Source organism: Enhydra lutris, unplaced genomic scaffold (genome assembly GCF_002288905.1).
Source record: "Enhydra lutris kenyoni isolate GAN:26980312 unplaced genomic scaffold, ASM228890v2 scaffoldscaffold13, whole genome shotgun sequence".
NCBI lineage: Eukaryota > Metazoa > Chordata > Mammalia > Carnivora > Mustelidae > Enhydra > Enhydra lutris.
This window is the reverse complement of record NW_019154097.1, coordinates 3,297,776-3,369,864: the sequence shown is the minus strand read 5'-3', so window position 1 is coordinate 3,369,864 and position 72,089 is coordinate 3,297,776. Positions and strand designations below refer to the sequence as shown.

Below are 72,089 nucleotides of genomic sequence, written 5' to 3'. Positions count from 1 at the left end.
TGTGCAGGTTCTTTCTACTTCAACACCTTTTCTTTTTTTTAAAGATTTATTTATTTATTCATTTATTTTTTGAGAGAGAGAGAACAACGGGAAGGAGCAGACGGAGACGGGGAGAGAGTCTTAGACTCCACAGTGGGCACGGTTCTCAGTCTAACAACCCTGAGATCATGACCTAAGCCAAACCTAAGAGTCAGATGCTTAACCAACTGCACCACCAGGTGCCCCCCCTTTTAAAAAAGATTTTATTTATTTATTTGACACAGAGAGAGAGAGAGAGAGAGAGAGAGAGAGAGAGATCACAAGTAGGCAGAGAGGCAGGCAGAGGGAGAGGAGGAAGCAGGCTTCCTGCTGAGCAGAGAGCCGGATGCAGTGCTTGATTCCAGGACCCTGAGACCATGACCTGAGCCAAAGGCAGAGGCTTAACCCACTGAGCCACCCAGGCACCCCTGGGTGCCCCTTTTCTACACCTTTGTATACATTATTACCTCTGTGTAGAATGCTTTTCTTCAATTTAACTCACTCTTTTGGTCTCAATCTAAATATTACTTCCTCCGCAAAGCTTTCTCTGACAGCCACATCCCCAAGGTTAGGCTATGTTCCAGTGCTATACACAGTCAGAATACTCTACTTTTTCCCAAGTAGCACTTTTGTGTGTGTGATTTTATATTTATTTGTGTGATAATGTAGTGCTGGTGGGAGGTTGGATAAAAATTTTAAAACTCAAACACATATGCCAAAGAAAAGTAACTTAAAAAAAAAACTGATCTAATCTTACTTTCCAGCCCCTTGTTTGTATTTCTGACTTGTTTTGAACAGCATTAGGAAAGTTCTTTTTTTTAAAAAAAGATTTTATTTATTTATTTGACAGAGAGCACGCACTCAAGCAGGGGGAGTGGCAGGCAGGGAGAAACGGAGAAGCAGGCTCCCTGCTGAGAAGAGACTGTATTTCTTATGCTTTGTCTTTTATTCCTGTCTTTTATTCCATAACCGGAAGCCTATATCTCCCACTCTCCTTCACATATTTTGCCAATCCCTCCAACCCCTACACCTTGGCAACCATCAGTTTGTTCTTTGTAAGGTCTTTATAGGTCTGATTTTGCTTTTTGTTTGTTCATTAAAATTTTTTATTACTATTTATTTCTGTATTTATTTATAGAGCCTATGCTTCCATCTTATTATAATCTTTAAATTTTGTTTATTATTTTTACAATTTTATTTATTATTCATTTATTTTTATTTCATTTTAATTCCAGTGTAGTTAACATACAGTGTTGTGTTATTTCAGGTGTAAAGTATAGTGATTCAGCAATTTCATATATCACCCAGGTTCATCATCAAAAGTGCACTCCTTAATCCCCATCACCTATTTCACCCATCCTTCCACCAACCTCCACTCTGGTAACCACCAATTTGTTCTCTATAGTTAGAAGTCTGTTTCTTTGTTTCTCTCTTTCTTCCCCTTTGCTCATTTTTATTGTTTCTTAAATTCACATATGAGTGAAATCATATGGTATGTCTTTCTCTGACTTATTTCACTTAACATTATACTTTCTAGCTCCATCCATGCAAATGGCAAGATTTCATTCTTTTTTATGGCTGAATAATATTACATTGTGGAGATGAGTGTGTGTGTGTGTGTGTGTGTGTGTGTGTGTGTGTGTATACACACACAACACACATATATATATACACACACACACACACACACAACACAAACATACACACGTACATACCACATCTTCTTTATCCGTTCATCTATGGGTAGACACTCAGGCTGCTTCCATGATTTGGCTGTTGTAGATAAGGCTGCTATAAACACAGGGGTGCAAGTATCCTTTGGAGTAGTGGTTTTAGGATTTTCTTCAGGGTAAATACCCAGTAATGCAATTATTAACTTTTTTAGGAAACTCCATATTGTCTTCCATAATAGTTTGCATTCCCATTACAGTGCATGAGGGTTCCTTTTTCTCTAATTCCTTGTGAACACTTGTTTCTTGTGTTTTTTATTTTAACCATGCTGACAGGTGTGAAGTGATATCTCATTGTGGTTTTGATTTGCAATTCCCTGATGATGAGTGATGTTGACCATCTTTTCATGTGTCTCTTGGCCGTCTGGATGTCTTCTTTGGAGAACTGTCTATTCATGTCTTCACATTTTAAAATTTTGATTGTATTTTGGGTGTTGAGTTGTAGAAGTTCTTTATATATTTTGGATACTAACCATTTATTGGATATGTCATTTGAAAATACCTTCACTCATTCAATAGGTTGCCTTTTAGTATTGTATTGATTGTTTCCTTTGCTGTACAGAAGCTTTTTATTTTGATGTAGTCCCAATAGTTTATTTTTGCTTTTATTTCCCTTGTCTCAGGAGACATCTAGAAAAATATTGCTATGGCTGATGTCAGAGACATTATTGCCAGTGTTCTCTTCTGGGATTTTTATGACTTCGGGTCTCATATTTAGGTCTTCAATCTATTTTGAATTTATTTTTGTGTATGGTGTAAGAAAGTGGTCCAGTTTCATTCTTTTGCATATAGCTAACCAGTTTTCTCAGCACCATTTGTTGAGGAGACTAACTTTTTCCCATTGGGTATTCTTTCCTGCTTTGTCAAAGATTAATTGACTGTATAATTGTGGGTTTATTTTTGAGTTTTCTATTCTATTCCATTGATCTATATGTCTATATTTGTGCCAGTACCATACTGTTTTGATTACTACAGCTTTGTAATATAACTTGAAGTCTGGAATTGTGATTCCCCCAGATTTTATTTTCTTTTTTCAAAATTGCTTTTGCTATTTAGGGTCTTTTGTGGTTTCATATAAATTTTAAGGTTTTTTTTTTCTGTTCTAGTTCTGTGAAAAATGCTGTTGGTATTCTGATAGGAATTACATTAAATCTGTAGATTGCTTTGAGCAGTATAGACATTTTTTCCCTTTTCTTCAAGAAACATTTTTTAAAGATTTTTTTTTTTTACTTATTTGAGATAGACTGAGAGAGAGAGAGAGAGAGAGTGCGCACATGAGAGGGGAGACAGTCAGAGGGAGAAGCAGTGTCCCTGCTTAACAGGGAGCCTGATGCAGGATTCGATCCTGGGACTCCAGGATCATGTTGCTTAACCAACTGAGCCACCCAGGCAACCTCTTTTTCCCCAAAAATTTTATTTAAATTCTAGTTAGTTAATATATATTGTATTATTGGTTTCAGGAATAGACTTTAGTAATTCATCATGGGTGGTATAAACATTTTTTTCTTTTTTTTAATTTTTATTTCTTTTCAGTGTAACAGTATTCATTGTTTTTGCACCACACCCAGTACTCCATGCAATCTGTGCCCTCTCCAATACCCACCACCTGGTTCCCCCAACCTCCCACCCCCCGCCCCTTCAAAACCCTTAGATTGTTTTTCAGAGTCCATAGTCTCTCATGGGTCACCTCCCCTTCCAATTTCCCTCAACTCCCTTCTCCTCTCCATCTCCCCTTGTCCTCCATGCTATTTGTTATGCTCCACAAATAAATGAAACCATATGATAATTGACTCTCTCTGCTTGACTTATTTCACTCAGCATAATCTCTTCCAGTCCCATCCATGTGTAACAATATTTGTTCTTCCAGTCCTTGAGCATGGAATGTCTTTCCATTTCTTTGTGTTGTCTTCAATTTCTTTGATCAGTGTTTTATAGTTTTCAGAGTACAGGTCTTTGACCTCTTTGGTTAGGTTTATTTGTAGGTATCTTATTATTTTTGGTGCATTTGTAAATGGAATTATTTTTCTTAATTTCTCTTCTGTCGCTTCATTATTAGTGTATAAAAATGCAGCTGGTTTCCGCGTTTATTTTGAATCCTGTGACTCTACTGAGTTTATTTATCAGTTCTAGTAGTTTTTTGGTAGAGTCTTTAGGGTATTCTATATATAATATCATGTCATCTGAAAATAATGAAAGCTCTGCTTCATTTGGATGTCTTTTATTATTTCTTTTTGTTGTCTAATTGCTGTGGCTAGGACTTCTAGTACCATGTTGAATAAATTGGTGAGAATGGACATCTTTGTTTTATTACTAACCTTAGGGGGAAAGCTCTCAGTTTTTCCCCATTGACTATGATGCTTGTTGTAAGTTTTTCACATATAGCCTTTATTATATTGAGGTATGTTCTCTGTAAACCTACTATCTTGAGGGATTTTCTCATGAATGGGTGTTGTACTTCATCCAAAATCCTTTTTCTGTGTCTACTGAAATGATCATATGGTTTTTTTCCTTGCTCTTATTGATGTGCTGTATCACTTTGATTGATTTGCAAATATTGAACCATCTTTGCATCCCAGGAATAAATTCCACTTGATCATGGTGAATGATTTATTTAATGTATTGTTGGATTTGGTTTGCTAGTATTTTGTTGAGGGCTTTTGCATTTATGTTCATCAGAGATATTGGCTTGTAGTGCTCTTTTTTTGTGGTGTCTTTATCTGGTTTGGGTATCAGGGTGATATTGGCTTCATAGAATGAATTTGGAGGTTTTCCTTCAAATCTTTCCTTTTTTGGAATAATTTGAGAATTAATAGTTTTTTTCCTATTTTATTTTATTTTTGACATTAAAAAATTAATTCCAGTAGAATTAATAGGTATTAACTCTTCTGTAAATGTTTGATAGAATTTGCCTGTGAAGCCATCTGATCCTAGACTTTTGTTTCTTGGGAGTTTTTTGATTACTCATTCAATCTCCTTGTTGGTAATTGGTCTGTTCAAATTTTCTGTTTTTCCCTGTTTCAGTTTTGGTAGGTTATGTTTCTAGGAATTTATCCAGTTCTTCTAGTTTGTCTGATTCATTGGACTATAGGGTTTTTGGGGGGTTCAATTTAAACATTTTTTATTTAAATTCAATTAATTAACTTATAATACATTTTTGGTTTCAGAGGTACAGGTCTGTGATTCATCAGTCTTCTATAATAACCCAGTGCTCATTACATCACATGCCTTCCTTAATGTCCATCAGCCAGTTACCCATCCCTATACCCTTTTCCCTCCAACAACCCTCAGTTTGTTTCCTGTGGTTATGAGTCTCTTATGGTTTGTCTCCCTCTCTGGTTTTGTCTTCTTTTATTTTTACTTCTCTTCTCTTATGATCCTCTGCTTTGTTCCACATATCAGTGAGATTCTATGATAATTGTCTTTCTCTGATTGACTTATTTTACTTGGCATAATACCCTCTAGTTCCATCCCCATTGCAAATGGCAAGATTTCATTTTTTGATGGCAGAGTAGTATTCCAGTGTGTGTGTGTGTGTGTGTGTGTGTGTGTGTGTGTGTGTATACCACATCTTCTTTATTCATTCATCTGTCAATGGACGTCTAGGCTCTTTCCATAGTTTGGCTATTGTGGACGTTGCTGCTATAAACATTGGGGTGCAGGTACCCCTTCAGATCACTGCATTTGTATCTTTGGAGTAAATACCCAGTAGTATTTCCTTTTTGAGGAACCTCCATACTGTTTTCCAGAGTGGCTGCACCAGCTTGCATTCCTACCAACAGTGTAGGAGGGTTCCCCTTTCTCCACATCCTCGCCAACACCTGTCGTTTCCTGACTGGTTAATTTTAACCATTATGACTGGTGTGAGATAGTATCTCACTGTAGTTTTGATTTGTATTTCCCTGATGCCCAGTGATGTGGAGCACTTTTTTCATGTATCTGTTGGCCATTTGGATGTCTTCTTTGGAGAAATGTCTGTTCATGTCTTCTGCCCATTTCTTGATTGGATTATTTGTTCTTTGGTTGTTGAGTTTGGTAAGTTCTTTACAGATTTTGGATACTAGCCCTTTATCTGATATGTCATTTGCAAATATCTTCTCCATTCTGTCACTTGTCTTTTGGTTTTGCCAGCTGTTTCCTTTGCTGTGCAAAAGCTTTTTACCTTGATGAGGTCCTAATAGTTCATTTTTGCCTTTGTTTCCCTGGCCTTTGGAGATGTGTCGAGGAAGAAGTTGCTGTAGTTGAGGTCACAGAGGTTGCTGCCTGTGTTCTCCTCAAGGATTTTGATGGATTCCTGTCTCACATTTAGGTCTTTCATCCATTTTTAGTCTATTTTTGTGTGTGGTTTAAGGAAATGGTCCAGTTTCATTCTTTTGCATGTGGCTGTCCAATTTTCCCAACACCATTTATTGAAGGTACAGTCTTTTTTCCATTGGGTATTCTTTCCTGATTTGTTAAAGATTAGTTGACCATAGAGTTGTGGGTCCACTTCTGGGTTCTCTATTCTGTACCACTGATCTATGTGTCTGTTTTTGTGCCAGTACCTTACTGTATTGCACTGTACTGTATTGATTGATTACTATGCTGTACTGATGATTACAGCTTTGTAATAGAGCCTGAAGTTTGGAATTGTTATGCCACCAGCTTTCATTTTCTTTTTCAACATTCCTTTGGCTCTTTGGGGTCTTTTCTGGTTCCATATAACTTTTAGGATTATTTGTTCAGCTCTGTGAAAAAAAGTTCATGGTATTTTGATAGGGATTGCATTGAATGCTTAGATTGCTCTGATAGCATAGACATTGTAACAGTATTTGTTCTTTCAATCCATGAGCATAGAAAGTTTTTCTATTTGTTTGTCTCCTTCAATTTCTTTCATGAATATCCTATAGTTTTCTGAGTATAGATCCTTTGCCTCTTTGGTTAGGTTTATTCTTAAGTATTTTATGGTTTTGGGTGCAATTGTAAATAAGATTTGTTCCTTAATTTCTGTTTCTTCTGTCTCATTGTTAGTGTATAGAAATGCAACTGGTTTCTGTGCATTTATTTTATATCCTGCCACTTTGCTGAATTCCTGTGTGAGTTCTAGTACTTTGGGGGTGGAGTCTTTTGGGTTTCCCACATAGAACATCATATCATCTGCAAAGAGTGAGAGTTTGACTACTTCTTTGCCAATTCAGATGCATTTTATTTCTTTTTGTTGTCTGATTGCTGAGTCTAGGACTTCTAATATTATGTTGAACGGCGTGGTGAAAGTGGACATCCCTGGTCTGTTCCTGACCTTCAGGGAAAAGCTCTCAGTTTTTCCCCATTGAGAATGATACTTGCTGTGGGCTTTTCATATATGGCTTTTATAATATTGAGGTATGTTCCCTCTATCCCTACACTGTGAAGAGTTTAAATCAAGAAAGGATGCTGTAGAATGGCCAAAATTAGCAAGACAGGAAACAACATGTGTTGGAGGGGATGTGGAGAAAGGGGAACCCTCTTACACTGTTGGTGGGAATGCAAGTTGCTGCAGCCTCTTTGGAGAACAGTGTGGAGATTCCTCAAGAAATTAAAAATAGAACTTCCCTATGACCCTGCAATTGCACTACTGGGTATTTACCCCAAAGATACAGATGTAGTGAAAAGAAGGGCCATCTGTACCCCAATGTTTATAGTGGCAATGGCCACAGTATGCCCCAAAGAACCAAGATGCCCTTCAACGGATGAATGGATAAGGAAGATGTGGTCCATATACACTATGGAGTATTATGCCTCCATCAGAAAGGATGAATACCCAACTTTTGTAGCAACATGGACGGGACTGGAAGAGATTATGCTGAGTGAAATAAGTCAAGCAGAGAGAGTCAATTATCATATGGTTTCACTTATTTGTGGAGCATAACAAATAGCATGGAGGACATGGGGAGTTAGGAGAAGGGAGTTGGGGGAAATTGGAAGGGGAGGTGAACAATGAGAGACTATGGACTCTGAAAAACAATCTGAAGGGTTTGAAGAGGTGGGGGGGGTGGGAGGTTGGGGGAACCAGGTGGTGGGTATTAGAGAGGGCACAGACTGCATGAAGCACTGGGTGTGGTACAAAAACAATGAATACTGTTATGCTGAAAATAAATTTAAAAAAATTATTAAAAAAAAGTAGAGAGTAGAAATTAGATTACAGAAATAAAGCTTTAAAAAATCTTATGACAGTAAGTGTTAATACAAAGAAATAACTGAATGTGTAAAAAGAATGCTCAGATTGGGCCAATAAACTAAATCTGATTATAAAAAAAAAAAAAGAAAGGATGCTGTACTTTGTCAGATGCTTTTTCTGCATCTATTGAGAGGATATTATGGTTCTTGTCCTTTCTTTGATTAATGTGATATATTGATTTGCAGATGTTGAACCACCCTTGCAGCCCAGGACTAAATCCCACTTGGTCATGGTGAGTAATCCTTCTAATGTACTGTTGGATCCTACTGACTGGTATTTTGGTGAGAATTTTTGCATCCGTGTTCATTAGGGATATTGGTCTGTAATTCTCCTTTTTGGTGGGGTCTTTGTCTGGTTTTGGGATCAAGGTAATGATGACCTTATGGAAAGAGTTTGGAAGTTTTCTATTTCTGTTTTTCAAGCGTGTGTTGTGATGAGCACTGGGTATTGTATGCAACTAATGAATCATTGAACACGACATGAAAAACTAATTATGTACTATACATTGTCTAACTAAACATAATAATTAAAAATGAAACAGCTTCAGAAGAATAGATATTAATTCTTCTTTGCTTGACTTACTTCATTCAGCATAATCTCTTCCAGTCCCGTCCATGTTGCTACAAAAGTTGGGTATTCATCCTTTCTGATGGAGGCATAATACTCCATAGTGTATATGGACCACATCTTCCTTATCCATTCGTCCGTTGAAGGGCATCTTGGTTCTTTCCACAGTTTGGCGACCGTGGCCATTGCTGCTATAAACGTTGGGGTACAGATGGCCCTTCTTTTCACTACATCTGTATCTTTGGGGTAAATACCCAGTAGTGCAATTGCAGGGTCATAGGGAAGCTCTATTTTTAATTTCTTGAGGAATCTCCACACTGTTCTCCAAAGTGGCTACACCAACTTGCATTCCCACCAACAGTGCAAGAGGGTTCCCCTTTCTCCACATCCCCTCCAACACATGTTGTTTCCCGTCTTGCTAATTTTGGCCATTCTAAGTGGTGTAAGGTGGTATCTCAATGTGGTTTTAATTTGAATCTCCCTGATGGCTAGTGATGATGAACATTTTTTCATGTGTCTCATAGCCATTTGTATGTCTTCATTGGAGAAGTGTCTGTTCATATCTTCTGCCCATTTTTTGATATGATTGTCTGTTTTGTGTGTGTTGAGTTTGAGGAGTTCTTTATAGATCCTGGATATCAACCTTTTGTCTGTACTGTCATTTGCAAATATCTTCTCCCATTCCGTGGGTTGCCTCTTTGTTTTGTTGACTGTTTCCTTTGCTGTGCAGGAGCTTTTGATTTTGAGGAAGTCCCAAAAGTTCATTTTCGCTTTTGTTTCCTTTACCTTTGGAGACATATCTCAATTATTCTTTAAATGTTTGGTAGAATTCCCCTGGGAAGCCATCAGACCCTGGGTTCTTGTTTTTTGGGAGATTTTTTATTACTGCTTCAATTTCCTTTCTGGTTTTGGGTCTGTTCAGGTTTCTGTTTCAGTTTTGGTAGTTTATATGTCTCTAGGAATGCATTTATATCTTCCAGATTGCCTAATTTGTTGGCATATATGTTCTTACGTGTTTTTATATTCTTATAATTGTATTTCTTCAGTGTCAGTTGTGATCTCTTCTCTTTCATTCATGATTTTATTTATCTGGATCCTTTCTCTTTTCTTTTTGATAAGTCTGGGCAGGGGTCTATAAGTCTTATTAATTCTTTCAAAGAACCAGCTCCTAGTTTCGTTGATATGTTATTTTGGTTTCTGTTCATTAGTTTCTGCTCTAATCTTTATTTCTCTTCTCCTCCTTGGTTTAGGCTTTATTTGCTGTTCTTTCTTCAGCTCTTTTAGGTGTAAGGTTAGGATGTATATTTGAGACCTTTCTTGTTTCTTGAGAAAGGCTTGTATTGCTATATACTTTCCTCTTACAACCGCCTTTGCTACATCCCAAATATTTTGAACAGTTTTGTTTTCATTTTGTTTCCATGAATTTTTAAAATTCTTCTTTAATTCCCTGGTTAACCCATTCATTCTTTAGTAGCATACTCTTTAATCTCCATGTATTTGAGTTCTTTCCAAATTTCCTCTTGTGGTTGAGTTCCAGTTTCAAAGCACTGTGGTCTGAAAATATTCGGGGAATGATCCCAGTCTTTTGGTACAGGTTGAGACCTGATTTGTGACCCAGTATGTGATTTATTCTGGAGACTGTTCCACGTGAACTTGAGAAAGTGTGTATTCTGTTGCTTTAGGATGGAATGTTCTGAATACATCTGTTAAGTCCATCTGGCCCGGTGTGTCATTCAAAGCCCTTATTTCCTTGTTGATCTTCTGCTTACATGATCTGTCCTTCACAGTGAGGGGTGGGTGTTAAAGTTCCCTATTATTATTGTATCATTATCAATGTGTTTCTTTAATTTTGTTATTAATTGCCTTATATAATTGGCTGCTCCCACGTTAGGGGCATAAATACTTATAATTGTTAGATCTTCTTGTTGGATAGAACTTTTAATTATGATACAGTGTCCTTCGTCATCTCTTATTGCAGTCTTTGGTTTAAAATCTAGTTTTTCTTATATAAGGATTGCCACCTCAGCTTTCTTTTGATGTCCATTAGCATGATAAATGGTTTTCTACCCCCTCACTTTAAATCTGGATGTGTTTTGGGGTCTAAAATGAGTGTCTTGCAGACAGCATATTGATGGTCTTGCTTTTTTATCCAATCTGATACCCTGTGTCTTTTGATTGGGGCATTTAGCCCACTTACATTTACAATTTACAATTTACATTCAGAGTAACTATTGAAAGATATGAATTTAGTGCTGTTTTATTACCTGTAAAGTGACTGTTACTGTATATTGTCTCTGTTCCTTTCTGGTCTTTGTTACTCTTGGGCTCTCTCTTTGCTTGAAGGATCCCTTTTAATATTTCTTGCAGGGCTGGTTTCATGATCACAAATTCTTTTAGTTTCTGTTTGTCCCGGAAGCTTTTTATCACTCCTTCTATTTTGAATGACATTGTGGCTGGATGAAGTATTCTTGGCTGCATACTTTTCTTATTAACACCCTGAATAGGGGCACCTGAGTGGCTCAGTGGGTTAAAGCCTCTGCCTTCAGCTCAGGTCGTGATCCCAGGGTCCTGGGATTGAGCTCCACATGGGGGCTCTCTGCTCAGTGGGGAGCCTGCTTCCTCCTCTCTCTCTGCCTGCCTCTCTGCCTACTTGTGATCTCTGTCTGTCAATTAAATAAATAAAATCTTTAAACACACACACACACACACACACACACACACACAAAACACCTTGAGTATATCATGCCAGTCCTTTTTGGCCTGCCAGGTCTCTGTGGATAGTTCTGCTGCCAATCTAGTATTCTGCCCTTGTAGGTTACTGACCTCTTGTCCTGAGCTGATTTCAGGATTTTCTCTTTGTCTCTGAGATTTGTAAATTTCACTATTATATGTTGGGTTATTGACCTATTTTATTGATTTTGAGGGGGGTTTTCTATGCCTCCTGGATTTTGATGCCTGTTTCCTTCCCCAGATTAGGGAAGTTCTCTGTCATAATTTGCTCCACTATACCTTTTGCCCCCTCTCTCTTTCCTCTTCTTCTGGGATCCCAATTATTCTAATATGTTTTGCTTTATGGTATCATTTATCTCTCAATTTCTCCCCTCCTGATCCAGTAGTTGTTTATCTCTCATTTTCTCAGCTTCTTTATTCTCCATCATTTGCTCTTCTATATCACTAATTCTTTCTTCTGCCTCATTTATCCTAGCAGTTAGAGTGTCCATTTTTTATTGCATTTCATTAATAGCCTTTTTGATTTTGACTTGGTTAGATTTTAGTTCTTTTATTTCTCCAGAAAGGGAATCTAGTGTCTTCTATGCTTTTTCAGTCCCAGCTAATCATTATTCTGAACTCTAGTTCCAACAATTTACTTATGTCCTTACTGATTAGGTATCTGGCAGTCAGTACTGCCTCTTGTTCTCTTTTTTGAGGTGAGTTTTTCCATCTTGTAATTCTTGCAGAAAGTAGTCACTTTTCTATTAGTAGAGTTGCAGCTATTCTTTTCTTAGATCTCCAGTTGAGTTCACAGGTGTTCAGAATGATTTGATTGCTATCTAGCTGAATTCCTGGAACCAGATGAAATTAAGTCTCCATTTCCTTCACCATCTTGGACTCCTCCCTGGAACCTATACTTCTAAATGTGTCAGTTTTCTCCTGGGGCACTGCCACCTCTTGATCTTGCTCCCCCAGCAGCCAGCAGAGCCTGGCTAGAGTGCAGGGGCTGTGGCACCACCAAGAGTCTGTTATTATATATTCATTAAAGAAATAGCTAATATGCGATAAAAATGGAAGATGACCTGTGTCATCTTTCTCTCCAAACCCCATAACCCCAGTATATTCATGAGAACAACAACAGAAAAATTCCAGTAGATGTATATCTTACAGTGTACCTGACCAACACTCCTCAAAACTGTCAAGGCCATTTGGGATGCCAGGTGGCTCAGTTGGTTAAGCATTTGCTTTCAGCTCAGGTCATGATCCCAGGGTCCTGGGATTAAGCCCCACATCAGGCTCCCTGCTCAGCAGGGAGCTGGATTCTTCCTCTACCTGCTGCTTCCCCTGCTTGTTCTCTCTCTCTCTGACAAATAAATAAAATCTTAAAAAAAAAAACAAACCTGTCAAAGGCAATCAAAAACAAGGGAAGTCTGAGGAACTGCCGCAGTCAAGAGGAGCCTAAAGGAGACATGACAACTAAATGTGATGTGGTATCCTGGATAGCATCCAGAAATAGGAAAGGAGCATTAGTTAGAAATTATCGAAATTTGACTAAAATGTGGACCTTAATTAATAATAATGTATTACTCTTAGTTCATTAATTGTAACAAGTGTGCCACTCTAATATAATAATAATAATAGTAAGTGACAAGGGAAAATGTGTGAGGGGGGTGAGGAAGGGAAGGGACTTTTAGCACTGTCATTTCAATTTTTCTGTATATCCAAAACTTCCAAAAAATAGTTTGTTAAGAAAGATAGTTAAACTACATTTTATTTTATTTTTTAAGATTTTATTTATTTATTTAACAGACAGAGATCACAAGTAGGCAGAGAAGCAGGCAGAGAGAGAGGAGGAAGCAGGCTCCCTGCTGAGCAGAGATCCCGACGTGGGGCTCGATCCCAAGACCCCGGGATCACGACCCGAGCCGAAGGCAGAGGCTCCAACCCACTGAGCCACCCAGGCGCCCCAAACTACATTTTAAAAGTGAAATTAAAACCAACACTTGAGAAATGTTTGAAAGTCCTGGAACACTTTGCTAGAACCCAGGATTTTTCAGAGCACAATATGAAAACTACTAGTCTAATCAATATAAATGATTCTTACAGTAATTCAGTTTCCAGCACAGGCAGTTCTTACTTTGCATAGTAGCCTGGGGCCATAAAAAGGACTGTGTAAGCTGAAACCATGTAAAGTGATCTTAAATAATCAATGGGGAAATTACAATTGTTTAGCGACCTTTAAAATTGTTCTTTCAAAATATTAAAAATCCTCTTATTGCCATTAATAAAGAAATACTGATATTTCAAGTGTTTTATTTTTATTTTTTATAAGGAAACTTAACAAGGTACTACTGGTAAGGATTTTCCCTATGTCTGTCTCTAAACTCAGAACCGGTATCTTAAGGCTTTCAGATTGGTCTTTCCTACTTACAGGAGACATTTTAGAGGATATGTTTTATATCTTTTTTTCAACACTGAAGAATTTTATAGGTGTGAACACTTCAATAACTTTGTAAATAAAAAAATCCCCCATGATTTTTGTTCATCCGTATTCTAGTATTCAAAAGCTTGTAAACATTTTTAAAGCTTATTTTTTAAAGATTTATTTATTTGAGAGAAATAGAGCACTAGCATGAGCATGAGAACAGGGGGTGGTATAAAGGGAGAAAGAGAGGGAAAGAATCTCAAGCACACTGCCTGCTGAGTGTGGAGCCTGATGTGGAGCTTGATCTCACAATCCCGAGACAATGACCTGAGCCGAAATCGAGAATCAGATGCTCCACCAACCAGGAGCCCAACCTTGCAAGTTTTCGAACTATTCAGTGATATTTAAAAAATTTTTCAAAGATACAGAATAATTTATATAGGAAAATAGGACTTTTATTTTTAGTATATTATTGTTCATGTACATGGAAAGTATGTATTTCTCTTTGAAAACCTATCCTTTTATAAAATCAATGCACAGAAATCAGTTGCATTTCTTTACACCAACAACAAGACAGAAGAAAGAAATTAAGGAGTCAATCCCATTTACAGTTGCACCCAAAACCATAAGATACCTAGGAATAAACCTAACCAAAGAGGCAAAGAATCTATACTCAGAAAACTATAAAGTACTCATGAAAGAAATTGAGGAAGACACAAAGAAATGGGAAAATATTCCATGCTCATGGGTTGGAAGAACAAATATTGTGAAAATGTCTATGCTACCTAAAGCAATCTACACATTTAATGCAATCCCTATCAAAATCCCATCCATTTTTTTTCAAAGAAATGGAATAAATAATCCTAAAATTTATATGGAACCAGAAAAGACCTCAAATAGCCAAAGGAATGTTGAAAAAAAAAAAGCCAAAGTTGGTGGCATCACAATTCCGGACTTCAAACTCTATTGCAAAGCTGTCATCATCAAGACAGTATGGTACTGGCACAAAAACAGACACATAGATCAGTGGAACAGAATAGAGAGCCCAGAAATAGACCCTCAACTCTATGGCCAACTAATCTTTGACAAAGCAGGAAAGAATGTCCAATGGAAAAAAGACAGCCTCTTCAACAAATGGTGTTGGGAAAATTGGACAGCCACATGCAAAGAAATTAAATTGGACCATTTCCTTACACCACACACGAAAATAGACTCAAAACGTATGAAGGACCTCAATGTGAGAAAGGAATCCATCAAAATCCTTGAGGAGAACACAGTCAGCAACCTCTTCGACCTCAGCCGCAGCAACTTCTTCCTAGGAACAATGCCAAAGGCAAGGGAAGCAAGGGCAAAAATGAATTATTGGGATTTCATCAAGATCAAAAGCTTTTGCACAGCAAAGGAAACAGTTAACAAAACCAAAAGACAACTGACAGAATGGGAGAAGATATTTGCAAACGACATATCAGATAAAGGGCTAGTGACCAAAATCTATAAAGAACTTAGCAAACTCAACACCCAAAGAACAAATAATCCAATCAAGAAATGGGCAGTGGACATGAACAGACATTTCTGCAAAGAAGACATCCAGATGGCCAACAGACACATGAAAAAATGCTCCAAATGACTCGGCATCAGGGAAATACAAATCAAAACCACAATGAGATATCACCTCACAACAGTCAGAATGGCTAAAATTAACAAGTCAGGAAATGACAGATGCTGGCGAGGATGCGGAGAAAGGGGAACCCTCCTACACTGTTGGTGGGAATGCAAGCTGGTGCAACCACTCTGGAAAACAGCATGGAGGTTCCTCAAAAAGTTGAAAATAGAGCTACATTACAACCCAGCAATTACACTACTGGGTATTTACCCTGAAGATACAAACATAGTGATCCGAAGGGGTACGTGCACCTGCATGTTTATAGCAGCAATGTCCACAATAGTCAAACAGTGGAAAGAACCTAGATGTCCATCAACAGATGAATGGATAAAGAAGATGTGGTATGTATATATATACAATGGAATACTATGCAGCCATCAAAAGAAATGAAATCTTGCCATTTGTGATGATGTGGAACGAACTAGAGGGTATTATGCTGAGTGAAATAAGTCAATCGGAAAAAGACAACTATCATATGATCTCCTTGTTATGAGGAAGTGGAGATGCAATGGTGGGTGGGGGGGGGCGGTTAAGGGCGTAGGAAAAGAATAAATGAAACAAGATGGGATCAGGAGGGAGACAAACCAAAAGAGACTCTTAATGTCACAAAACAAACTGAGGGTTGCCGTGGGGAGGGGTGTAGGGAGAGGGTGGTGGGGTTATGGACATTGGGGATGGTATGTGCTATGGTGAGTGCTGTGACGTGTGTAAACCTGGCGATTCACAGAGCTGTATACCTGGGGCTAATAATACATTATATGTTTATAAAAAAAAAAAAAAGAGAAGAAAACCTAATCCTTTTAACAAGGTTGCATAGTGTAACTGTGTGATAATGCTTTCTGAACTGTCTTCCTAAGATTTAATAAAATACTTCCAAGCCAAAAAAATTTATCAAGAATGATTTGAATCATGCTTGCCTTCTTATAATGTAACTTAGGGTATGGAGTGAGTATCTTTTCTGTGCTTTTGCAGATTATCATACTCCTAAATCTGGATCGGCTTCCAACATTTTATCCTTTGCACTTTCAGTGTTACAGAGGATCTCTGACCGTTACATTAATGTGGGGTATTTTGCTGGCATCACTTTTTCTGGGACATGATCATTCTTTCCCTATTTATGTTAAGTTCACCTTCACTACATTCCTCTTGCCACATATCTAAGGTCTCTTGAATGATGGCCGTGTCACCCATGGTCATTGGTGTCTTTTCTAACTCCATTTACTTTACATTTGATTCAGATTTCACCCCTATTATTATTACTTTTTGTTTCTTTGCTGTACTCTCCTCTTTGTTGACTAATTCCCTCTGTCAAACATCTATTTTTAGTAAAGTGTGTGTGGTTTATCACCATGAGGTAAGGAGGCAACACAACTGTACTTTCTTTGTTATCTCTCTGTAAACTGATTAATCACAGGTGATCAATCACTGACAGACTTTGAAAGAAGTGATGTATTGGCCACTGACCCATACTTATCTGTTATTTACATAGGGATTTGTGGACTAAAAGGTTAGTATGAAGTTTGTACTTCATGCAATTATTCGCAGTTAATATACTGTGGTAACTGAAATCTCAACTATGTTGTTTGGGAACTGGTGTTATTTAACTGACTGTGGTAACTGAAATTTGTGCATTTGGGAACTATGCCAGTAAGTTCTGCCTATAACCTACATGTCTACAAAATTTGCCCTAATCCTTTTACTGTCTTAAAATTTGGTTAGCTGTTATGAGGAGACTATGACTTATTGAGATGATTTATACTCATTTTATAGGGATACTGAAAATGAGAGGATTCATTTGGTCTCAACTCTGTATTCATTGCTAACACTTAAAAATTCAGAGCACAAGTGTAGGGTGATGAAAGTCATCATCAAATAAATTTATTTTAAGAGCTGGAGCTACGTGGTACTGATGAAAACATGGAAGATTAAAGGCCAGAAGACAGAACCTTCAGATCATAAGAGCTTGAACTGTGTGTGGAGCAAGATATTTCCCTGCATCTACCACACAATCTTTTGGTTCTTATAGAGGCTGAACCTTGCTCAAAAGAGGGACTTGGGCTAATAATGTTTTGGAATTCTCTCAAATCCCTATAACTCCTAAGTAGGAAAACCCCCAAATTTATTATTTCAATGATTAGGTTTATTTAGTATGACTATGGACTCTGAAAAACAATCTGAAGGGTTTGAAGAGGTGGGGGGGGGTCGGGGGAACCAGGTGGTGGGTGTTAGAGAGGGCACGGACTGCATGGAGCACTGGATGTGGTACAAAAACAATGAATACTGTTATGCTGAAAATAAATTTTAAAAAATGATTAAAGGTAAAAAACAAACAAACTGTAGATTAAAAAAAAAGAAGAAGAAGAAGAACCATAGATCGCTCCACACTCACAGTAGCCAAGCCTTCAACATGTGCCCCCAGAATTAAAGTACTTACTTATGGGAGATCCACTTCCTCCCTTCTTTGGTGAGGCCCCTTCTCCAGACAGCCTCCACACTTCCTTTTGGTTAATACAAAGAACTGATCTTGTGGATAATCTGCTTCTAAGGGATCAAGGGAATGGACTCTACATGCATGTGTACTGTGATTGCAAGAGACTACGGAAAGATATGCATGCTTTCATGCTGTCTATCCATATAAAATTGAAGTTAACCATCTTATGTTTTCACTTATTTTTGGAGCATAAGGAATAACACGGAAGACATGGAGAGCTGGAGAGGAGAAGGGAGTTGGGGGAAAGTGGAGGGGGAGACAAACCATGAGAGACTGTGGACTCTGAGAAACTACCTGAGGGTTTTGGAGGGGAGGGGGCTGGGGGTTGGGTGAGCCTGGTGGTGGGTATTATGGAGGACACGTATTGCATAGAGCACTGGTGTGGTGCATAAACAATGATTTCTGGAACAATGAAAAGATATTTTTTAAGAAATAAAAAATTAAAAAAAAGTTTCCCTCCCCAATATACTCTAAGTTCCAAATTGGTAGCAGCAACCATTTCCTCATTTCCTTCTCTCTGAAGGATGAATTACTAGCTAAGATTGTCATGGATAAGTTGGTTCCATGCCCATCCACCTACCTGTATTGTAACCACTTTCACTCAAGCACATACAAAATCATACAACTAATTGTTCTATGCTACCCAGTGAGGGCAAGACACCTCCCTGGGTGGCTCAGTCAGTTAAGCACTTGCCTTGGGCCCCGGTCATAAGCCTAGGGTCCTGGGATCGAGTCCTGCATGGGGCTCCTTGCTCAGGGGGGAGTCTGCTTCTCCCTCCACCTGCTGCTCCCCCTGCTTGTTTATACCCTCTCTCTCTCTGACAAATAAATAAATCTTTTAAAAAAAAAGATACCTCACTGGCTGCAGAGCCAAGTTCATTTATAAATACCCTTCCTTAGGGGCACCTGGGTGGCTCAGGGGGTTAAACCTCTGTCTTCAGCTCAAGTCATGATCTCAGGGTCCTGGGATTGAGCACTGCATCGGGCTCTCTGCTCAGCGGGAAGCTTGCTTCCCTCTCTCTCTCTGCCTGCCTCTCTGCCTACTTGTGGTCTCTCTCTGTCAAATAAATAAATAAAATCTTTAAAATAGATAGATAGATAGATAGATAGATAGATAGATAGATAGATAGATAAATAAATACCCTTCCTTAGGGCATTTTTTAGGTTAAAATGTTTTTGCCACCTATGCAGCAAGATTCCCACAGAGGCTGCTCTGGTGCTAACTTACACACAGAACAAACAGTTGTCAAGTCCACTTATTGCTAGTTTCTTGGAGACGGTGTTCAAAAGCTGTCTGAAAGAATGGTATACTCAAGGTACAGACTTAAAAATAGAGGTTATTGTGCTGAGCAAAATAAGTCAACCAGAGAAAGACAATTATCATATGATCTCACTGATATGAGAATTTGAGAAACAAGACAGAGGAGCATAGGGGAAAGGAGGGAAAAATGAAACAAGACGAAACCAGAGAGGGAGACAAACCATAATCTTAATGTCAGGAAACAAACTGAGGATTGCTGGAGTGGAGGGGAGTGGGAGGGATGGGGTGGCTGGGTGATGGACACTGGGGAGGGTATGTGCTACGGTGAGTCCTGTGAATTGTGTAAGACTGATGATTCACAGACCTGTACCTCGGAAACAAATAATACATTATATGTTAATAAAATTCAGTGAGTGGATGAAGTTGGACTAATTTCAAAAGTTTTAATGGTGCCTGAGGATAGTAAGTAGATTAGAAATAGAAAAGCAATAATATACAATTTAGAAGCTAAACTTGGGTTCAGATTTTATTTCAGACTCCACTATTTATTTTATTTGATATTTTTAATAAGGGAACCTAGTTGGTCATTAAGTTCCAATGCAGGAATCCATTCTCTGGAGTCTTGAATAACTGTAGGGATCTAATAAATATTTAGAGCCCAAAAAGTGACATAGAGAAGGGAAGCTAGAGTCCAGTGAACTATGAGGCTCTAATAAAATTCTTACAGATAAAACACCAGTGGGCTTGCAGGATATGCTTATAATTGAACTGATAGTCCTGGATAGATCATTTGCCAGTGTTAGTTTCCAGGGGCTGATGCTAAGAAGGTGTAAATTCGTGAAGTACCTCCTGAAGCAAGCAGCAGGATGATTAGAGGGAAAGTTATAAAGACAGTTTGTAAGCAAAACTGAGAGTCAGGCTAACAAGTCAAAAGCAGTTGAACCATCTGGAAGTAGGATCAAGGCTGAAGATGAGAGGAAAAATGAGAAAAATTCACATACAGGTTTTTGTGTGAACAAAGGTTTTCACCTCAATTTAGTAATAAGTAAGACTGGAATTACTAGGTGGTATGGTAAATATTTTACATTTGTAAGAAACTGGAAAAATGTTTTACAAAGTAGCTGTACCATTTGGCATCTCTACCAGCAATGTATAAGAGTTCCAGTTGTTCCATATCCTCACTTGGTATTCTCAGTTTTCATTGTTGTTTTGGTTTGTTTCTTAGGCACTCTACTAGACTTATATTAGTATCTCATTATGGTTTTAATTTGTATTTCCTTAATAAGTAATAATATTGAGCATCATTTTTTAAAATTTAATTTTATTTTTTCAATGTTCCAAGATTCATTGTTTATGCACCACATCCAGTGCTCCTTGCAATAAGTGCCCTCCTTAATACCCACCTCCAGGCTCACCCAACCACTGATCCTCTTCCCCTCCAAAATCCTCAGTTTATTTCTCAGAGTCCAGAGTCTCTTGTGCTTCGTCTCCCCCTCCAATTTCCCCCAACTCACTTCTCCTCTCCTCCCAATGTTCTCCGTGTTATTCCTTATGCTCCACAAGTAAGTGAAACCATATGATAATTGACTCTCTCTGCTTGACTTATTTCAATCAGCATAATCTCCTCCAGTCCCATCCATGTTGATACAAAAGTTGGGTATTCATCCTTTCTGACAGAGGCGTAATACTCTGTTGTATATACGGACCATATCTTCTTTATCCATTTGTCTGTTGAAGGGCTTCTTGGCTCTTTCCACAGTTTGGCGACTGTGGCCATTGCTGCTATGAGCATTGGGGTACATATGGCCCTTCTTTTCACTACATCTGTATCTTTGGGGTAAATATCCAGTAGTACAATTACAGGGTCATAGGGTAGCTCTATTTTTAATTTCTGTACTTGAAGAACTACAGAACACTCATGAAAGAAATTGAAGAAGACACAAAAAGATGGAAAAGCATTCCATGCTTATGGATCAGAAGAATAAACATTGTTAAAATGTCTATACTGGGGGCACCTGGGTGGCTCAGTGGGTTAAGCCTCTGCCTTTGGCTCGGGTCATGATCCCAGGGTCCTGGGATCGAGCCCCACTTCGGGCTCTCTGCTCAGGAGGGAGCCTGCTTCCTCCCCTCTTTCTCTGCCTGCCTCTCTGTCTGCTTGTGATCTCTCTTTCTCTGTCAAATAAATAAAAATATATATATATTTTAAAAATGTCTATACTGCCCAGAGCAATCTATACTTTCAATGTCATCCCGATCAAAATTCCACCGGCATTTTTCAAAGTGCTGGAACAAACAATCCTAAAATTTGTATGCTAAAATTTGTATGGAACCAGAAAAGATCCTGAATTGCTAAGAAATTGTTGAAAAAGAAAAACAAAATTGGAGGCATCACATTGCCTGATTTCAAGCTTTACTACAAAGTTGTGATCACCAAAACAGCATGGTACTGGCACAAAAACTAGACACATAGACCAGTGGAACAGAGTAGAGAGCCCAGATATGGACCCGCAACTCTATGGTCAAATAATCTTCGACAAAGCAGGAAAAAATACACAGTGGAAAAAACACAATCTCTTCAATAAATGGTGCTGGGAAAATTGGACAGCTATATATAGAAGAATGAAACTTGACCATTCTCTTACACAATACACAGAGATAAACTCAAAATGGATAAAAGACCTCAACATGAAGCAGGAATCTATCAAAATCCTAGAGAAGAACATAGGAAGTAACCTCTTTGACATTGGCCACAGCAACTTCTTTCAAGACATGTGTCCAAAGGCAAAGGAAACGAAAAAGAAATTCTTAGATTTTATTTTAAAAAGACCAAGCTGTATAACTATACGGTGCTTTCAAGAAACCTATTTTAAATATAATTATACATATATACAATTATACACACACACACACATATGAGTTGAAAACATATACTATACAAACATTAATCAGAAAAAAGCTAGACTAGCTCTTTAATATCAGAAAAGTAGTCTTCAGAACAAGGAAAATTACCAGCAATAAAGAAGAAAATTATATAGCAATGAATGGGCCAACTACCAAAGTAGATGGAATATTTTTTAATGTATATGCACCTAAGGACAGAGATCCAGAATACATGAAGCAAAACCTGGCAGAACTGAAAACAGAAACAAATGCACATGTTTAGCTGGAGACATCAAACACTTTTTTCTCTTTAATAGGTAGATATAAATTAGCAAGGATAAAGAAAACCTAAATAATACTATTAACCAAGCTCACTATATTGATATTTATTTTTATAAGTTTTATTTAAATTCCAGTTAGTTAACATACAGTGTAATATTGGTTTCAGGTGTACAATATAATGATTAAATACTTCCATATGACACTCAGTACTCATCACAAGTGCACTCGTTAATCCCCATCACATATTTAACCCATCCTCCTGCCCCCTTCCCACTGGTAAACATCAGTTTGTCCTCTGTAGTTAAAAGTCTGTTTCTTGGTTTGCCTCCCCACTTTTCCTCCTTTGCCCATTTGTTTCATTTCTTAAATTCCACACATGAGTGAAATCATATGGTATTTGTCTTTCTCTGACTGACTTATTTTGCTTAGCAAAATACTCCTAGCTCCATCCATTTCATTGTAAATGGGAAGATTTCATTCTTTTTAATGGCTGAATAATATTCCATTGTATGTAAATGTATATATACCACATCTTCTTTATCCATTCATGAATCCATGGGCACTTGGGTTGTTTCCATAATTTGGCTATTGTAGATAATCCTGCTATAAACATCAGGGTGCATGTATCCTTTGAATTAGTATTTTTGTACTCTTTGGGTAAATAGTAGTGCAACTGCTGGATCATAGGGTAGTTCTATTTTTAACTTTTTGAGGAACCTCTATACTGTTTTCCAGAGTGGCTGCACAGTTAATTCCTACCAACAGTGCAAGAGGGTTCCTCTTTCTCCACATCCTTGCCAACATTTGTTGTTTCTTGTTTGTTGATTTTAGCCATTGTGTCAGGTGTAAGGTGATTTCTCATTGTGGTTTTGATTTGTATTTCCGTAACGATGAGCATCTTTTCACGTGTCTGTTGGCCATGTGTATGTCTTCCTTGGAAAAATGTCTATTCCTGTCTTCTGACCATTTTTTAATTGGATTATTCATGCATTATTGCATTTTATAAGTTCTTTATATATTCTGCATATTAACCCTTTGTTGGATATATCACTTGCAAATATCTTCTCCCATTCCATGGGTTGCATTTTAGTTTTGTTGATTATTTCCTCCACCATGCAGAAGCTTTTTATTTTGATGAAGTCCCAATAGTTTATTTTTCCTTTTGTTTCCCTTGCCTCAGAAGACGTATCAGGAAGAAGTTGCTATGGTCAATGTCAAAGAGGTTACTGCCTGTGCTCTCTTCTAGGATTTTTATGGTCTCACATTGGCATTTATAGAGCACTTCACTCAACAAAAGCAAAATGCCCATGGTTTCCAAGTGCACATGAAGTAACTCATTAAGACAGAACATATTATGGGTCATAAAACAATACTTAAATTTTTAAAAAATTGATATTGTACAAAGTATATTATCTCACCATAACAGAATTAAACTAGAAATGATAGTTTAAGGATTAGAAATATATCTGGAAAATCCCCAAATATTTGGTTATTACAAAATGTTAATGAAAGAAATCAGAGAAGACCTAAATAAACAAAGCAACATATTAAGTTCAAAGACTGGAAAAGTTAATATTGTTAACATTTCAATTTTACCTAAATTGATTAGTTATTCCCAGGAGGATTTTTTTGGTAGATTTATATGGAAAGGCAAAGAAAGTAGAATACCCAAAACAACTGAGGAAAAGAAAAATAAAGTGGAGGACTCACATTACTTGATTTTAAGACCTACTATAAAGCTACAGTAACCAGGACAGTGTGGTACCAGGGAGAAGAGAGAACAAAAATCAATTAAATAGAGTAGAGCAGTTAGTAAACTGCAGCTTGTGGTCCAAATCTGACCCACTGCTTATTTTTGAAAATAAAGTTTTATGAAACACAGTCATGCCCATTTTACATATTGTACATATGGCTGATTTCATGCTAAAATAGTCAAGTTGAGTAGTTGCTACAGGGACCACGTGGCCTGAATATTTACTATCTAGTAGCCTTAAATATTTGCTGTTTGGCCCTTTGAGGGAAAAAATGTCAATACCTAAAATAGAGAGTACAGAATTATACCCAACACATAAATGGTCAAATGATTTTTGACCTAAGTGAAAAGACAAAACATAGAAAAAAGATAGTCTTTCAACAAATAGTGCCAGAATAATTGGGCATACATTTGCACCCCACCACCATAAAAAACCCAACTGAATCTTGACCTATACTGCACACATTCCAAACTAAGTCAAACTTGATCACAGACCTAAATGCAAAATATAAAACTATAAAACTCTTAGAAGAAACATGAAAGACCTTTGTGACTTTAAGCTAAGCAAGGAGTTTTGGATACACCATCCAAGCAAGAACCATAAAAGAACACATTGATAAACTGGACTTCATCAAAATTCTAAACTTCTGCTCTTTGAAAGATACTGTCAAAAGAATGAAAAGACAAGCCACAGACTAGGAGATAATATTTGCAAATCAGATATGTGACAAAAGACTTGTATCCAGAATATATAAAGAACTCTTAAAACTCAACAGTATTGGGGTGCCTGGGTGGCTCAGTGGGTTAAAAAAAAAAAAAACTCAACAGTATTAAAACAAAGGGCCTGATGAAAAATGTTTATAGCAGCAATGTCCACAATAGCCAAAATGTGGAAAAATCCCAGATGTTTATCTACAGATGAATGGATAAAGAAGATGTGGTATACATATACAATGGAATATTACTCAGCCCTTTCAAAAACAATGAAATCTTGCCATTTGCAACAACATGGATGGAACTAGAGGGTATTATGCTAAGCAAAATAAGTCAGAGAAAGACAAATACCATATTATTACATTCATGTGGAATTTAAGAAAAAGAACAGATGAACATAGGAGAAGGGAAATAAAAATTAAGATGAAAATTGAGAAGAAGGCAAACCATAAGAGACACTGAACTCTAGGAAACAGGGTTAGGGATAACTGGGTGATGGGCATGAAGGAGGGCACTTGATGTAATGAGCACTGGGTATTATATGCAACTGATGAATCACTAAATTCTACCTCTGAAAACTGAAAAAAAAAAGGGGGGGGGGGCTAAAGACCTTAATAGAGACCTTACCACCTCACCAAAGAAGACATACAGATGGCAAATAAGCATATGAAAAGATGCTCCATATCATATGTCATCGGGTAAATGCAAATTAAAACAATGAGATACCACTATACAGCTATTAGAAACACCAAAATCTGGAACACTGACAACACCTGGTGAGGAGTGAGGCAACAGGAACCCTCATACATTGCTGGCGGGAATATGAAATGATACAGCTACTTTGGAAGACAGATTGGTGGTTTCTTACAAAATGGAACATACTCTTACTATATGGTCCAGCTTCGTGCTCTTTCATATTCATTCAAAGGAGCTGAAAACTTATTCCACACAAAAACCTACAGCTTTATTCATAATTGCCAAAATTTGGAAGCAACCCAGATGTCCCTCAATAGGTCAATAGATAAATGAACTGGTACATCCAGGGGCACCTGGGTGGCTCAGTCATTAAGTGTCTGCCTTCAGCTCTGGTCATGATCCCAGGGTCCTGGGTTCGAGCCCCTCATTGGGTTCCCTGCTCGGTGGGAATCCTGCTTCTTCCTCTCCCACTCCCCCTGCTTGAATTCCCTCTTTCACTGTGTCTTTGTCAAATAAATAGGTAAAATATTTTAAAAAATAAATAAACTGGTACATCCAGACAATGGAATATTATTCAAAACAAACAAACAAACAAACAAAAAGAAACAAACTACCAAGCCATAAAAAGACATGAGGAAACTTTAATGCATATTAGTAAGTGAAAGAAGCCAATCCGAAAAGGCTACATATGTTTGATTCCAACTATTTTACATTCTGAAAAAGGCTGAACTATGGTAATAGTACAAGAATCAGTGGTTACCAGAAGTTGGGAGTCTGGGGAAGGATGAATAGGTAGAGTACAGAGGACTTTTAGGGCAATGAAAATACACTGTATGATACTATAATGATGGATACATGTCATTATACATTTATCCAAACCCATAGACTGAAGCACTGGAGTGAACCCTAGTGTAACTGTGGACTTTGGATGATTATGATGTGTCAATGCAGGTTCATCAACTGTAACAAAATTACCACTCTGGTGGGGGATGTTGATAATGGAAGAGGTCATGCATGTGTGGGGGTAGGAATATATAGGAACTCTCTGTACCTCTCTCTGAATTTTGCTGTGGACCTAAACTGCTCTAAAATGGTAGTCTTTAACTTTAAGTGAAAAAAAAAATCAATGCGAACTCTTGACACCAAATTTAGTACTTTGAAATAATCTGTAGTTTTTTTAATGGGCAAAAGACTTGTATAGACACTTCACCAAAGAAGATGTACAGACAATTACCATATGGCTTCAGTCATATGTGGAATTTAAGAAACAAAACAGAGGATCATAGGGAAAAGGAGGGAAAAAGAAAATAAAATGAAATCAGAGAGGAAGACAAACCATAAGAGACTCTTAACTATAGGAAACAAACTGAGCGTTGCTCTTGGGGAGGTGAGTGGGTGGATGGGGTATCTTGGTGATGGGCATTAAGGATGGCACATGAATGTAATGAGCACTGGGTGTGATATGCAACTGATAAATAACTGAACTCTACATCTGAGACTAATGAAACACTATATGTTAAACTGAATTTAAATAAGATAAATTTTTAAAAAGATGTACAGATGAGATATTCACAAATGACACTACAGACAAAGGACTGTGATATCCAAGATCTATAAAGAACTCCTCAAACTCAACACTCAAAAAACAGATAATCATGTCAAAAAATGGGCAGAAGGGGGCGCCTGGGTGGCTCAGTGGGTTAGGCCTCTGCCTTCAGCTCAGGTCATGATCTCAGGGTCCTGGGATCGAGCCCCGCATCGGGCTCTCTGCTCAGTGGAGAGCCTGCTTCCCCCTCCCTCTCTGCCAGCTTCTCTGCCTGCTTGTGATCTCTGTCTGTCAAATAAATAAATAAAATCTTTGAAAAAAAATGGGCAGAAGACATAAACAGACACTTCTCCAAAGAAGACATACAAATGGCTAACAGACACATGAAAAACTATTTATCATCATTAGCCATCAGGGAGATTAAAATAAAAACCACATTGAGATACCACCTTACACCAGTTAGAATGGCCACAATTAACAAGACAACAAACAACAAAAGTTGGAGAGGATGTGAAGAAAGGGGAACCCGCTTACACTGTTGGTGGGAATGCAAGTTGGTGCAGCCACTTTGGAAAACAGTGTGGAGATTCCTTAAGAAATTAAAAATAGAGCTACCCTATGACCCTACAATTGCACTGGATATTTATCCCAAAGATACAGATGTAATGAGAAGAAGGGCCATATGTACCCCAATGCTCATAGCAATGGCCACAGTCACCAAACTGTGGAAAGAGCCAAGTAGCCCTTCAACAGACAAATGGATAAAGAAGATATGGTCCATATATACAACAGAGTATTATGCCTCCATCAGAAAGGGTGAATACCCAATTTCTGTATCAACATGGATGGGACTGGAGGAGATTATGCTGATTGAAATAAGTCAAGCAGAGAGAGTCAATTATCATATGGTTTCACTTACTTGTGGAGCATAAGGAATAACACGGAGAACATTGGGAGGAGAGGAGAAGTGAGTTGGGGGGAATCGGAGGGGGAGACAAAGCACGAGAGACTGTGGACTCTGAGAAACAAACTGAGGATTTTGGAGGGGATGGGGGTAGGGAGTTGGGTGAGCCTGGTAGTGGGTATTAAGAAGGGCACTTATTGCAAGGAGCGCTGGATGTGGTGCATAAACAATGAATCCTGGAACACTGAAAAAATAAAATTTTAAAAAATCTTAAGAATTTCTATATTTTAATTTATATGTATAGACCACTCACATTTACTACGGTAATTGAAATGGTCGTGTTTAGGTGTACTACTATAGTATTTTTCTGTTTGTCTTCTCTGTTTTCTGCTCCTTTTTTCCTATGCCTGGCCTCTTTTGCAATTTTTGCTATTTATTAGTATTCTATCTTTTTTTTTTTTAATTTGAGAGAGACAGTGAGAGAGAGCATGAGCGAGGAGAAGGTCAGAGAGAGAAGCAGACTCCCTGTGGAGCTGGGAGCCCGATGCGGAACTCGATCCCGGGATTCCAGGATCATGACCTGAGCCGAAGGCAGTCGTCCAACCAACTGAGCCACCCAGGCGTCCCTATTAGTATTCTATCTTATCTCTTTAATCTATCTATTGGCTTTTTGGGTATATAGCTTTGTATTATTTTTTAGTGGTTGCTCCAGTAATTATAAAATACATACCTAGCACTCACAATCTATTTAGATTTAATATTTTATCACTTCAAGTGAAACACAGAAGCCTTATAAACACAATGTTGTAATTATTGCTTTCAACATTATTATGTATTTTGATAGGAGTAGAAAAACAGTCTATTTACCCTGATATTTACTCTTTCTGTTGCTCTTCTTTAATACCTGAATTTCAGTTTCCTTCTGAGATCATGTCCTAAGAACTTCTTTTAGCATTTCTTTTAGAGCAGGTCTGCTGGCAGCAAATTCTCTTAGTTTTCTTTCATGTGAGAATGTTTCTAGTTCATCTTTATTTTAAAGGACATTTTAGCTAGCTATAACATTGTGGATTGATAGTGTGCTTTTTTTTTAAAAGCAACTTTAAACATGTTGTTACACTGCCTTCTGGCATATATGGTTTTTCATGAGAAATTCAGTCATCCTACCTGTAACATATTGTTTTTCTCTGGTTGTTTTCTAGATTTCTTTGGTTTTAAGAAGCTTGATTATGATGGGTCTAGGAATGGGTTTCTTTTAGTTTATCCTGTTTAGGCTTCACTGAGTTTTTGAATGTGTGAATTTATAACTTTCATTAAATTTGGGCAATTTTCAGCCATCATTTCTTTTTTTTTTAAGATTTTATTTATTTATTTGACAAAGAGAGAGAGAGCTCACAAGCAGGCAGAGAAGCAGGCAGAGAGAGATGGGGGAAGCAGGCTCCCCGCTGAGCAGAGAGCCCGATGTGGGCCTCAATCCCAGGACCCCGAGATCATGACCTGAGCCGAAGGCAGAGGCTTAACCCACTGAGCCACCCAGATGCCCCAGTCATCATTTCTTGAAATATATTTTCTATACCAATGATATACATATCATATATGTATATATTCATTTAAATAAAATGGTAATAATGAATGTCTTTTCAGAGGAGTTTAATTTTATGGTATTCTTATAATTCTAGAAGTCATAAAGGTATAATGTATTAGCTAAAATCGTATTTCCAGATTCTTAAGTCTTTACTTTTTTAAAAGATTTTATTTATTTGACAGAGAGAGAGAGAGATCACAAGTAGACAGAGAAGCAGGAAGAGAAAGAGGGGGAAGCACACTCCCTGCTGAGCAGACAGCCTGATGCAGGGCTCAATTCCAGGACCTGAGATCATGACCTGGGCCAAAGGCAGAAGCTTAACCCACTGAGCCACCTAGGTCCCCCAGATTCTTAACTCTTTAAAATGTCAATCATTAAACAGATAATTAGGTTAATTAATAAAAAAAAATTTTGAATCCCTGGAGTATATCTAAGAAACAAATGTAGAAATACTGCTCAGGAAAAATTTTGATTTCTCCTCATTTCCTAGAATGGCAATATATTAACAAATATGAAAAAATATGCAAATACACTGGATAATTATTTACTACATCAATTTTCTTAAAATGATATATAATAGGTTTCTATAAAAAAAACTAGCTAAAAAAAAAACTAGCTAAATCACTTTTGCATTTCTGTCTTTTAATTTTTTCCTATGTCTGGAAAAAAGAAAAGTTGGTTACTTTCAATAAAGATGATAATTAATATAATTGGTTGGCATGCTAGGTAATTTTTCTGTGTCTCCAGTAATCAGAACAAGGCCTTTAACATGCACCAAAGTACCCAATTAAAATTTGTTGAATCAATGAATGAACTGACTGTGGCAGTGACAATAAAGACAAAAGTCTAAGACTGAGCCTAAAATATCTTTACAACAAGAGGGACCTACCCCTTTCCCAATTTAAAAACAATCAATTCTGGGGTATGGGTGGGGTATGGTATTAGCTCCATACATTAGAAAAAGAAAGGGGAAAACAGAAAGAGAACATTTCAATGGAGAAAGGAATAGAACTGGAAGGATAAGAAAGGAAAGGAAGAAATAAAACTTTATTTTTGACAACCAAAAAAAAAAAAAAAAAAAAGGAAGGAAGGAAGAGGAAATTAAAAGAAAAAAAAAAACTCCAAAAAGAGGGTTAAATTGGATGAAAGGAAGGACAATGAAAAGAGACAGAATGTGATGGATTAAAAACTGGCATTTTGAAACACTAATCTTTTACCAGTAAATGTTTTTTTTAATCATTTTTTTAATTTATTTTCAACATAACAGTATTCATTGTTTTTGTACCACACCCAGTGCTCCATGCAATCTGTGCCCTCTCTAATACCCACCACCTGGTTCCCCCAACCTCCCACCCCCCACCTCTTCAAACCCTTCAGATTGTTTTTCAGAGTCCATAGTCTCTCATTGTTCACCTCCCCTTCCAATTTCCCCCAACTCCCTTCTCCTAACTCCCCATGTCCTCCATGCTATTTGTTATGTTCCACAAATAAGTGAAACCATATGATAACTGAATCTCTCTGCTTGACTTATTTCACTCAGCATAATCTCTTCCAGTCCCGTTCCATGTTGCTACAAAAGTTGGGTATTCATCCTTTCTGATGGAGGCATATTACTCCATAGTGTATATGGACCACATCTTCCTTTTCCATTCGTCCATTGAAGGGCATCTTGGTTCTTTCCACAGTTTGGCAACTGTGGCCATTGCTGCTATATTTAAAAAGAGCTTCTGAGGTCCGTGTGATAATGAATTATCAACTACTTAAAACACTAATAATGTTTCACAGGTCCATATTTGGGCTTCAGACAGGTTCCTCTCAACAGCTCACTTTCTTCCCCTCTACCCTGCCACCCTTCTAATCCTTCCTCTGTCTTTCCTTCCTATCATCTCAGGACTGCATGTGCATACACCCACAAAGACCAAAATATCTGCAGAGAAATGCACCCACACGCGTTTATACGTAGAAACACATATGGTCAGATTCAGGAGACCTATCTCCAGAGTTTATGTCCACATCATGCAGAAAAATACAGCCGCAATGAGATATCTGCAACCTCGGTTTCCACACAAAGGCAAAATGAAGTCTAAACCTCACTGCACTGAGATAAAATATATACAAAATAAAATGTACCCAGAGTAAAATAAATATTTCAAAAATCCTTCTGTTATCCCCACATATCATTACACAGAAACACTAGCAAACTCTATGTGCATACTGACTCCTGCATTTGGATCACTTTCTCTTCCAATTCCACACATTATAATTTTCTCTCTGCTTCAAGCAGTAGATTAAATGCCATTTTCTACATGAAGCTTTCCCAATTCACTTCAGCCAAAAATAATCTCTCTCTTCTTTATATGAGACTTATATAGCAGTTTGTCTGTATGAGGTACACTCTGAGATATTTTGAGTATTTTTGTATAACTACCTATTATTTCCTATCAAGCTGAAAACAAAACTTTAAAGTGATCTGGATTCACTTCTAGAAAACATTTACCTCTCATGCTTTATTCATTAAATAGGCTTTAATAGATACTACTACTTTATACTAATAGGAGAAAACTGAGGCACACAAGAGGAAGGCAGCTTAGATTGAGAAACAGTGGCTCTCACTCTCCTCTGAGGATACTGGAGATTGTGGTCATTGCAGTAGCCTGAGGTTTAGGACCGCTCTCCTTGCCTGTGCAGCTGGCTGGGAGGATGGAAACTACTAACTAGGAAGAACAGACAGGAGGGTGAAGTAGGAGTACAGCATTTCTCAGCTTTACAAATAGAAAGACTCCAACTTGTCAAAGTTCTGTGAGCCAACTGGTTTCTTCAGGACGGACAAACTGCAATTAAATGTAAAAGAATGTTGGGCACCTGGCTGGGTCAGTCACTGGAGCATGCAACTCTTGATCTCAGGGTGTGAGTTAGAGCTCCATTTGGGTGTAGAGATTACTTAAAATCTTTTAAAAAAATAAAGAATCTGGGACATAAATTATAATACTAATATACTAATTTATACTGGAAAATATAATCCCAAGAGACCTGACATACTCCCATTTGCTGGTCAGGGCATTCTCTTCTTACAAGTTTATTTATATTGAAAGTTACAACCTAGTCAGAGTGATGAGCCTGTCATCAAGCCAGGAGTATGAATGGGACAATCTTAGAAAGGCTCCTCTTTCTTCCTTGCATTCTTGAATTCTTTTTTAAAATTAACATATAATGTATTATTTGTTTCAGGGGTACAGGTCTGTGATTCATCAGTCTTACACAATTCACAGCATTCACCATAGTAAATACCCTCCCCAATGTCCATTACTCAGCCACCCCATCCCTCCCACTCCCCTCTACTCCAGCAACCCTCAGTTTGTTTCCTGACATTAAGATTATGGTTTGTCTCCCTCTCTGGTTTCGCCCTGTTTCATTTTCCCCTCCCTTCCCCTATGCTCCTCTGTCTTGTTTCTCAAATTCCTCATATCAGTGAGATCATATGATAATTCTCTTTCTCTGATTGACTTATTGTGCTTAGCATAATACCCTCTGGTTCCATCCACATCATTGCAGATGGCAAGATTTCAGGGTTTTTTGTTGGCTGCATATTTCATTGTATATACATACCACATTTTCTTTATCCATTCATCTGTTTATGGACATCTAGGCTCTTTCCATAATTTGGCTATTGTGCTATAAATATTGGGGTGCAGGTGCCTCTTCAGATCACTATATTTGTATCTTTGGGGTGAATACCCAGTAGTGCATTGCTGGGTCGTAGGGTAGCTCTATTTTTAACTTTTTGAGGAACCTCCATACTGTTTGCATTCTTGACTTCTTAACCTCCATTAATAGTTCACTGTCTACATTAGGTCATTCCTAGAGATAACCAAACTTATCTAATATAGGAGGATATTTTACAATATCATCACATAGATTTTATGACTCTTTTGCTGTCACCCCTTTCACTCCACCCTCCCCATGAGAGCTTTTCTTTTTAACTGAAATCTGTCATAAATAGGAATTAAAATTTCAGAATATTTAGAAGCACTTCTTTAAATGGGAAAAAAGGTATATTTAAAAATCATTTTAATTTAAATTCAATGTAATTAACATATAATGTATTATTAGTTTTAGGGGTAGAATTTAGTGATTCATCAGTTATACATAATAGCCAGTGCTCATTACATCAAGTGCCCACCTTAATGCCCATCATCCTGTTACCCTATCTCCCTCCCTCCCTCCTCCCCAGCAACCCTCAGTTTGTTTCCTATAGTTAAGACTCTCTTACTCTTATGGTTTATCTCCATCTTTGATTTCACCTTATTTTATTTTTCCTTCCCTTCCCCTATGTTCATCTATTTTGTTTCTTAAATGCCACATATGAGTGAAATCATATGGTATTTGTCTTTCTCTGACAAACTTATTTTGTTAGCATAGTACACTCTAGTTCCATCCCCATAATTGCAAATGGCAAGATTTCATCTTTTTGATGGCTGAGTAATATTCCTGTGTGTGTGTGTGTGTGCGTGTGTGTGTGTGTGTAATTTTTCATAATATTCTCTTATGATTATTTATATTTCTGTGGTGTTGGCTGTTATCTTTCCTCTTTCATTCATGATTTTGTTTATTTGGGTCCTTTCTCTTTTTGATAAGTCTGTCTAGGGGTTTATCAATTTTATTAATTCAAGGACAAGCTCTTAGATCATTGATCTGTTCTACTTTTTTGTTTGTTTCTATATCATGTATTTCCGCTCTAATCTTTATTCTCTTCTGCTGGCTTTAGGCTTTATTTGCTGTTCCTTTCTAGCTCCTTTAGGTGTAAGGTTAGATTGTGTATTTGAAACTTTTCTTGCTTCTCGAGGTTGGCCTGTATTGCAATATACTTCCCTTGGGACTGCCTTTGCTGCATCCCAAAGGTTTTGGACTGTTGTGTATTCATTCTCATTTGCTTCCATGTACTTCCATGTACTTTATTTTATTTATTTATTTTTTATTAACATATCATGTATTATTTGCCCCAGGGGTACAGATCTGTGAATTGTCAGGCTTACACAATTCACAGCACTCACCATAGCACATACTCTCCCCAGTGTCCATAACCCAACCATCCTCTCCATATCCATGTACTTTCTTATTTCTTCTTTTTAAAGTTTTTTTTTTATTTTTTAAAGATTTTAATTTATTTTTGAGAGAGGAGAGAGAGAGCGTGTACAAGTTGGGGGAAGGGCAGAGGGAGAAGGAGAAACAGACTCCCTACCCAAGCAGGGAGCCTGATGGAGAGCTTGATTCCAGAACATGAGGATCATGACCTGAGCCAAAGGCAGACGCTTAACTGACTGAGCCACCCAGGCACCCCTTTATTTCTTCTTTAATTTCCTGGTTAACCCATTCTTTTTTTAGTAGGATATTCTTTAACCTCCATGTATTTGTGGTCTTTCCAAATTCTTTCTTGTGGTTGACTTCAAGTTTCATAGTGTTGTCATATGATGATATGCATGGTATGATCTTGATCTTGATCTTTTTGTACTTGTGGAGGGCTGATTTGTGACCCAGTATGTGATCTTTTCTGGAGAAGGTTCCCTTGCATTGAAAAGAATGTGTATTCCACTGCTTTAGGATGAAATCTTCTGACTATATCTGTTAAGTGCATCTGGTCCAGTGTGTCATTCAAAGCCATTGTTTCCTTGTTGATATTCTGCTTAGATGATCTGTCCATTGCTCTAAGTACAGTGTTCTAGTCCCCTACTATTATTGTATTATTATCAGTGAGTTTCTTTATGTTTTTTAGTTTATTTATGTGTTTGGGTGCTCCCAGGTTGGGGGCATAAATATTTACAACTGTTAGATCTTCTTAATGGATAGACCCCTTAATTATTATATAATGTCCTTCTTTATGTCTTACTACAGTTTTTGTTTTAAAATCTAGTTTTTCTGATATTTGGGCTTCCTTTTGGCATCCATGAGCACAATAGATGATTCTCCATCCCCTCATTTTCCATCTGCAGGTGTCTTTAGGTCTAAAATGATTCTCTTATAGACAGCATATAGATGGGTCTTATTTTTTTTAATTCATTCTGATGCCCTCGGTCTTTTGATTGGAACATTTAGTCCATTTACCTTCAGAAGGATTAGTGATATGAATTTAGTGTCATCGTGTTACCTGTAAAGTTAGTATTTCTGGTGATGTTCTCTGTTCCTTTCTAGTCTTTGTTGCCTTTGATCTTTTTTACCCCAGAGAGTCCCCTTTACTATTTTTTGCAGGGCTGGTTTAGTGGTCACAAATTCCTTTAGTTTTTGTCTGGGAAACTCTGTCTCTTCTTCTATTCTGAATGACAGCCTTGCTGGATAAACTATTCTTGGCTGCATATTTTTTCCATTTAGCATGTTGAAAACATCCTGCCACTCTCTTCTGGTCTGCCAGGTGGATGGATTTGCTGTGAACTTAAGTTGTCTTCCCTTGTAGGTTAAGGACTTTTTTCTCTTGCCGCTTTCAGGATTCTTTCCTTATCTGTGTATTTTGTGAGTTTGACTATGATATGTCTTGGTGATAGCCAGCTTTTGTTGAATTTAATGGGAGTTCTCTGTGCTTCTTGGATTTCAGTGTCTGTTTACTTCCCCAGATTAGGGAAGTTTTCAGCTATAATTTTCTGAAATAAAGCTTATGCCCCTTTTTTTTTCTCTTCTTCTGGGACTCACATGAATGTTACAATGCTTTAAGGAGTTCCTTAGTTCTCTAAGTCTACATTTGTGATTCAGTAACTTTCTTTCACTCTTCTTTCAGTTTCATTATTTTCTTTAGTGTCTTCAATGCTTTTCTCAACCCCAATGTCCTTAATGATTATTGTTTTAAATTCCATTTCAGACATCTTCTATATGTGTTGATTAAATCCTTTTCTGTGACTTCTTCCTTTTCTTTCATTGGGGTGAATTCCTCCATCTTGTCATTTTGTCTGGGTCATTTTTTGTGTGTGATTGTTAGGACAGTCTGCTGCATTCCTGCTCTTGAAAGTAATGGCTATATTAAGAAGAGAAGAAAGAAAGAGAGAGAGAAGGAAGAAAGATATGAAAGAAAGAAGAAAAAGGGAGAGAGGGAGGAAAGGAAAGCAGAAAGAGAGAGAGAAAGAAAAAGGAAGAAAGGAAGGAGGGAAGAAAAGAAAGAAGGAAGGAAGGAAAGAAAGAAGGAAAAAGAAAGAAAGAAAGTGGGGTGCCTGGGTGGCTCATTCGGTTAAGCAGCTGCCTTCAGCTCGGATCATGATCCCAGAGTCCTGGGATCAAGCCCTTCATCAGTTTCCCTGCTCAGTGGAGAGCCTGCTTCTCCCTCTGCCTCTGTCTGCCTTTCTGCCTACTTGTACTCTCTCTCTCTATCTCTCTGTCAAATAAATAAATAAAATCTAGAAAGAGAGAGAGAGAGGAAGGAGGCTAGATCCTATTTCCCCTAGAGCTGAAGTTTTGCAGCACTCTATGATCAGTAGACTAGGTTCTTGCAAAGGTTTATACTGGTCTTCTGGGGGTGGCCCTGCTCCACTGATTCTCAGGTGGACTTGCCCTAGTGGAGATGCACCTGCAGGGTGCAGGGTCGGGGCAAGGCTTGGTGTAAACAGCTCCAGCCTCCACTTGGTGGCACTGTTTTGCTCACTGAAGTTGGTCAGTGTTGATGGGCAGTGGGAGGAAAATGGCATCACGCCACTCTCTCCTCCTCACTGTGGGCAGCTTACACCTGTCACTCTTCTGGAAGCCCTCACAGAAGAACAAACAGTCACCCCTCCTGTGTCTCTGGCTTCTGTCATATCTCTGCCTTCACTCTGTCTGTGTCTGAGCTGTCTGCCTGCCAGGCAGTACAGCACTCCCATGTTTTATCTCCAGCAAGACTGGGTTTCAAAACTCCAAACTTCAGAGACCCCCAGAAGCATGGACTCATGCTGATCCTCTGGGGGAGGGTCGCCTTGCCATGGCCAGGTACTGGTTTGTCCCACAAAATAGTCGTGCCTGAGCACCAGCTGGGAATTTATGGTAAAACATGTAGCAAAAAGCCAGCACCAAGGCTTGCTGCCCTCAGCCAGAGTCCCTGTTCCTATGCTATTGAATGGGACAGCTTAATGGCATCTGCTGGGTCTTTTGTCCCCAGAGAGGCTATGCCACCCCTCCCAAATGCACTTCGAAGAAGGGGAACTGTTTTTACCCATGTGACCTAGGGGATCTCCAGAATCCCTGGTCTCTACCCTCCTTCTGCTCCAGAGTACTGCTAAAACTGCTGGGTGCAACGCTGGCAATGGCATGGACCTCTACAACTTCAGACTTTGCATTCCATTGCTTATAAAAACTTGTGGTAGTTGGCCCCTCCCCTTTTCCCAGTCAGTAGTTTTGGGGAAAAGTTTTTCTTGTGCGATCTCCTGCCCATTTTCCTGTTCTCTCTCTCCCTCTCTCCTTCCCACCTTTTTCTCCTTCCCTACCCCTCCTCTCTCTGATTAGGGCTGTCTCCCTTCCATAGCACTGGCAGCACTTTACTCCCCCAAATCAACACTCTATAATTCATAGCTTCCAGGATGTGGTCTTTTTTTTTTTTTTTAATCTCTAGTTGTGCAGTTTGTTCTCTCAGATTGATTTCTTGGGTGTCCAGGATGATTTGGTATTTATCTAGCTGTGTTTGAGGGACAAGGCAAGCTTAGGATCCCCCCCAACTCCTCTACCTCTTAACCTCCCCTTCTACTTCTTCTTGAGTAGGTTTTTTATTTTTAAAGATTTTTTAGTTATTTGTCAGAGAGAGAGAGTACACACAAGCAGGCAGAGAGAGAGGAGGAAGCAGGCTCCCTGCTGAGCAAGGAGCCTGATATGGGACTCGATCCCAGGACCTGAAGATCATGACCTGAGCCAAAGGCAGCTGCCCAACCAACTGAGCCACCCAGGCGTCCCTTCTTGAGTAGGTTTTGATGGTTTGTGTCTTTTACAGAATTTGTTCATTTTATCTAAGTTGTTGATTTATATATGTTAAAATTTTCATATACTAATTTAGTATCCTTTTAATATCTAGAATTTGTACAGAGTCACTTCTCTCATTCCTGATATTGATAATTTGTGTCTTCTCTGTTTTTCCCTTATTTTTCTTTTCTTTCTTTTTTTAAGCTTTTATTTATTTATTAGAGCATGTATGAGAGCGAGCGCGAGAGAGAGATAGCAGGAGCAGGGGGAGAGGGAGAAGCAGACTCCTTAGTGAGCAGGGAGCCTCATGCAAAGTGGGTCTTGATCCCTAGACCCTGAGGTCTTGATTCCATGGGATCATGACCTGAGCTAAAGGCAGACACACAACCAACTGAGCCACCCAGGTGTCCCTGTTTTTCCCTTATTTTTCTATAACTTCTCAGAATATAAAGGACTCAGAGCTGTGGTCTTTGTCTTGGCATGTGTAGTACACTCAAATTAGTTTCCTTGAGTTTTTAGAGTGTTGATAAATGAAGTCTTGACCCTTTGATGTTGAATCAAATATTGAGAGTGAGGAGAGAGACAGTTTCATGAGACACTCACAAAGGTCTAGAACAATGTAAGAACTGTTGCTCTGACCTAAACAGACATACCAATCAATGGAACAGAATAGGGAGAGCCCAGAAAGAAACTCATGCATTTATGATCAATTAATTTATGACAAAAGAACCAGGGATATATGATGGGGAAAGGATAATATCTTCAGTAAATGGTTTTGGGAAAACTGGAGAGCCATGTGCAACAGAAATAAAACTGGACCCCTATCTTACAACATATATAAAAATCAACTCAAAATGGACTAAAGACTTGAATATAAGACCTTTAACTTGAGTATAAGTCCTAGAAGAAAATTAGGGGGTAAGTGCCTTGACATCAGTCTTTGCAATGATTTTTTGGATTTGACACCAAAAGCAAAGACAACACAAGCAAAAATAAACAAGTATGACTGCATCAAACTAAAAGGCTTCTGCACAGCAAAGGAAACCATCAACAAAATGAATAAGCAACTATAGAATGAGAGAAAATATTTACAAATCATATATCTAATAAGGGGTTAATACACAAAATATATAAAGAACTCATACAACTGAGTAGCAAAAAAAATCTGATTAAAAATTGGTCAGGGTGCCAGAGTGACTCAGTTAAAGCTAGTGTCTTGATCTCAGGGTTATGAATTCAAGCCCCACATTGGGCTCCATGCTGGGCATGGAGCCTACTTTAAAAAAAAAAAAAGCAGAGGAACTGAAGAGACACTCATCCAAAGAGGACATACAATTGGCTAGCAGATACATGAGAAGGTCCTCAATTTCACTAATCATCAGCAAAGTGCAAATGGGAACCACAATGAAACATCATCTCAGATGTGTTAGAATGGCTGTAATCAACTGCAGACAAAGGACTGATATCCAAGATCTATAAAGAACTCCTCAAACTCAACACTCAAAAAAACAGAAAATCATGTCAAAAAATGGGCAGAAGACATGAACAGACACTTCTGCAAAGAAGACATACAAATGGCTAACAGACACATGAAAAAATGTTCACCATCATTAGTCACCAGGGAGATTCAAATAAAAACCACATTGAGATACCACCTTACACCAGTTAGAATGGCCAAAATTAACAAGACAACAAACAGCAAAATTTGGAGAGGATGTGGAGAAAGGGGAACCCTCTTACACTGTTGGTGGGAATGCAAGTTGGTGCAGCCACTTTGGAAAACAGTGTGGAGATTTCTTAAGAAATTAAAAATAGAGCTACCCTATGACCCTGCAAATGCACTACTGGGTATTTATCCCAAAGATACAGATGCAGTGAAAAGAAGGGTCATCTGTACCCCAATGTTCACAGCAGCAAGGGACACAATCACCAAACTGTGATAAGAGCCAAGATGCCCTTCAACAGACGAATGGATAAAGAAGATATGGTGCATATATACAATGGAGTATTATGCCTCCATCAGAAAGGATGAATACCATGCTTAGCAAAATAAGTCAATCAGAGAAAGACAATTATCATATGATCTCCCTGATATGAGGAAGTTGGGAGGCAACATGGGGGGTTTGGGGGTTAGGAAAGGAATAAATGAAACAAGATGGGATCAGGAGGGAGACAAACCATAAGAGACTCTTAATCTCACAAAACAAACGGAGGGTTGTTGGGGGGAAGGGGATAGGGTGAGGGTGGTTGGATTATAGATATTGGGGAAGGTATGTGCTATGGTGAGTGCTGTGAAGTGTGTAAACCTGGCGATTCACAGACCTGTACCCTTGGGGCTAATAATACATTATATGTTAATAAAAAATAAAAATTTTTAAAAAGTAAGGATGAATACCCAACTTTTATATCAACATGGATGGGACTGGAGGAGATTATGCTAAGTAAAATAAGTCAAGCAGAGAAAGTCAATTATCATATGGTTTCACTTACTTGTAGAGCATAAGGAGTAACATGAGAAATGAGTTGGTGGAAATCAGAGGGGGAGATGAACCACGAGAGACTGTGGACTCTGAGAAACAAACTGAGGGTTTTGGAAGGGAGGGGGGTTGGGGGATAGGTGAGCCTGGTGGTGAGTATTAAGGAGGGCACGTATTGCATGGAGCACTGGGTGTGGTGCATAAAAAATGAATCTTGGAACACTGAAAAAATAAAACAAACAAATAAATAGAAAAGAAAGACATTGTGTCAAAAAAAAAAAAAAACACCCAGATTGACAATCTCTATCTTAATTGGACTTCTAATTATTTTTTAATTGTTTAGTCCAACTATATGTAATGCAATTATATATATGGTTGAATTTGTGGTTTGTTTTCCATTTATTTTATTTATTTTCTCCTTTACAGCTTTGTTTTGATTATTCAAATGCTTATTTTCAGTATTCTTTTTATATACTCTATTACTTTTTAGCTGTATCACTGGGGGGTTTTTTGTTTATAAATTAGTACTGTAGAAATTGTACAACCACCCTGAAATTACCACAATCTGCCATGAATTAACATCATATCACTCTTTGTAGAATGAATAAAAATCTTAAAATATTATTTAAAAAAAAGAATGGCTGTCACCAAAAAGACAAGAGATAAAAAATGCTTGTGAGAAAAAGGAGCACTTGTTCCCTGCTGGTCGGCATGTAAATTGATGCAGCCACTATGGAAAACAGTATAGAGGTTCCTCAAAAAATTAAATATATAGCTACCATATAATCCAGTAGTCCTACTTCTGGGTATATAGCTGAAGGAAACAAAATCACTATATGTGAATGAATATATACGAATGAATAAAGAAGATGTGATACACACACACACACACACACACACACACACACACACACACACACATACATACAATGGAATGTTATTGAGGTGTAAAAAAGAAGGAAATCTTGCTTTTTGCAACAACATAGATAAATCTTGAGGGCATTATGTTGAGTGAAAAGAAAAACAGTGGAAGACAAATACTGTATTATCTCATTTATACGTGTAATCTAAAAAAAAATTCCTAAACTCACAGAAACAGAAAATAGATTGGTGGCTGTCAGTGGCAGGGGGTGAAGGGTGGAGGAAAGCAGGGGAAGGTGGTTAAAAGGTACCAACTTTCAGTTAGAAGATTAGTAAGTTCTGGGGATCTAATATACAGCATAGTGACTATAATTAACAATACTATATATTGTATATTTGAGAGCTGCTGAGAGAGTAGATTTAATTTAAAAGTTTTCATCACAAAAAAAATTGTAACTTTGAGGAGATGGATGTTAAACTTACTTGGTAATCATTTTTCAATATATACATAAATCATTATGTTGTGCACCTTAAACTAATACAATGTTATATGTCCATTATATCTCAGTAAAACCGGAAGGGGGTTGGGGTGGCAGTTGCCGGTATCTCCAAATATACACCCAGACCTTGGTGCTTTATTTCTTGAGGATTATTATTTTTTTTTAAGATTAGTTATTTATTTATTTGACAGAGAGAGATCACAAGTAGACGGAGAGGCAGGCAGAGAGAGAGAGAGGAGGAAGCAGGCTCCCCACCGAGCAAAGAGCCCGACGCGGGACTCGATCCCAGGACCCCGAGATCACGACCAGAGCCGAAGGCAGCGGCCCAACCCACTGAGCCACCCAGGCGCCCCGAGGATTATTTTTGATACTTCATATATAGATTGCTGGACCCTGCCCCTAGATATTCTGACGCATTAAGTCTGGAATGAGGTCAGGAAATCTGTATTTTTACAGGCTTCGCAGTGATTCTGATGTAAGGCTAGGATTGAGAGCCACTGGAACAGATGACCTTTTAAAGTTAGTCATTAAGGGGACACCTGGGTGGCTCAGTGGGTTCAGGGTCTGCCTTCGGGTCAGGTTACGGTATCAAGTACCGTATTGTGCTCCTTGCTCAGCAGGGAGTCTGCTTCTCCCTCTGCCTGCCACTTCCCCTGTTTGTGTTTGTGCTCCCTCTCTCTGACAAATAAATTAATAAAATATTTAATAAAAAAGAAAGTCACTAAGAGGGCCCTGGACCAAGAGCATTGGGTGGGCAAGTGCTGCCCTCTAGTGTCGCTGGCTTCTTGCTACACTTAATGCATCCTGCAACCTGCTGCATGAGCCCTGGTGGTCTTGCTGCCTGACACAGCTATTGGGTTTCCTGTCCAACTCCTGCAAATTTTAACTCTTAGGCATTAATAAAAAACACTCATGTATAAAAAGGTTGCTGCTAAATATCAGACTGTGCTTCTCTATCCCCAGAGCCTCAACACATCTTAGATGTTCAGCAATATTTTCTGATACTGAGACACAGCAGTCAGAGTCAACAACTCTGAACAGAGTCAAAAACACAGAGTCAACAACTCTGAACAGTTTCCTGAAGAAATTCTACTATTACAGTAATTGTGGCACTGTGGCACAATCATGGAAGCAGATTCTAGCTTTGGCAAGTTTTCTGGAAACAAATGAATGTGAATTTATGGTTGTGTAGCCCTCCAGAGTCCATAGAGGCTTTTCAGGTACTTCATCTCCCTTGTTTGCTCTTCACGATAAACTGTGAAGCAGGAAGGGCAAATGTGAAGATCTATGCCCACATCCTTGATGTGTTCATCACATGAATGTGCCTTTGTTTGGGAAGACTCTGATCCCACCATCCTAACTACTCAAGCACCCTTCATCAATGAGTACCAGATCAATAAACAAACCTGTACTAAAGGCCTACTCCGCAAAAAACACATAAGATTGTCTTTGGCTCTACCTCCTGAGTTTGGAGACAGGAACAAGGGTGAGTGAGTTGCTGCAGAGGGGTTCGCAGCAGACGGTTTTAATGGCTTAGTAGTGGGCTATCTGTAAGGTAAATAGTGCACTGGTTGGAGCAGGTGCAAGGTTTGCACAATCTGGTGGTTTTGTCATGGGCAGGAGGTTAGGAGGAGACTGAGAACTGTTTCAGCAGTGAAAAGGCAGCAGGAGCTGCAGGAAGCAGAGCTGGTTGGGTAGGAAATACAAAATTCCGTTCACCTTCTCTTCATCCCATTGGTGAGAGAGGGAGTGTCCTAGGGTTCTGGAGGTGGTTGAACTCATGACACCTGACACTGGACCTCTGAGACTGACAACAATTTATTAATCATATATATTCACAGCCCAGGGTAAGAAGACACCAGTCACGATGCAGGGCCACGTTAGGTCATGCTAACGGAAGACAGAACTGTTGAAGTAGCCTAGAAGGCAGAAGCAGCTGCAGGAAGCAGGAGAGTTTGGGTAGAAATAATAAAAGTTGAAGACTGAAGCTACATTGTAGGTGTCTTGACCTGCTACTGAAAAGGTGATGCAAGCTCTTTGTTAACTTGACATTCAGTGCTCTTTGGTTGAAAAAGTCTTCTCATTTAAAGATGTTAAAATAGCTCAAATTCATCCCATCATCAGGGTGAGACTCTTCTTAAATTATTTTAAATGTAAGGATGCCTTTTGTTTGTGTTTTGTCCTATATAAAAAAGGACACTTAAGAAAAACATTCACTGATCCATTTTTTATTAAATCATTTTCAGAGTATTCTTCCTCATAGCTAATAAAGAAAATCCTTCATAATAATGATTGGTAGGGATTTTTTTGCCTTTTGTTTCTGAAATTGTGGTATATATACTTAACATAAAATTTACTGTTTTAATTATTTTTAATGTATAGTTCAGTGTCATTTAATACATTTACAGTGTTGTGCAGTCATCTCCACTATCCATTTTCAGAACTCTTTCAACATCCCAAATAGAAACCCACTGAATAATAACTCCTTAATCCCTTCCTCCCCAAATTCTAATAAGATTGAGTCTTGATTCATGTGAATTAGTTTTATCTTTGTAACTAGGTTCGTTAAGTGTCTTGAGAGAGGGCGGGTAACAACACAAATGTGTTTGTGCTTTTGATACTGCCTAGTTTAAGGATGAACTCAGATTGAATGCTCACCACACCTATCTGGTGTTAGATTGGATGCTGGAGGAAGGACCAAGTAGCACTTTCAGAGATTTTCGGCCCAAGAATTTGGGGGATATGAGACCTCTCTTATCAGGGCAAGAACTTAAAGAATTTCTGGAGTCCTAGGGTGTTGGAGGCATCTCACAATGTCGACAGGGGCCATGAAGTTAACATTAATATGTGAATCTGTGGACAAAAGAGTGGTGGGTAACTGAGGTTGGACAGGAAAAAGCTTGCCCTTCCTAAAGGTATTCAAATTCAGACTTCATAAAACATTTAGCCAAACATCCCAAACATGTTGAATTGAACCAAAGAACCACAAGTTTGTATTCCTTAATCAAAAGTGTTGCCAGTGACTCATCTCCAGAATAGGCAGGATGCTAAAAGATCTGTAGAGCTATTCTGGAAAATCAAGCTCCAGAAGAGAGCTTCATTTATGTGCCTCATGGAAGGCAGTATTTACAGTCTTTTCCCACCCATCCCAAGCTTGACCATAGACTGGGAGGAATCCTTCTTTAATTCTAGAAAGTTATTTTAAGAGACAAGAGCTATATCGTTTCCTTGACATATCAGACATGATCTTCTTCTTGAACCTCTTTTTTAAATATTTTTTTTTATTTTTTTATAAACATATAATGTATTATTAGCCCCAGGGGTACAGGTCTGTGAATCGTACAGGTCTGTGAAGGTTTACATACTTCACAGCACTCACCATAGCACATATCCTCCCCAATGTCCATAACCCCACTCTTCTTGAACCTCTTAATACTGACCACCAGTTGCTTGTAACATCAAAATCCTCAGTTTCTTTTTTTTTTAAAAGATTTTTATTTATTTATTTGAGAGAGAGAGAGAGAGAGAGCATGAGAAGGGGGAGGGTCAGAGGGAGAAGCAGACTCCCTGCCAAGCAGGGAGCCTGATTCAGGATTCGATCCCAGGACTCCAGGATCATGACCTAAGCTGAAAGCAGTTGTTTAACCAACTGAGCCACCCAGGTACCCCAAATCCTCATTTTCTAATAGTTAACAAGACAATGTATGTCCTAGCCTCTTGTGTGTTTTTTAGTTATCTTCCCAGTATAGGTGATGTAGTTCATGGGGTTCCTCTGACCTAGCCACTCTCTATTATAGGGCATGCTGTGTACATGAAAACTAACTTATATAAGGATAGATGCCAGACTGTTGTCTTAAGAAGAGACCTAAGCCATCGGGTTATAGGGAATAAATGAAATGATATATGCTGCCTGTGACCTTGGCACCTCTAGGGCCCAAGCTCTGCAACTCATACAGGCAACCAGATACTTCATCTGAACACTGCATCACATGAGCTTCTCCCAGACAAATAAAGGTCTGTGATGCTCTGCACGCCTTTTGAAATAGGAGAGCTTTGTGATGTAGTCTAGTGATCTGGTTCCATCTTCTGTGAGGCAGAGATGACAAGGTCTAGAATTTGGAGGCATTAGGTTCCAAGTCCCTGAAAGCATAGGAAGAGAGATGGCTAGTGAGGATTAGATTATGTTGACCCCTACCTTTCTTCTGTGGGATGTTGGATATCCCTTATACACTTATGGCTCCATCATTATTATTGCATTAATTATTTGGCAAGTGAAAAAGAGCCACCAAGAATTAAGGTTGGGACCTAACAGGAGCTGTTGCCGGGTAGGGAAACACAATGACCATAACTAAACTGATTAAGCTTCAAACAAGATTTTATCCTCTTACTTTCTCCTGTTACCCTGACCCCTACATTTTTATGGGGGTTTCCTCATGGATCCCTTAATAGATCCAAATTTGGGTTGATTCTTCTGGTTGGGAGACATTCAGGACCTTGGGTAGCTAAAATTCTTTGGCTGCTAGACCTCTTATCCTTTAATCTGTTCATATTTTCTACTGTCTCATTCTGATATCCTCACAGAATTTGTTCAGGGAGTAGGGGTAGAGGTATATAATATAGTAGAGCCTTAAAATGAATGAGTAGTAAGAGAAGGGAAATGATGGGTGAAAAAGATAGAGTAGGGAAAAGAATGGTAGGAGAGTATATGAAATTGGAATATAGAAAAAGTTTGGGAAATATTTACAGATTGTCTCATTAGAGACAAAAAGTAAAAGGTGCCCCAGCTTAATACTCTAACTTTCTTGTTTTCAAGCATCACCGGAGAGTCAAACAAAGGGCTAAAGATAGAACATCAAGAGGTAAAGTCCTAGTTTCTCCTTGGACTCCCCTCGCTATGGGCAAGATTCCCTGATTCCTGTACTCTATGACCCCTGGAACAAGTAGCCAGGTGCTCTAACCACTGAAGGCTCCTATTGCCTCAGCTGACAAATTCTCCCAGAAGACTTTCTTGGGTGGGAAATCAGAGCCTAGGAATGTCCCAAAATTCTCTACCTTACACCTGCCCCTGGGAATGAAGAATGAGGAAGTAGGACAGAAGCCTTTTTTTTTTTTTAAATAGTTTTACCACCCTGTGGAAGTCACTTCATGTCTCAGTCCATGGTCCAGGAAATGGGCGTCTCATGATCCTGCCTCACTCACAGTGTGGTTGTGATGATCAAATGAAATTGGGTCCAGGATAGCATGTTGCAATGGGTTAAGTTGTACACAGACATGCCTTAGAGCATTGACTTGGGGTTTTCAACCTCCTTTTACTCAAGGCCTTCAGCTTCCTATAGGATATCCCTGCATCCTCTCATTTCTTGTAACACTGTTGTGTTTTTTCAGCTAGGAGACATTCCCGAGAAAAAGCTGAGAAGCCATGGGAGCTGCTCTCTGTCATGAAAAGGTGATCACTTCTTCTTTGTAGTCTCCAAACTCTCAGCCTGGCCTGTGATGATTTCTCTGCTTGGCCTGGGGCAGGGAGGAGAAGAGGGATAATGTCTGGGAGGGAGTCAGACACAGTGGATGGTGAAGACTGGTTGAGAGGGTTGCCAGGGCAGAGGGGGATCAGGTGTCTCAGGTAGGAGGAGTCTCCCAGTTCTGCTCTGGGCTAGGTTCACAGTGGTCCTGAAATTCAGGATTTCACTACTATGTAATTCACTGAAGATGCTACATGAGTTTGCACTCAGCCACAGACAAGTTATCCAGTCAAGAGAACAGATAAATGCATGCACAAATAAATGACCAGGCCATATTCCCTTTACAGTTACAGCTATTCAAGGGCAGACCCCTGGAGCCTGCTGATATTACCTCCATGGTTTTGTCTTCAGGGAGGCCAATTCCTGGGACAGCCCTCAGAAAGGAGCCTGTCATCCTCTTAAAAGCTCTAGGAATGGGATTAGCTCTCAAGAGATGCTATGTATAGGAGCTAGGACACTCCATAATCCCCAGAATGCGGAGTTCCCACAAAGACCTCATTTTCCACAGCTTAGGAATATGAATGCCAGGCTATGGCCTTCTTAATCCCAGATGAGTCTGACTCCCCGTTCTCCCTGGTAATGTTCCTGGTGATGCCCCATCAGCTAACCATTGGCTCCCCGCTTCTGCCTTGTTCCTTTTTCCTGGTTCAGCTTCTCAACATAGATCAACAGAGAATGTACCCCACCTCCTAGTCTCTCATGGCCCTGCATTCCCATGGATTGTCTGAGACCTTGCCCAACAAGCTCCAGACCCTCAGCCCAGCCCAGCCCAACATAACTTGACAATGGCATATTCCTAGGAGGAAAAGGGGGTGGATAAACACCCTGGGGGTATAGGCCCCAAGGCTCCCAGGACTAGGGGAGGGTGGACCAAATCTCCAGGCCACACATATTCAAAGAGGCAGGTGTTGGGGTGCCTGGGTGGCTCAGAAGGTTAAGCGTCCCACTCTTGATGTCAGCTTGGGTCTTAATCTCAGGGTTCTGAGTTCAAGCCCTGCTCTGAGCTCCATGCTGGGTGTGGAGCCTATTTAAAAAAGCAAACCAAGCCAAACAAACAAAGAGGCAGGTGTCACTCCATCAGTAACTGTTGTCATCTTCCCTTCCCAGCCAGGGCTGGCTTCCTAAGGAGGGAAGTGTGAGGCGGCTCCTGTGTGCAGATCCTTCCTGCCCCATCTGCAATGCTGTGGCTCTAGAGATTCAGCAGTTGCTGGCGGGTGAGAACACCCTGATCTCTCCCCCTTCATCGGGGCCATCGCAGGGCTCCTCTTGCCTAGAGATTTTGTCCATGTCTAGTCTCTCTTTGGAGCAGAGTCAGGGTTCCCTGCACTCCAAAGATCTTTCACTTCCATCTGTAACCCCCATAAAGTTACAATTAACGGATCAGAAATCCTTAACACAGTCAGCTGTCCAGTCAACCAGTGTCAGCCTCCAAGATCACCAGGCTGAACTCCTTCAGCGAAGGAAGGGATTTCAAGTGCCAGATGTGTCCAGGGATGCAGGAGCTCAGTCTTCTTCAAGTGAGGAGCCTAGGATTCCTGTGAATCAGCAGGACAAGAGGAAGAGCCACTCTGAATGTGTGCTGGAAAAACAAGGTCAGCTACCCTTGAATATCTGATTCTCTTTCTTTCTCTGAATTCAGAACTCATGAACCTGAAACACCCCATTGCCTTGAATATGCTTATTTCCCCAATCCTTAAGTACGCGTATATAAATGCATGCATTTCTATACCTGAGGGCTTCCAAGATCTTTGGAAGAGTTCCTCTGACAGCTTATAACACATAGCCTCAGATACTTTCCAAGCCTGGGGGGAAAAAATAATCATTTCTTTCATCATAATGCTACCTCTAAGGCCACTATTGAAAATATGGGGTATCTTCCTGATCCTGGGTTCATGAGAGTTGAGCCATTCCACCCAAACTTTCTGGTTTATAGAAGGATCCACTATGAATCCAGAGCAAATACCATTGCAAGCAAATCCCAAACTCCACAGCTCTGGCTCTACCCTCTACTACATTTCAATTTCTAAGTGGCCTCTATCCATTGCCTGGAGGACCCACTGAGGCCTCAGTGTGCTATCTGCAGCAGAAACATAGCTACCTTTCTGGGTTCTTCTTTTCTGCACAATGAGTCCTCAGTCTCCCCCTAAAGATCTCTCCACAAAAGGGGAGCCCAGTCCCCTTATTCTTCAAGAATTTCTTCATAATCTCTGTACTGTCTAAAATTCCCTTCACCTAAGTTAGCCCCACCTTCTTTCCACATTCCCAAATTTGGGCTTCTCCATCTGACTAACAACAAACCCATTTCAATATCCCATTTCCTCCTCTGGCCAAGTGTGAAGACTTAGAGCAGCACCAGCTGCAAAGGCAGCTACATCTTCAGTGGGGCTTGCCAGCTGTTGCCCAGAAATCTCTGTAGGTGCAGAGAACCATACAAAATAAGCCCTGAGACATGTTTCTGCCTGTCCCCAGGGGCCTACCTGTTAGGAGAAACCCCTTTCAGTCTGCAAGAGGGAGGTGGTGTTTCCCTGGAACATGCCCAGAGCTGCTTGAGTTCTACTTTCAGAAGTTGTTGATTTAGCAAGTTGATTCACTATTGCAAGGGCCTGCCCCAGAAGATCCAGCAGTCCAAACAGTTGCTCCTATCTCCTCCTGACCAGCAGCCCCTGCCCCAGAGCAGCACACTGACCAGTGTGAGTGTCCCCTAGCTTGCAGACCTAGAGGCCAATGGAGATAGTGAGTTGTTTTGATCCACTGTGGCAGCAGGACCAGTCCACAGTTGCTTGCCCAGGCTAAGGCACTGTTGCAGAGGTACGGTGACTACAGGTGTGGGGAAAACTGCTGGGGCCTTATTACTGTTCACATTTGCAGCTGTTGGGACTAGAAATCATTGGGCCTGCAGCATTCCAAGGGCCCTGACAATAGCTTGGTTCCCTTGTGCCCAGAAAGAAAGTCTCTAGATGTAGTGGTAGCTGTCAGCCCCTACATGGATCAGGAAGCCACATCCTCAACACTGATAGGCCTTGACCAGCAGCAACAAGCCCCACTTGATGCTGTCACTGATCATTCTGGTCAGCACCTGCCTGGGTATCTTCCCACGGGGCCACTGAGAAACTGGAGACAAGTTTTGGCCTTACTGTCAGGGCTGCCAGCTTTTTATTATGTGGCTTTCTCCAGGGCCATGACCACAGCAATCACTGGCCAATCTGCATTCACAGAGATGTGCCTGGGGCTTTTGAGGACCCAATATAACCTATGGCTCAATATTATCTAAACATCAATGCATAAGTCCTGGGCCAGGTTTTCAAGATGCCAGTGAGACTTGTTCTGACAATATATAAGCATTCCAGGTTGAAGTATAGGTGAATGGAGATGGTGCCTCTAGAGGGCCAGACATATTGCTGGCCCCTGTTCACTCAAGATAGCCATCTTGACCAAACTAAATTTTAATCTGAAAAATTCCTGTAGATATATTTGGGAAATCTTATAAAGAAAAAGGAGTCCAGGAACAAATTGTGGCTGTCCCAAGGAATATCTTTTCCTAGAAGTCCTTTCAGAGTCTAAACAAGCAAGGAAAAACATTGCTCCAGGATCTCCCCATCCCACAAGGCATCATCCCATGTACTCTAGAATGCTCTGCCTTAAAGAATAGCTTGCAGATAAACTAAGGCAGTGCAGGAGAACCAAAAGCAAGCTAGTCCCACCGGGCTTCCAAGATCTCACAACCCACTGAGGACACAACAGGGTCCCAGATGCTTTGTATTCACCTGGAGGCCATGTGAACAAGCTCAGCCTGGAGGAGCCCTGGAACACTTATCCCTGCAAAGGTGAGCACAACTCCCTACCCCAGCAGAGAAAACAAAGGATCCAGGAAGACTTAAAGCAACAGAGAATCACAGACAAGGGGGGTTCAGTTTTGAAGCTCTCCCTAGCCAGAGAGAGCATCTACTCTGCTGAGGCCAGGAGGGACACTTATAAATAGAACTCTTAGTGCCCCTGACTTCCCAAATGTATCTCTAGGATCTTTCTAGGTAGGATTTTAGTTAGGTCAAGATGGTTTCCTTGAGTGAGTTGGAACTAGTAAGGATCTGACTGGATCTGCAGAGCCACTATTTCTATCCTCTCAGCTGACTGATCCCTGTCAGCACCTTCACAAGTTTCTCCTTCACTTTGAGTTCCTAGAGTATCCCCTAGGATTCCTTGGGTCAAAAGACCAGATGAGAATGGTCTGTAAGGCTGTTAAAGCAAGCTGAATGACCTCATCCAAATAAGGATTCCTCAGAATGCCAAAACTAGAGTTCCAGAGCTTAATGGGCCAGACCTTACATGACCAATTTACTGGGTAATTATTTGCTGGACCAAATTGTAAGTCCAGCATTTAAAGTGACCACATTTTTGAGATCCAAACTTTGCAGGGCCAAAATTTATAGGGCCACACTTTCTAGGGTCAAAAGCTACAGGGTCTAGTAAAAGCAGCCCATATTCACAAGATCCCATTCTTCCAGAACCTGCAGAAGCTGGCTTGGGAAATAAGGTGAAGCACTTTTCACACTGGATTAATCCTGAGATGAAAGGTCAAGGGCATAAAGAATCCATTCTCCTCTCTAAGGATGAAACAGTGCCCAAACCCATGACAAAAATGGTTGAGAAGGCTCCACCCCCGACCGGACACCCTGTGAGAGGAGCCAAGTTGGAGAAGAAAACAGAGGAGGAGGGCATGACCTTCTTTGATGCCCCCCAGTCTCTGGACAATGAACTCAAGGAACAATCCCTTCAGCCCAGACACTCCTGGTTCCTATGCCTTTCCCGAGATGGCTCCAAGCATTGTCCTCAGCTGACTTGTGCCACTCAACTAGAAAATCCACCCCACATCTCAGCTCTCACCTCAGCAGAAGGCACTGGTCTACACAAAGAGAATACCCAGTCCGGGAAAAAGGAGTTCATAGGTTCCCAATCCTCTGCATGCCCATGAAGAAGGCTGTCATCATTTCTGTTAATGTGCAGGTGAGGCAGGACCCTCTCCAAATATACTCTATACCTCTAAGCAAAGAACCATCTGTTTCTGCTTCCTTATTTCTAAGGTTGTATGTGATATATAGAGTAAAGAAGGTATATAATACTTTACAGAATAGGAGCTTAAATACATATTTCAAATAGATCAGCATTTTCCATACAACTCTTTCAGTCCCAATCTGAATTATGGATTGGGGGACTTGAGCAAAGAAGGAAGACCCTTGTCCAAGGTGCATGGAAGGTGCATCAGGCTTGATTTCTGTCATGTCTTCCTGTGGCATCTATGGGCCCTAGAGGAGCAATGTGGACATGAGAATAGTATAAGAAGTAGCAGCCAGGAATCTAGTGCATTTTTGGCCCATAGGCACAATTCACCAATAACTTTTTTATATGCCCAGAGTCTGAAGGGAGGTTTTTTACAGGAGTGTCACAGTGCTCATCCTTGTTAAACACAAAAGCATACAGGTAATGTGACGTGTGTCAGAAGCAGATGATAGAATCTCCCCTCTCTGAACACTGTTATTACTGATTAGATCTTTAAAAGGATTAATCATCTGGGAGTCTGCTGCAGCTTCTTGCCAGTTTGACCCCCATTGCCTTTCAGCTGCGTGGAATAAATGCCTCCTAGAATGAAGATCAGTTGAAGAGAAGGTTCCCAAAAAGATCACAATAAAAATGACTTTGACCTGAGTCTTAACATTCAATAGTTCAAATATTCAACCACTATGTGCCAGTACTATGCCAGGCACTAGGAGCACAACAATGAACAACAGGCCTTCCTCCATTGAGCTTATGGACTCATGGAGTAGACAGTCAAATAAAAAGCTACTAAAACACTTTGATAAGGACGGGTTAGAAGAAGTGGGTGAAAATACACAGGAGGGCACTTATACTAATGTGGTAGGGGGAGGGGGTTCATGGAAATTTTCTTAGAAGAGGTGATATGTAGACTGAATTTCAAAGGATAAGAAGTTAGCCAGGAAGGAAGTGGAGAGTCTCTGGGTTTCCCACAGCCTGAGTGTACAAATTGTGCAAATGTATGGTGTCAAACAAATGGACATGCTATGTAAGAGAACAGTAACTTGCTGGAGAAGTGCTTATAATAATCAAAAGCATATTAAAACTTTTGAGGGATCAGAATGAGATTGCCAAACTGGGGAATGGATGGCATTCACTCATGCATTTTTTTCATTTCTTCAACTAATACTGAGCATCTACTATAGGCCACACACTTGTATAAGCACTGAGTATACAGCAATGGACAAAAGAGGAAAAAACAATGTCTTCAATGAGCTTACGTTGATGGTACAATAGGGAGGGAGAGAAAAGAAGCATAAGTAGGGGTTTCTGGGTGGCTCAGTCGGTTAAGCATCTGACTTTGGCTCAGGTCACGATCCCAGAGTCCTGGGATAGAGCCCCACATTGGGCTCCCTGCTACGCAGGAGGCCTGCTTCTTCCTCTTCCTCTCACTCTGTTGCTCCCCCTGCTTGTGCTCTCTCTCTCTGTCAAATAAATAGTTTTTAAAAGAAGCATAAGTAAAAAAATGCAATAGGTAGAAGGTGACCAAATATGTAAGAGGTAAGAAGTTTGGGGAAGGATTTCAGGGCAAGTCTCACGAAAAAATGTGGGCATGGGTGTACCTGTGTGGCCTTTGGCTTGGGTCATGATCCCAGGGTCGTGGGATCGAGCCCCTAGATGCATTGGACTCCCTGCTCAGTGGAGAGTCTTTTTCTCCCTATCTTCCCTACTCATGCTGTCACTATCTCTGCCCTTCTCTCAAATAAATAAATAAAATCTTTTTTTTTTCCCCAAAATGTGGGCATATGGGATGCTTGGGTGGCTCAGTCAGTCAGCTAAGCACTTGCCTTTGGCTCAGGTCATGATCCCAGGATCCTGGGATTGAGTCCCTCATCGGATTCCTTGCTCACAGGGAGCCCGCTTCTCCCTCTGCCTGCTGCTCCCCCTGCTTGCACGCTCACACACTCTCTTTCTCTCTGACAAATAAACACCATTTTTAAAAATGTAGGCATGGACTAGAGAGAGATGAGAGAGTAAATCACATAGATAACTGAGGAAATTTCATGTCAGACATGGATAACAGGAACTTTCATGTCAAACATGAACAGTCTGGAGGCTGGAATATGCCTGAGCTATTCCAAGGAAGAAGCACAGTGAGCCCAAAGCAGAGTTAGGGGGAAAGTAATGGTGGACAAAGTCAGAGCAGTAAAGGGGCCAAATGGGGTAAGGCCTAGAAGGTCATTGCAAAGTCTTTTGATTTTTGAGTAAATGGAAGTTGCTGTTAGAGGATCTGCTTAGATCTCCCTTGTGTTTTAAAAAGTAACTTAGGCTGAGTTGCTAACAGCAGTGTTGGGGATATAGAGCTGGAGAGACGCAAGGAGATTAGTTATGAGATTATTCCAGTAATCTTAGCAGAAGACGCTAGAAGTGTTTAGATGCTGGATTCATTTTGAGGTACAGACAATAGGATACTGATATCCATTTGCTGATACATTGGATGTGGACAGTTAGGAAAAATAAAAAAATCAAGGATAACGCCAATGTTTCTGGCCCAAACTTCTGGCAATATGGAGTTACCATTAACTGATATGAGAAATGCTAGGACTGGAGCAGAGTGATATGTGTGATTGGATGCGGGGAGTGGTAATCAGGACTTCACTTTCTTTCTTTTAATTTTTTTAAATTGTGTTCAATTAGGAGTTCACGTTTACATAGAGATAGATACTGAACATTCAAGTGTATATATATTGATTAGACAATTTGAGCAGATGATCCTGGAATTCATGGAAGTGCCCAGGCTTTAGGCAGACAGACAACTAGATAAATAGATATACATAGATGATGATGATGGTGGTGGTGGTGGTGATGGTGATGATATAGATAGATAGGTAGATAGATGATAGATAGATGTATTTAAAACCATAAACCATGTGACTAGGCTAGAGAGACAGAAAAATTATTACATTGGTATGATGAGTGCTATGATATATGGGGTCCTGCCCCAGAAGGAGGTACTCAGCAGATAAGGAGAACCCTGAGGTCTCAAAAAAGTTGTCACAATAAAAGTGACCTTGAAAGACATCTTACATCCAACAATTAAAATATTTGAGTATGTACTGTGTTACAGAAACTATGGCAAGCATAACAGTCACCAAGACACAGGCCTTGCCTTTATGCAGATCATGATCTCCTGGGTAGATAGTCTCACATGCCCAAATTGGCTAATCAAAATAAATACATGAATGTGCAACATTCATCTCATAAGTGAACTTCTGAATCCCTGTGCCCCTCTACCACAGAATCACACATACCAGACCCAGTAGAAACACAGAAGCTGCCCTGAGTGGAAGATCTGGATCTATGTTTTGGACAGAAGGTGGTACCTCTGCATTCCCACCTTCTGACCTACCACACAGGAGCCAAGAGCTAAAGGAAGTGCAGGAAGTGCTCTAATCTCCCTATAATGTGGTATGGGGGACTATGGGACACTCCTGCTCCACTGATTGGTAAGGAAATCCAGGATGACTCAGTATCCCATCAAACCAAGAGGTGGTGGCAGGACTGTCTTCCACTGACAGGACCTAATGTGTCCACCGCTCACAAGATGCAGAAAAGCCAGGATGGGAAGAAGCATGAATGTGTCCCTCCTCTGAATGATGATTTTGTGCCTAATGGATGGCATCCCAGCCCCTGTTGTGGCCCTCAGGGTGAGGAGGCACAAGGCCCAAGCCTACTGAGCCAACACCCTCCAGGTGTTTTCCTAAAGCATCCCCGCAGATCATAGGAGGTCTTGTGACAGGCACATCCTCACGACCTGGTAGGAGTTAGGCAGAGAGCCAAGTAGGAGGATGCCCAGGAGAAGGAATGTGACTCAGAAGGGTCACAGCAGCATCAGGAGAAAAGCCAAGGTTAATGTGCACACATCCTGGCTTAGGTGGAGCAGGTCCTTCCCATGGTCCCCCTCAGTCTCCTACCTTCCCCCAGTAGATTCCTATCACAGAAGTTTCAAACAGCTGACCATAACAGCTAGACTTTTGTTCCTGCTCATTCCACTGTGGCAGGGAGGTCATAGAATATTCTGAGCACAGGAATAAGTGTGTGAGACTTCATTTCCTTGCTCTTGCTCAGTTCTGTCATGCCAGCCTCTTGCCAGCATTCTATGAACATGAGCTGAAACTCCCTGCCCTACTCAAATTCCTAACCTGTTGGAGATGCTTAGAGGCAAGGACTCAGTTATCTTTGCTTATCCACTCAAAATTCTAGTCTCCCTACTCCGTAGGTCTTTGGGTAAAATATGTCTTGTCCCTAAATTCTCACATCCTCTGAATCTCATCCTCCTTTCCACAGCCTCATCTCTATTTTGGCCTAACTTCCCATCGCCACCTTATACTTGCTCTTCTGTGTCCAGGCTGAATCCCTGGCAGGATGGTAGTAATATATGAACATAGTAGTGAAAAAAAGCAAGTTATAAAAATAATTATATTACAATCTCATTTTTAAAAATAGATTTTATTTTTATTTTTTAACTTTATTTTTTCTGTGTTCCAAGATTCATTGATTATACATCACATCCAGTTTTTATTTTTAGAGTGGTTTTATGTTTGCAGAAATATTGAGCAGCAAGTACAGGGAATTCCCATATATCTCTTTCCACCCTTGACCACATACAGTTTCCCTTCTTTTAACATTTTGCATTTAGTGTGGTAAATTAAAATTGATGAGCCAATATTGATACACTATTATTAACCAAGGTTCATAGTTTACATTAGGTTTCATTCTTTGTGTTATACATGCTATGGGTTTTAACCAATGTATAATGATGTGTATCTACCATTAAGGTATCATACAGAATAGTTTCTGTGCCCTAAGAATTCTGTGTATTCCACCTATTCATTCCTTTTTCCCTTCCTCCAAATCCTTGGCAACCACTGATCCTATTATTTTTTTTATGTTTCTTTTTTTTTAATTTTTTATTTCTTTTCAACGTAACAGTATTCATTGTTTTTGCACCACACCCAGTGCTCCATGCAATCCGTGCCCTCTCCAATACCCACCACCTGGTTTCCTCAACCTCCCACCCCCTGCCCCTTCAAAACCCTCAGATTGTTTTTCAGAGTCCATAGTCTCTCGTGGTTCACCTCCCCTTCCAATTTCCCTCAACTCCCTTCTCCTCTCCATCTCCCCTTGTCCTCCATGCTATTTGTTATGCTCCACAAATAAGTGAAACCATATGATAATTGACTTTCTCTGTTTGACTTATTTCACTCAGCATAATCTCTTCCAGTCCAGTCCATGTTGCTACAAAAGTTGGGTATTCATCCTTTCTGATGGAGGCATAATACTCTGTAGTGTATATGGACCACATCTTCCTTATCCATTCGTCCATTGAAGGGCATCTTGGTTCTTTCCACAGTTTGGTGACCATGGCCATTGCTGCTCCTTTTTAAAAACTGTGGTAAAATATACATATAACATGAAATTTACTATTTTAATCATTTAAAAATTTTTTAAAAGATTTTATTCATTTGAAAGACACCGTGAGAGAGGGAACACAAGCAGGGGGAGTGGGAGAGGGAGAAGCAGGCTTCCCACCAAGCAGAGAGCCCAATATAGGGCTCAATCCCAGGACCCTGAGACGATGACCTGAGCTAAAGGCAGACACCTAATGACTGAGCCACCCAGGCCCCTATTTTAACCATTTTAAAGTGTATAATTCAGTAGCATTAAGTACATTCAGTGTTGTATAACCATCATCACTATTTCTAAAACTTTTTCATCAACCCAAACAGAAACTCTGTATTCATTAAACAATAACCCCCAACTTCCCACCCACCCACCCCAGTGCCTGGTAACTTCTATTTTCTGTCTCTATCAATTTCCTTATTTTAGTTACTTCATATAAGAGAAATCATGCAATATCTGTTCTTGTGTGTCTGGCTTATTTTTTTTAAGATTTTATTTATTTATTTGACAGAGAGAGAGATCACAAGTAGGCAGAGAGGCAGCCAGAGAGAGAGAGAGGGAGGGAAGCAGACTCCCCGCTGAGCAGAGAGCCCGATGCGGGGCTCGATCCCAGGACCCTGAGATCATGACTGGAGCCAAAGGCAGAGGCCCAAACCACTGAGCCAATCAGGCGCCCCTGTGTCTGGTTTATTTGCATCTGACATAATGTGTTCAAGTTTCATCTATATTGTATGTGTATCAGAATTTAATTTCTTTTTATTGCTAAATATTCCACATCGTGTATATGTTATATTTTGCTTATCCATTTACCCATTGATGGGCAACTTGGATTGTTTCCTCTTGTAGCTACTGTGAGAAAAGCTGCTAGGAACATTTGTGTCCCAGCTTTCTATTTCTTTGGATAGAAGTGGAAGTGGAATTGTTGAATCATATGGTACTTCTGTGTTTAACTTTTAGAGAAACTGCTACCAAATTGTTTTCTACAACAGCATTTTGCATTTCCACCAACAATGAATGAGAGATCTTATTGGTCCACATCCTTAGCAGCATTCACTGTTAGTGTTCTGGATTTTGGCCATTCTAATAGGTGTGTAGTGGTATCTCATAGTGGTTTTAATTTTCAATTCTCTAATGACATATAATATGGAATATCTTTCTGCATCTTTTTTTTGGTGAAGGGCTCAGGTCTTTGGACCATTTTTAAAATTCTTATTGTTGAGTTTTAATAATTTTTTTGTATATTTTGGATATCAGTCCTTTATCAGTTATGTCTTTTGCACAAATTTTCTCCAAGTGTGGCTTGCTTTTTCATTCTCTTAGTGTCTTTTGGAAAGAAGTTTTTAGTTTTAATGAAGTCCAGGTTAATTTTTTTCGTGGATTTTGCTCTTGATGATGCATCTAAGAAGTCATCATCAAGGTCATATGGATTTTCTCATAATCTCATTCTTGAAAGAAAAAAATATATGTTTCCATTTTTCATCTTTTGTTAATCTGTATTTTCTGATTTTTACATTGCAAATTAATTACAAACTTTATTATATAATTTTAAAATCCCAGATTTGACAACAAGGTAGCTTCTTTTAGTTTTACATATAGCGCTCTGTGACCCAGAAGACAAAGTTTTACCACTTTGGGTTTCAGTTTCCCTATCTATCAGTGAGTACTGAAACAGAGATATTACAGAGTTCCCTTTTTGTCATAACATCTAGCATACTCATACTTTTTTTTTCAAGTGGCTTAAAACATCCATGGACTTAATTGGAGCATGCAGCCTGGATTCTCTCTAGAATCCAGTCATGGGGCAGGGGAGGACTGTGTGTATATGTGTAAACATTTTTTAGGCTCTTCACCTAGGATTTTATTGAAGTAAGAAGGTGGGTCTATAGTTTCCAGACACTGTCCACATGCCTCATGAGCACCAGCTGTGCTCTATGGTTAGGTGGGAAAGCAGGTCCCTATGAGAGGAATAGGCACACCACACCAGGGAGGAGAATGTGAAACTGACATATAATCTGGAACATAAATTGGTACAGCCACTGTGGAAAACAGTATGGAAGATCCTCACAAATTAAAAATAGAAATACTATAAGATCCAATAATTCCACTATTGGGTATTTACCCAAAGAAAATGAAAACATTAATTCAAAAAGAAATATGCACCCCTTTATTTACTGCAGCATTATTTCCAATAGCCAAGATATGGAAGCAACCTAAATGTCTATCAATAGATGAATGGATAAGGAAGATGCAACACACACACACACACACACACACACACACACACACCCCTTATGTATATAATGGAATATTTTACAGCCATAAAAATGATGAGATCATGCTATTTGAGACAATGAATGGACCTAGAGGGCATAATGCTATGTGAAATAATTATTGCCAAATATTCCACTTTGTGTATATGTTATATTTTGCTTGTCTGAATGCCATATGATTTCACTAATATATGGAATCGAAAAAATGAATAAACAAAAAAGCAGAATCAGATCTATAAATACAGAGAACAAACTCATGGTTTCCTGAGGGGAACAGGTGGGGTTGTTGGGCAAAATGGGTAAAAGGAGAGGGAGATACAGCTTAAAGAATACAGTCAGTGATATTGTAATAGTGATGTATATGGACAGATGGTACCTATACTTGCAAACATTGCATAAACTTGAATCACTATACTATACACTGGAAACTAATATAGTATTTTGTGTCAACTATACACAAAAAATTTAATTTAAAAATCTGCTCTGCCTCTCTCCCTTGCACTCTCACACACACACGCTCTCAAATAAAGAAATCCTAAAAAAAAAAAAAAAAAAAAAAATCCTTAAAAAAAAAAAAACCTGGGTGGCTCAGTGGGTTAAGCCTCTGCCTTCAGCTCTTGGGATGGGATGGAGCCCCGCATCAGGCTCTCTGCTCAGCAGGGAGCCTGCTTCCCCTCCCCCTCTCTTCCTGCCCTCTCTGCCTACTTGTGGTCTCTCTCTCTGTCAAATAAATAAAATCTTTAAAAAAAAAAAAAAGGCAGGGTGGAGCACCTAGGTGATGCAGTCAGTTAAGCATCTGACTGGTTTCAACTCAGGTTATGATCTCAGGGCATGAGATCGAATTCCCAGTCAGGCTCCCTGCTCAGTGTAAAGTGTGCTTGAGACTCTCCCTCTGCCCCTCCATGCTGTGCACTCTCCTGTGTGTGTTCTCTCTCTCGCTCGCTTTCTCTTTAAAGAAATTAAATTTCTTTAAATTAATCTGTTTCTCTAAAATAAATAAATCTTTAAAAAGTGGGGGAGGGGCACCTGGGTGGCTCAGTCTGTTGAGCCACTAAGTTTTGGCTTTGACTCAGGTCATGATCTCAAGGTCCTAGCATTGAGCCCCATGATGGGCTCCTCACTCATCTTACAGTCTGCTTGGGATTCTCTCTCCCTCTTCCTCTGCCCCTCCCCCCCACTTGGTCTCTCTCTCTCTCTCTCTCTCTCTCTCTCTCAAAAAGACAAAAACAAAAAGCTGACAAACAATCCTTCATTGTGGACCTTCCTCATTATCAATATTATTTCCAAGGCCACACTTTTTCTCAGAAGCCTTTTGTGGTAAGCCTTTCAGATTTTTATTTCATTTCACTTTTTTTTTTTTGATAGAGTGAGTGAATAAGCAAGCACAAGTGGAGGGCAGAAGGAGAGGGGGAGAGAGAGAATTATTTTTATATAGGTATGTTCATAGCAGCTTTATTTACAATAGCAAAAAATGAAAACCTTAGTGTTATATTCACACTATGGATTACTATTCAGCAATAACAAAAACACACTAGAGAAGAAAAACTAAGGTGAAAAAAATCATAAATTATTATTACTTATAGGCTAGGCACTGGCTGAAAAAGGATACAAGGGAACATTCTGGGGTGTTGGAAATGTTCTATACTGTAATATCCTTTTGTCAAAAGTATACAGTTAAAAATTATACACTTTAGTGTATGTAAATATTACCTAAAAGAACGATATATTAATGATGATGACGATGATGATGATAGAATGAAAGTGGTAGAGAATAGGTGAAAGTATAAATGATATAAAAATGGCAGAATATTGGGGTACCTGGGCGGTGTGGTTGGTTAAGCGTATGACTCATCTCAGGTCATGGTCTGAGATGGTTTCATCTTGGTCATGGTCTGAGATGGTTTCATCTCAGATCATGGTCTTGGGGTCCTGGGATTGAGGACCCCCCCACATCGTGCCCTCAGCGTAGTGTCTGCTTGGGATTCCCTCTCCCTCTGCCCCTCCCACTCTCTTTCTCTCTCACTCTTTCTCTCTTGAGAATCTTTTTTTTTTAAAGATTTTATTTATTTTATTTGACAGAGATCACAAGTAGGCAGAGAGGCAGACAGAGAGAGAGGGAAGAGGAAGCAGGCTCCCTGCCGAGCAGAGAGCCCGATTTGGGGCTCAATCCCAGGACCCTGGGATCATGACCTGAGCCAAAGGCAGAGGCTTTAACCCACTGAGCCACCCAGGCGCCCCTCTCTTGAGAATCTTAAGCAGTCTTTACACCCAGCACAGAGCCCGATGTGGGGTTTAATCTCACGACCATGAGATCATGACCTGAGCTGAAATCAGGAGTCAGATACTTAACCAACTGAGCCACAAAGGTGTCCCATCATTTTTTTTATTGTGACCTATAGCAAGAAATATAGCTGTAATACACAGTTATAAACATGTATTCATAGATCTAGAACTGAACCCAAAGTTTTGTGAAATAATCCTACTTTTACTACATGTGATGTTCCCTGATATTTTCTATCCTTTTTATCTATTCCATTAAAACAATCCTGATAGTGACTCTCTCAGATGATTTTGTGACTTCCCAATGAGTCTGGACCTACAATTTGAGAAACACAGCCTTAGGATAATTTTACATTTTTGATTACAGAACTACATTTTTATCTTGATTTAAAGATGGTTACCTCTAAAAGACAAGGACAACATTGTAGAGTATAAGGTAAGCTTTCCCCTTGACTTCTGCAGTGCAAGAACAGAATTCTCAAGCTTGTCTTAAGAGTCTGTGTGGTTGGAAGGTCTAACAGAGATGGACAGCTACTAATGTATCTTTGACTGAAAAAAAAAACCTGTACTCTATGAAAGGCTGATCCTTTTAGACCTGTGAATATATAAAAAAGAATATTTATTGGAGCACTGTTTTTAGTGATTTAAATATGGAAATAGGGGCACCTGGGTGGCTCAGTTGGTTAAGCATCTGCCTTTGGCTCAGGTTGTGATCCCAGGATCCTGGGATCAAGCCCCATGTTGGGCTCCCTGCTCAGCGGGGAGCCTGCTTCTCCCTCTCCTCCCTGCCCCTGCTCTCTTGCTCTCTCTCTCCAGTAAATAAAATCTTTTTTTAAAATGTGGAAACAATCTCAACAGGAATACAAAGTCTAGAGCAATGATTCTTAAATGGTAGAACTGGATGGATCCTGGGCAGGTGGGGGGGGGGTCTATAAGAATCTCCAAGAAGAGGGAGAGAAATTAGTGGATTGAAAAAGCATATTAATTAGAATATACATATTTATATTTGTAAGACAAATATTAAAACACACTATCCCCCCCCTTTTTTTGGTAATATAAACCAAAAAGGAGCAGAGGTTTATAGTATCTTCTTTGTTCTTGGGAAGACACAAAGTACCAGCTTTTTAAATAGTTTGGGGAAGCCCCCTCCAAAAAGCTATATCAGAAGTTTTAGGGAGCAGTCATAAAATGTTTATATCTTAAAAACTGGAAACACTTGTTCAAAGACCTAGAATAAACATACTTGAAATTTTAATTTCAAGAATTATTCCTGGGACACCTGGGTGGCTCAGTTGGTTAAGCCGCTGCCTTTGGCTCAGGTCATGATCCCAGAGTCCTGGGATCAAGTCCCACATCAGGCTCCTTGCTCAGTGGGGAGCCTGCTTCTCTCTCTGCCTCTGCCTGCCACTCTGCCTGCTTGTGCTCTCCCTCTCTCTCTCTCTGACAAATAAATAAATAAATAAATAAAATCTTTTTTTTTTTTTTTTACAGAATTATTCCTTGGAGGAAAATCAGTGGTAACCATTTAATTCTTATGGGCTTTTTCAGGGGCACCTGGGTGGCTCAGTGGGTTAAAGCCTCTGCCTTCAGCTCAGGTCATGATCCCAGGGTCCTGGGATCAAGCCCTGCATCCAGCTCTCTGCTCGGCGGGGAGCCTGCTTCTCCCTCTCTCTGTCTGCCTCTCTGCCTGCTTGTGATCTCTGTCTGTCAAATAAATAAATAAAATCTTTTTTTAAAAAAAAGCTCTTATAGGCTTTTTCAGACAACATAGTAAGAGTTATTGAACAAAGGCCAACCAATTAGGAGAGTTACACTTTAAGTGAACTTACTCATTAATATTGTATCAGCAAATTAACCACAGGCACCTCTTAATACACTGTAGTCCTGCTACCACTATTATTCTCTATAAGGATAACAAGAATCACTATTAAGTTATCTCAATTGTTAATCATGTCATTATAGTGGCTTTGGGAGACTGTCTCTGAAGGAATTTTAATGAACTAAAGTGGACATCTACCAGTAAAAGAAATACTAATTTAAAAAAAACCCACATATCCTTCCCAGAAAAAACACCCAAATACCCCAATGCTTTCCAACCCTGACCACAGACTCTAAGAGGACTTCTGCTCCTTTTACCTGAGATGGCTCCTTTCTTAACAACCTTTTTCCCTCTCTAAAGGCAGAAAATATAAAATAGAACCTTGAAAAGAAAACAGGAAAATCCAAACAAGATCCCAAGTCATTTTGAATTGATATGGCTTTGACTTTGAGAGTAAACTGTGAGTTCTCACAAGAGAACTAGGCTTAGTGAATGAGGCTAAAGGTTTTAATAGTTAATGGAAGAGAGGTTCAAACCTATAAACAAAAGATAACTTGGTCTCTTCATCAGATGGTGTTGGGAAAATTGGACAGCTACATGCAAAATAATAAAACTGGACCACTTTCTTATAAATTCAAAATAGATTAAAGACTTGAAAATGAGAGCTGAAACCATAAAAATCCTACAAGAGAACACAGGGAGTAATTTCTATGCTATCTTTCTAGATATGCCTCCTGAGGCAAGGAAAACAAAAGCAAAAATGAACTATTGTTCTACACCAAAATAAAAAGCTTCTTCACAGTAAAGGAAACAACCAAAACTAAAAGACACTCTACTGAATATAGAAGATATTTGCAAATGACATATTCAATAAAGGGCTAGTATTTAAAATATATAGTGAATTTATACAACTTAACACCAAAAAATAATAATAATCCAATTTAAAAACAGGCAGAAGACATGAACAGACATTTCTCCAAAGAAAACACACAGATGGCCAACAGACACATGAAAAGATGTTCAACATCATTCATCATTGAGGAAATGCCAATCAAAACCACCATAAAGGGGGCCTGGGTGGCTCAGTGGGTTAAGCCTCTGCCTTTGGCTCAGGTCATGATCCCGGGGTCCTGGGATCGAGCCCTGCATCAGGCTCTCTGCTCAGTGGGGAGCCTGCTTCCTCCTCTCTCTCTCTCTCTCTCTCTCTCGATGCCTGCCTCTCTGCCTACTTGTGATCTCTGTCAAATTAATAAATAAAAAAATATTTTAAAAAAAACACAATAAAGTATCACCTCACACCTGTCAGAATGGCTAAAATAAAAAACACAAGAAACAAGTGCTGGCAAAGAATGAGAGTTTTGTAAGTGAGCCCTCTTGCACTATTGGTGGGAAGGTAAACTGGTACAGTCACTAGAGAAAACAGCAAGGAGATTCTTCAAAAAGATAAAAATAGATCTATCCTATGAAATCACACTACTGGGTTTTTACCCAAAGAATACAAAAACCAATTCAAAGGGATACATGCACCACTATATTTACAGCTGCATTATTTACAAGAACCAAATTACAGAAGCAACCTAAATGTCCATCAACTGATGAATGGATAAAAAAGATGTCATAAACATATACATATACATACAATACACATACATATATATACATACATACACAATGGAATATTATTCAGCCATAAAAAGAGTGAAATCTTGCCATTTGCAACAACATGGATGGATTTAGAGAATATAATCCTGAGGGAAATAAACCAGTCAGAAATAGACAAATAACATTGGTTTCATTTATATCTAGAATTTAAGAAACAAAACAAATGAACAAAGGAAAAGCAAAAGAGACAAACCAAAAACCAGAATCTTAAGTGTATAGAACAAACAGTTACCAGAGGGGAGGTGGGTGGGGGAATGGATGAAATAGGTGAAGGGGATTAAGAGTATACTTATCTTGATAAGCACTGAGTAATATATGGAATTATTGAATCACTATACTGTACACCTGAAATGAATATACAACGTAAATTATGTTAACCACACTGGGATTAAAATTTTAAAAGTAAAACTTGAAAAAAATTTAAAATGGATAAAAAAGACACCTTGATTAAAAGTGAGTGTTCTCAAATATCCAACATGTGCACATGAAATATTTGAGAAATTAACAAAATCAGCTTGAATTTGTAAAAACAAATGTCTGGAGAGTTCCAGCTAATGTAATAAGATACAAAAAGGAAATGAAAGGTATACAGACTGGAAAGGAAGAAATCAAACTATCTTTGCTCAAAGATGACATGAATGTGTATGTAGAAAAACCAAAAGAACTGACAAAACTGTAATAATTATAGCAAGGTTGTAGGATATAAGGTTAATATACAAAAGTCCATTGCCTTCCTAGGTACCAGTTATATAAGGAAGACTACAAAATTCTAATGAACAATATTTTTTAAAAAAACTAAATAGATATTCCATTTTTAAAGAAAAGGAAGGCTCAACATTATCAAGATAATCAGTTCTTCCCAGATGATCTAAAGATTCAATGCAATTCCAATCAAAATCCCAGCAAGTTATTTTATAGATATCAATACAACTGATTCTAGCATCAAGGAGGGCACCTGAGGGAACAAGTACTGGGTGTCATATATAACTGATGAATTACTAAATTCTACCTCTGAAACTAGTAATATACTACATGTTAATTAAATTTAATTTAAAATTTTTTTAAAATCCCCCCAAAAACCTGATTTTAAAGTTTATATAGTATATTATAAAGTTTATATAAAGTTTATATAGTATATATATAAAGTTTATATATAAAGTTTATGAAGGAGAAGAGTAAAAGAGAGACAAAAATGTATAAAGGTATAAGACCATCTAGTTGTTTGAACCAGAGGAAATGAAAGCAGATGACAGCCTGAATCTTTCCTTGGTACTGTGGCAGCCAAGAAGTCTGTCTAGATGTCTTTCTAAGGTACTAAGATATACATGGCAACTTGGGTTGTGTGTTTATGTGTGTACAAAATATGTCTATTCTCTGCAGAGAATTTGCTTATTTATAAGTGCAAAGTGGGAGGAGGGGTGCTGCTTTGCATCAGGAGACAGGAAAGAGGGAATTGGAAGGCAGTTTAGGAGCCTCTCTCTGTAAGGCTAAATAACTGAGAAAGTAAATAATAGCAATCTCCTGAAAAGTGACAGGGCTTCGTTAGGCAAAAACAAACCAAAAGAAACCTCTGAAAGGGGAGACAGTTGGAAACAGCCAAAGAGGGCTCAAAAGGTGGAAAAGAAAGCCCTAACTTTTCATTAAGATCAGAAGAGGGGTAAACAAATCTAGATGATTCTTGCTGCCTTCCAGAGAGCATGTATTTTTTATATCTTTGTTGAATGAATGCTGTATCAATGAATGGGCAATAGAAAATGTGTGAGGTTATGGTATCAGTACCTTTCTTCCCCTCAAAATGGACCACAGAGACTGAACAGACAAATCTTCAAAATTCAATTCTAGAAAATACAGTTACAAGGTTCATTACATCTACTTTGCTTCCCCAGAGATAGAGCCTGAATAACAATTCAGGGCTAGCAGGGATGAGAATAGGCAATTATATAGTAGCTATAAGTGATTTCTCTGACTACAGAGGAGAGCTACAAAAATGTGGTATTTAGCCAGTTTCTAAAACTGCAATGATAAAAGAGAGACCAAAGTCAAAAGTTTGCTGCAATTATTCTGTGTCCTGGCGCACTGTGACCTGGCCCACAGGAGGGCAGCTGGCCTAAAGGCATGTGTAGGGAGCTTCAAAATGCATCCCTTCTGCCCTGGGTTTGAGCTGGAGAAATTGAGCACAAGCAGCATCTGCACATAACAGTGAAAATTTTCAGAGTGGTTGATAATTGGCTTCTGGAAGCATGTGCCTGAATGATTGTGTTGTGAGAGCCTCAGGGAAAGCCATATACCTAACATAGAAAGTGGAAAACCAACAGAACTCGGGTCTGTAAAAAAAAAAAAAAATGTAGAATGCACATAACAACTACCCAGAACTCACACATAACTGCACATCTGGCTGTTATTAACACCGATGAAGCTTTAAATATAACCAAAACAACAACAAAAATTCTCTTTATGCAACTAATGAATTGTTGAACACTGCAACAAAAACTTACAATGTACATTTTAAATGCTGGCTAACTGTACATAATTTTTTTTATTTTTTTTTAAATTTTTTAAAAGATTGTATTTATTTATTTGACAGAGAGAGAGATCACAAGTAGGCAGAGAGGCAGGCTGAGAGAGAGAGAGAGAGAAGCAGGCTCCCTGCTGAGCAGAGAGCCCGATGCGGGGCTCGATCCCAGGACCCTGGGATCATGACCTGAGCTGAAGGCAGAGGCTTTAACCCACTGAGCCACCCAGGCGCTCCATCTGTACATAATTTTTTAAATGTGAATTTATATGGGGAAAGAAAAGTCTCTTTACCCTTCCATGAGACTCCTGCTCTTTGAGGAAATCCAAGTCCTAAGTGATTTGCCTGTTCTCCAGTCACTGGCTGTTGCTTTAGGAATGGAGCACTTCCCCACAGTGCTTTTGGAGCCTATTCTTAGCCAGAGAGACTTGGCATGCTATTTTTAGTTTCCATCTCTGTAGATTCAGTGTCCTTCCATTCACCCTCGTTTATCCAGTACAGCAACACTAGCTTCAGCCAACCCAGAAAATATGGCCACCCTAAATTAACTGAGTTATTTTGGGGTTTCCAAGAATGGAAACTGAGTCTTCCTGGACTCAGCTCAAGAGAATGAGGCATCTGTGAGGTCGTACTGGTGCTTAATATTTACTGAAAGCCCACAAATCTCTAATATATATGGAGACAAAATTATGACATGATCTTTAGCCTCTGGGGCCCTTGTGTGCATCTTCATGAAAAGCTACAGTGCTGGCTTCCCACAGAAGCAGAACAATAGTTAAGGAATATCCCATATCAATGACTGGTATGACTGCATTTAGCAGGCAGAACTCTCTAGCAAGATGCAGAGGCACTCCCTGTTCTCTGCTCTGGACCCATGTAATAGATTTAGTCCTATTTAATGCACTCATTATACCGTTTGTCACCATTTACTTATTTGCTGATACTACAAACATTTGCAGAGCGCAACCTTGTATGTATCAAGCACACATCAGCCTCATAATAAATGTGGTAAAATGAACAAATGGAACCTCGCTCAGCCTGTAGAATGCAGTATGAGTATGTGTGTGTAGGGTGTATAAGTGGAAGACTTTTTGAGAAGATGCTGCTTAAACTTAATCTTGAAAGATAAGTAAGAGTTTCTGCAATGGATATAGAACAGTCAATCCAGAAAGAAGTAAAAGCACACAGAAAGGCAGGCACACAGATCTACAGAGACTGCCCCCCTACCCCTGCATTGTGGCTCAGGTAGTATGAAACGAGACTGGGTGCTGGGAAGAAATATATTGGCAAGGAAACATGCTTTCACATAGAATTATCATTAGCTCAAAGAATTGATCGGAAATAATACGGTTAAAGTAATAAGAAGGAAATATGTCCTTGGATTTCAGAAATTAAAAATAAACTAACCTAGAGAACTGGATTTCCTGTGGCTAGTGGGGTAGACAGTCTCTCAAATGGCTCCTGTTCAGCCCTGCTTCCTGATATTCATGGCATTATATAAACCCCTCCTGAGTACCATGCTTCTGGCCAACAGAAGGGTTGGCAACATTGAGGGGTATCATCTTTCATGATTAGGTGACAAAATATTACTTATATCTTGCTAGCCAAACTCTTTCTATTGCCTTCTTAATGTGCACACTTTTATGAATTAAGCTGTCATACTGGAAAGGCCCACCCCATTGAGGATGACCTATGGCAAACAACTAATGAGGAACTAAAGCTCTCAGTCCAAAAGAGCCTGATGAACTGAATTCTGCCAACAACTATGGAGTGAGCTTGGAAACAGATTCCCAGTTGAAACTTTGGATGAGACTGCAGACTGCTGGCTGACGCCTTGATTTTGACCTTATGAGACACCATAAGGTAGAAGATCCAGCTAAGCTATGTCTGGATTCCTGACCCATAGACACCATGAGATAATAAATATGTGTTGGTGTGCCTAAATTTTACAGTAATTTGTTATGCAGCAATAGTAATACAGACAGGAAGTGGGGTAACTCTGTTAAAGTTTCAGGGCTTTCAATGTATGTACTACAGTCTGGCAAAGGCCTTGGGATGTGATATTCCTGTGCCTCACCAATTCTCTGGTGAAGTGTGTGTTTAAATCCTTTCCTGTTTTTAAAATGGCATTGTTTGGAGAAAAAAAATGTGTTGTTTGCTTTCATATTGTTGAATCTTGGGAGTTCTTTATATATTCTGGGTATGAGTCGTTTTCCAGATAGATGACATCCAAACATTTTCTCTCACTATATGACTTGTATTCTCTTAACATTGTCTTTCAGAGGCAGAAGTTTTAAAATTTTGATGAAATACAGTTTACCCACTTTGTCTTGTATGAATCATACTTTTGGAATTATATCTGAGAAATCTTTGCCTAACTCATGATCATAGGTTTTCTTCTATGTTTTCTATAAATTTTATAGTTTTAGGCTTTACATTTGATCTGTTATCCATTTTGAATAAGTTTTTGTATAAATTATGAAGTAGGAGCTGAAATTCATTTTCTTGGATATTGATAACCAGTTATTCCAGCACCATTTGTTGAAAAGACTTTCTCCTTTGTTGAAAATTTGCTGTCCATACATGAGTGGGTCTATTCTATTCTCTATTCTTTTTTTTAAGATTTTATTTATTTATTTGACAGACAGAGATCACAAGTAGGCAGAGAGGCAGGCAGAGAGAGGGAGAAGCAGGCTCCCCGTTGAGCAGAGAGCCCGATGTAGGGCTCGATCCCAGGACCCTGAGACCATGACCTGAGCAGAAGGCAGAGGCTTAACCCCCCGAGCCACCCAGGCACCCTATTCTCTATTCTATTCCATTGATCAATTTGTCTATATTTATACTAATAACACATTGTCCTAATTTCTGTCACTTTATAAGTCTTCAAGTAATTTATCAAGTAATCCTCAAACTTAACTCTTCTGCAAAATTGTTTTGGCTATTGTGGGTTCTGTGTATTCTCACAAGAATATTTATTTATTTATTTATTTATTTATTTATTTATTTACTATTTTGGTGCAAAAAGTGGTTTTATTAAGGCACAGGGACAGGACCTGTGGCAGAAAGAGCTGCCCTGGGGTCATGAGGAGTGGCCCATTATACACTTTCAAGTTGGGAGGAGGTTAGAGATAGCTGCTAAGTCCCTAAGGAATTTTTTTCAGTGTTCCAAGATTCATTATTTATGCACCACACCCAGTGCTCTATGCAATACATGCCCTCCTTAATACCCAGCACCAGGCTCACCCATTTCCCCACCCCCATCCCCTCCAAAACCCTCAGTTTGTTTCTCAGAGTCCACAGTCTCTCACAGTTCATCTCCCCTCTGATTTCCCCCAATTAACTTTTCTTTCCTTCTCCTAATGTCCTCCATGTTACTCCTTATG

General features: G+C 39.3%; 1 protein-coding gene across 1 annotated transcript; it reads left to right on the top strand.

Moving 5' to 3' along the window:
* The first annotated feature begins 46,334 nt into the window (after positions 1-46,334).
* Positions 46,335-52,718, top strand: LOC111146440 (family with sequence similarity 205 member C). The gene is made up of 5 exons (XM_022501996.1): positions 46,335-46,478; positions 46,967-47,012; positions 47,539-47,599; positions 48,780-49,264; positions 52,175-52,718. The coding sequence occupies exons 1-5, from the start codon at positions 46,335-46,337 to the stop codon at positions 52,639-52,641; spliced, it is 1,203 nt and encodes a 400-aa protein (XP_022357704.1). The 3' UTR covers positions 52,642-52,718.
* The last annotated feature ends 19,371 nt before the right edge of the window (positions 52,719-72,089 follow it).

Excerpts from the sequence above, each read along its gene's own strand:
- LOC111146440 (XM_022501996.1), top strand. The coding sequence starts at position 46,335 with ATGTTGACCCCTACCTTTCTTCTGTGGGATGTTGGATATCCCTTATAC. Across the intron at positions 47,013-47,538 it reads TAAAGATAGAACATCAAGAG|CTAGGAGACATTCCCGAGAA; the intron begins GTAAAGTCCTAG and ends GTGTTTTTTCAG. Across the intron at positions 49,265-52,174 it reads ATGTGTGCTGGAAAAACAAG|AACCTGCAGAAGCTGGCTTG; the intron begins GTCAGCTACCCT and ends CCATTCTTCCAG.